At 36.5% G+C, this 72,089-nt stretch overlaps 3 protein-coding genes across 8 annotated transcripts; 1 reads left to right on the top strand and 2 right to left on the bottom strand.

Moving 5' to 3' along the window:
- The first annotated feature begins 5,269 nt into the window (after nt 1–5,269).
- On the top strand, nt 5,270–27,685 carry LOC142349311 (uncharacterized). Of its 3 annotated transcripts, none has more exons than XM_075400784.1 (4): nt 5,270–5,324; nt 20,236–20,854; nt 21,883–22,109; nt 26,682–27,685. In XM_075400784.1, the coding sequence occupies exons 2-4, from the start codon at nt 20,398–20,400 to the stop codon at nt 27,561–27,563; spliced, it is 1,566 nt and encodes a 521-aa protein (XP_075256899.1). In that variant the 5' UTR covers nt 5,270–5,324; nt 20,236–20,397; the 3' UTR covers nt 27,564–27,685. The 3 variants fall into 3 exon arrangements, with proteins under 3 accessions (XP_075256899.1, XP_075256897.1, XP_075256898.1); XM_075400782.1 differs by having other exon boundaries at nt 5,278–5,517; XM_075400783.1 differs by lacking the exon at nt 5,270–5,324 and adding an exon at nt 5,504–5,578.
- Nucleotides 27,686–40,524: 12,839 nt separating this feature from the next.
- LOC142349825 (uncharacterized) lies at nt 40,525–54,754 on the bottom strand. 3 transcript variants are annotated; one of them, XM_075401620.1, is made up of 9 exons: nt 54,561–54,754; nt 46,587–46,826; nt 46,156–46,263; nt 44,455–44,572; nt 44,051–44,157; nt 43,513–43,589; nt 42,476–42,503; nt 41,229–41,342; nt 40,525–40,766 (listed from the first exon to the last, which is right to left on the bottom strand). In XM_075401620.1, exons 1-9 carry the CDS (start codon nt 54,603–54,605, stop codon nt 40,713–40,715), a joined length of 891 nt encoding a protein of 296 aa, XP_075257735.1. In that variant the 5' UTR covers nt 54,606–54,754; the 3' UTR covers nt 40,525–40,712. The 3 variants fall into 3 exon arrangements, with proteins under 3 accessions (XP_075257735.1, XP_075257736.1, XP_075257737.1); XM_075401621.1 differs by lacking the exon at nt 42,476–42,503 and adding an exon at nt 43,237–43,264; XM_075401622.1 differs by having other exon boundaries at nt 42,488–42,503; nt 54,561–54,747.
- A 630-nt stretch (nt 54,755–55,384) lies between these two features.
- LOC142349240 (ABC transporter G family member 20-like) lies at nt 55,385–65,305 on the bottom strand. 2 transcript variants are annotated; one of them, XM_075400672.1, is made up of 3 exons: nt 65,043–65,305; nt 59,695–60,309; nt 55,385–56,923 (listed from the first exon to the last, which is right to left on the bottom strand). In XM_075400672.1, the coding sequence occupies exons 1-3, from the start codon at nt 65,122–65,124 to the stop codon at nt 55,587–55,589; spliced, it is 2,034 nt and encodes a 677-aa protein (XP_075256787.1). In that variant the 5' UTR covers nt 65,125–65,305; the 3' UTR covers nt 55,385–55,586. The 2 variants fall into 2 exon arrangements, with proteins under 2 accessions (XP_075256787.1, XP_075256788.1); XM_075400673.1 differs by lacking the exon at nt 65,043–65,305 and adding an exon at nt 61,370–61,519.
- Nucleotides 65,306–72,089: the final 6,784 nt, after the last annotated feature.

Consider the following 72,089-nt stretch of genomic DNA (forward strand, 5'->3'; position numbering starts at 1 on the left):
TAATCTATCAACCCACTTTAAAAGCCAGCTGTTGTTTGATTTGTTTGATCAATAATCTCTAAGCATCGAAAATAATGCTCGGTAAACAGTGATCACTGTGAGTATTTTGTCATTCAGTTAGTATTTGAAGTACTTGATAGACAATACGATTCTCAACAACTCTAACTAAATTACGCTCTACCGTTCTTGTGTGGTGTTTGGAAACGAGAGGCAAAGAAAATTGATTTTTACCCATCTGAAGTGCCGCACCGAGTCCAATTCCAGAAGCATCACTCTTATCTCATTAAATTGTTTGACATGTGTTTGAATCCAGTTGAGTTCAGTAGATTTACTGGGTAATGCTGTTAATGGGTGGCAAAACTAATAAATTTAATTGTTGCAAAACTGGTATGAACTTACTGAAACTGTGTACAGAAGCAAAGAACAATTTTTATTGTTTAAGTGTTTAACCTCCAATACTGCATCTTTGATGGCCTTGGTGATAGCAATTCATGCATCTAAACAAAAACAGCAGATCCTAACGTTCATTTTCCTCCGGTAGGAAAGTATTTAGAGGCTAATGTCCCTCAGTCGAGCTTCATTGTTTTGCAACACACACACTCTGAGCTCTTTTCTTATGACGTCTTTTCCGGTCAGTATAGCCCAAAGCTTTTTGCTAGAGATCTTGTTAATGGTGTCCGTCAGGTATTGGTCCTTCGCAGTGTCATTTTTGTTGGTTGAGGGGGTTATGTCAGTTGTTGAAGTTTTGCTAGTTCCAGGTGTTGTTTTGTTTTGCGAATTAATTAAGTATGTGTCCCTAGTTCGGGTCGGAGTTAAAATTTTTCATGGTTTTACTCAAGGCATTTATAATAGTGAAGATTTTATACTCGATTCTGTGTATTTATGTTGAAGAGATTCATGGGCAAAAAGCGAGTTGGATACAGTTACTTGGCACAAATAGTTGAATTTTTTTGCGCTTAAATTGGGAATTTGGAATTGATTTTTTGATATGGCGTCAACTGTGGTGCCTTTTGGACTCTATTGCTCAGAGTGCTCACAGTTTTTAAAATCTTACTTTTGCAAGACATTCGCACTAACTTGGTTTAAAGAGTGTGATTTATTTGAATGCTTAATAACTAGTGCAAATTGCTTTTCAAATGTGGCAATGGCAATTGCGGTGCAATTCAATTATTTTCGTTGTTTTTAGTGTGAATTTTGGTAAAGTTTTAATTAAATTGCAACTGACATTTAAAGTTTTGAGTTTGTTTTTTGTTGCGCTGCTAATTTTGTCCGTTGAAGCCTTTTTGTATTTTGAGTGGAGAGATTGCGTTTTTATATGCTTCTAAGTGTTTCAAGGACTGGATATTTAGTTTGGATAACTTGCCAACATAATGGTCTTACTTTTGATATAGTTGAAAAACGAAATATTCATCAAATTGTGAAATTTTTTTATGTTTTAAAAAAAATTTCAAGAAAGGTAATCAACCAAACTCATTTTTGCTCCTGGCATATGTTCGATTGTGAAATTATATGGGTTCAGTCTATCAACCCACATTGAAAGTCAGTTGTTGGATGATTTGCTTAACCAATGCCCTGTAAGCATCGACAATAATGCTCGGTGATCAGTGCATACTGTGAAATGTTTGCCCTACAGATAGTATATGAAGTAGTCGGCATACCATACTATTTTAAACAACTCTATCTCATTTACACTATAGCGTACACATTCCATGAGTTATACTCTTAATGGTTGACAAAATAGTGTACAGAAGCAAGGAACAACCTTAATCGTTTAAATGTATTTGAATGTTGATTTGTTAAAATAGCGGCCGTTTTGCTTTCGAGTGGCAAAATATCTAATTGAGCGAAATAATTTGTATCCGAGCCTTTCTGTCTTTTAGTAGGCAATGCAAAATTTTCATAAATTGATGTGCAAATGGATATAATTGATTTTTGACAGTTATAATGTCGTTGAAGAAACAAAATATATTTTGCAGACCTTTATGTGTATAATGCATTGATTTCTGGAAATTTGCTGGCATGTCAGTTGGACTGGAGAATCCAATTTTGAATTTCTAGGTTCCAGTTGATTTACCACAAATAAAGTTAAAATTGCAGTTTCTAGCTGTATCTATGTGTAACTGTAATTTACTGCATATTTAAGATCTATGGTTGAGAAATATGTTTGTTGTCGGCTTTGTGTTTCTGTTAGATGTTGTGAGAATGACTCAAATTACATTTTTATATTAGATTTTTTGTATTTATTTTTATAAGCTGAATTGTTTAAAATTTTAGAACATAACTCTAATTTCCTCGCACAAACTTTTTTTAAATGTAATCACGACAGCAGAAGTGAAATTTATGTCTGAACAACTTGTTTGTTTCTAGATAGGGCCCTCTTTTTGCAATCTGTTGAGTTCGTCAGTAATTCTGGTGGTAAATTAATTGGGTGGTGATGACTTTTTTGGTGCTTTGCTGTGTTTTAATGAAATTTTGATTTAGAGATATGAATCTAAGATAATCCAGTTTTTTACACTGATTTCGGAAATTGCGACGACATTGCCTGTTTAATTTTGTATTTTGATTTTTCTATATTACTAACTCATTTGCCCCCTTTTGATTTCGGTTGCACAACTGCCAGTCCAAAGCTATTAACCAAGTCAGCCCTGCGATGTTCTCCGCCACTGTGAGGGATGCATTGTTGCATATCCAGTCATTAAAAGCGACATTTTTAGCCAGTTTTTTAAAGAATTTGCTATCGTTTTTAAGACTTTCTCGTGAGTTTTAGCTTTTCATCGAGCTGTAGGGGGAGTTTTCAGCATGTTTTTGGCAAACCTTTTGTTGATTCTCCTGCAGACATACCTGAGTCGAACATTTTTATAGAGTAGATGTTAGCAAACTGAATTTTGCGTTGAAAGATTATAACTTTTTTCCGTGTCACAAGAAAGGCCTGCAATGTAGTTATCAGAGTTACCATCATAGTTAGAGTTATACACCTGCTCATACAGTGTCTATAGCTGGCGATGTAGTTAACTGATTCTCCGTCACACGTAGTTCGTTCAATTTGGTTGAAATTAGTTTGTTGTGGTGGTGATGTTTGAGATTGTATCCGTTTTGGTTTTGTGCATAATTTGCAGAGTGGTTAGCAATTCTGCAAATGTTACAGTTTTGCCTTTTGCTGGGCAGTTTTGTCAATGCTTGTAGTTCCAACGTTGTCCATAGTTGCGACAGCTGTTTTGTATTGGTGTTGGTTGGCGACATTTGCAATTGTAATTTTGTCTTTGTTTTTGGAGTTTTGTGTTGCGATTACGATTTTGTTAGTTTTTGACTATCATTACCGACTGATTTTTGTTATTATTTTAATTGTGGTTGATATGTCCTGATTTTGTGCACCCTTTTCTGTATGGATAGCTACTTTTAAAGCTTTAGTAGGTGTTACTACTTCTTTAAGTAGTTCCCTTTAGGTCTAATAACCCAGCACATTTAGTATGAAGCTGTCGCGAATGAAGATAGACTCTTAATCTCCAAGACTGAAGTTTTCAGCTTGTTCAATCAATAATTCGTAAAAAATTTCAACAGATTCTCCTTTTCTTCTGTTGTCTAGAAAGGAAAATGACATATTTATCTTACGTGATAATACGAGCGTTGATGAAAGAGTCTTGCATGACTTTCTACAATTCTTTCATTAGTACTTTTTCGATTAGGAAGTGTGGATGCTTGCTCTTGAAAATTCTGCGTCCTACCGTCCCTACAAAAAGGTAGAGGAAACATGTAGCTTTCTGGTCACAAAACTCAAACGGTTCGTCTCTACAGAACAATCTGATTTTATCTATTCCTTTTTTAACAATTGACCTTGAGTTGTTGCTTTTGGATTTTGCGGTTCCTTTCCGTTGTTTAGGTATGGTTTTTGACAGGTTCTTTAAATACTGGCTCTGGCGAATATGCAACCCCTGTTGAAGGTCCACTTTAGAAGGTCTCTGGTTTAAATCCTTCTTTTTCTAAGAGAGCAAGTTTTCACTGCTGCGTCCACTTTACCATGGCAGAGGTGAAGGTGAAGTGATTGTAGCTTTGTCCCAGAAGGCAATTATAAGAAAAGGCGTTTTTCTGGAGTCCGTTGTTGATTGCGCCATGTTATGCTGATCGACTTACTTACTTTTTGGACCAAGTGCACAGCGAGCGAACTCTTTTAAACTAGCGAGTGGAGCTTGCTTCGCCTTTTCTCTTTACCCTTAAGTGATTATTAGATTTCTTATTAGTGTTTGGATTTTGCGTCGCTAATGACTACTTAGATTTTTAGTCTGAATTTTGAAATGAGATTGACAAAGTTTGAATTACAATTGAACTGTAGCAGTGAAATTGACAGAATGGAAGTATTTACAATTTACTGCTCAAAACAAAATAAAGATGATCATAAGTTGATCACGCCGAACGATAGGAACTTCAAAATGTTTACCAAATGAACAGAATGTTTCTTGTCTAGTAAAATGCAAAAAATGAGTCAGTTCCAACTTTAGAACTAAATTGGAAATAAAGATAAAAATGGTGCGAATGAACTTAATACGGTGTTGAGTTTTGTTCCCAATATTCAACCCGTATGATAGACTCCTGCATAATGATCGAGATTATGATCTTTCTCACGACATCCCTTAAATCGTATACATCATCCATGTTCTATGACTACCAGGATTTTCGCCAGGTAGTCAACTCGCGGTAGAGTGCAATTATTAATTCACAGTGACTCAGGCAATAAGAAACATATCGCAAAGTCCTCTTTGGTATTCCTTTCACGAATTGTTCAGTGAGTCACTGTCTGCTTTTTTAAATTAATTTAAAATTGTGGAGGTTGTTCACAGCCGCAATTCATCAATTTTGTTTTCAAAAACTTCGTGAGAGAAAAATCTTTCAGTAAAAACATAGCGGCAAATTTTACCAGCTTAGATTTTGCTTCATTATACTAAATTTTCAAAAGCAGTTTTGAGAACATAGCTACTAATAAAAAACGGTTAGCGGACTATGATGTCCCAAAAATTCTAATAACAATTTTCATTTTGTAGTTATGCTCTCAAAACTGCTTTGAGAAGTGTGTATCATTGATTTTAATAAGCAAATAATGGCTAGCGGATTTTGATGTCCCGAAAATTGTAAACTTTTATCTACTCTCAATCAGTCCCGCCTAATTTTGTACGAAGCAGTTTGATAAATGTACAAAATCGGAGAGATTATTGAAATTAACAGAACATCAAGCTGCTGAGAGTTGAACGTGAGTTTTATCTGTTCATATGCACAGCGTATAGACGGCCGACCGTGATTGTAATTTTATTTTGAGTTTGAGTTGTTTTTTAATTGTAAGTACATTCAATTAAAAAGCTTTGAACGCTCGTATTTCATCGTCAATTTTGGCTGTTATTTATACGCCAGCTCTCGGCATAGAAATCGAGATGCAATTTTGTAAATGAATTCTTTTTTATCTCCAGACCTTCTCTGCATCTCAAAGCCATCTAATTCTACAGCATGTCGGATAGACGTTCATATGGCCCGGTAAAACCTAAATCATTGTTTGAGCAAAAATTATTAACAATTATATTTACATCTATTACAGGTATTTATCATCATAATATCTAGCTCATTCACTCACTCACTCACTCACACACTGACACTTCACAAAAACGCACACTCCCTTATCGAGAGTTTGACCACATTAAAATTGTCATTGTTGATAAATAAGGTTTTGTTTAATTAAAATTGCGTTTTCGTTAGCGTATTAATATCGTCAGCATGTTCGGTTTTAAAACCTCAATTAAAATCTTTGGTATGTTCTCTTTTAAACGAAAGAAACTTTTGGCATATTTGCTTTGAAATATGTTATACTCGATTGCGATAGATTGTTCCAATCGAGTCGCGAATGCTTATAGTTCAAATCAGTTTCAGCAGTTCAATGGCACTTCAATAAACTACAATTAGAATTTCTAATTGTCAACTTGGCTAATCGCGGTAAGATTGGCGCTATTCTATTTGACTGAGTCCGATTGAAGAACAAATTACTAGATTTTAATTAGAACTGATGTTCAGCAGTGCAAATTACCGAATGATTAAATTAAAGTACAATTTAGGAAATGAAAGTTTTGTTCATAACATAATCACAAGACAGGAAGGAACTGCAAGATTTGTTTATAAGCTGAACAGACAGTTTCATGCACAGACAGCATGAACAGACAAGAAGTGATGAAGATTTGGATGATGTGAAATTAAACTAAATAACACTAGCACTTGCCCTTCAAATGGGTAAAACTGAACTGAATACGGTTAAGGATGTATGATGGTTTATCCATACCGTGTGACATTTCCCCCTGTTGGGAGAAAAGAAAATTAGTTGGTAAAATCAGAAAATTAATTAATATTCACCGGTTACATAAGTAATAAAAAATTAAATAATATGTAAAATATAAAGAGTTCATAGAGTTTCAATGAGTTTCTAATCGGATTCTGAGTTCTCTTCATTTTCTGCCTGCAAGACCGTCATTTCTCTTGGGAGATTTGGGTTCGGGTCTGCTGTCCAACTTTCGTTAGGGTTTCGTGGCGAAACATGTCCAATAAAGTCACTAATAGACTCAGGGATTTCCGTTGAATACCCTTCTGTATTTTGAATTTTCTCCATCAACGACTGTGATGACTTCTTTCGTTCAAGAGTCCTTTTGCTCTTTCTCACGGAAGACGTATCGGAATCAGACGTATCGCTTATAGTTAACTGTCGTTTGCTTGTTTTCCGTAAAATTGGAGTGGGTATTTGCAGAGAAGCCATTTGTACCGCGGATGACCCAGCTTCATTTGGATTAAGCGGTGGCGGCGCAATTGGAGCAGGTGGGCTGAAATGTAGTTTTTGAGTAAGATCAGGTCTATTGATGAAAGCTTCGTCATGTTTTGGATTGCGCTTCGGGATTTTCATTTTTAGAGATCGTGCCTTATTACCAGCTGAAGAGATACAAGATCTTCCTGAAGATAGCCCACTAATATCATCCGCCTGTTTTCTATTTCTCTGGATCTTTTTGTCCCCGGTGTTTTTTCTTATTAAGTCTCGTCTATGTTGGTTGATTTTCTGCTCGTTCGTTTTTTTTTGTATATCTTCTTTGCTCTTCTCTCTCTGTACAGTGTAAGCTTCGTATCTCGTTCTGCTCTTGTGCCAAACTTCGCGATATCCGAATTTCGTACCCCAACTTCTTGTCCATTCGGCTCTTTAATGACGCTCGTGGTCGGGCTGACTTTGCACACTGTACTTCCTGGAGCAACCACCTCGTAAAATCGAGATTCTTCTTTTGTCGCTGGCTTTCGTGTATTTTTCTGGCTAGTTTTAATTGGGTGCTTTTTTCCGAAAACGGAATTGGCCTGAAAACTCCTTCTGATTTTTATCAATCGTTGCTCTCCGTCTTTCATTTTCTCCTCTTCTTTTCTTGCGCGGGCATTTGCGGCACAGATAACTTTCTCAATCTCAGTGTCCGAAGAAAGAGCTGTATCTGCCCATTATTCCTCCGTTAAATACGAACGGCCTGGTATCGTGTCTTCATCTAAATAATGTTTAATTATTTTCTTATAATTTAGATTTTTGTTATTAGGTTTAGTGGTGATGTTAGAAATAGTTGTATTACATTTTCTACCAAAGTGGGCTTCGAATGGTGTGATGTCTATTGTTTTTTGTTTTAAAATTCTCAGTCGTTTTATAATTGCATATAGTGAATTTTCTAAGTTAAATTTTTCGTTTAGTTGTGTTTTCATGCAAGATAATTGTCGTTTAATTGTTTTAATAAGGCGTTCTACTAGACCAATTGCTCTATGATCGTTTGCTGGTGCAAGTATAGGTGTAATGTTATTTTCTATATAGAATGTTTCAAACTTTTTTCCTGTAAAACATCTAGCTTGATCTAATCTAACTGTTCTAAGTACCCCGTGATTATATATATATATAAATATATATATATATATATATATATATATATATATATATATATATATATACATTTATATATATTTTTAGGAATTTGATTACATTTGTACCGGAGGCGTTATTGACTATTTCTGCTGTGGGATATTTTGATTATCTTGTACTTGTAATGAAATTACAAGTAAGGAATTACTACACTTGTAATGAAATATTGTTCTATGCCTTTTTCATTAAGTATTAGTCCACCAAAGTCTATTTGTATTTCGTCATTCGGTTCGACGCATTTTGGTAAAGGTGCCCATTTGCGGTGCGAAACCTTTGATTTAAGATTCTTACTAATTTCTGTGCAAGCTTTGCACTCACTGGCTTTTGCCAGTATATCCCAATGGATATACGGCCACCAAATGTTCTGCGGAAGTGAAGGCATGGCAAAACTCCCGGGTTGCGTCGAATGTATATCCTCAAGTACTGCGTCATTTATGGCTTTCGGGGTTGATATTCGATCGTCAAGACAGACACAGCCATGTTTCAAACTAAGATCACGCCAATAGGAGAAAAGGTAGGGAATTATTTCTCGAAGTCTGTCGGGGTCATCTCGAATTACGCAGTCTCTCACCTCCTTGAGAATCGCGTCTCTCCCAGTTAGTATGGCCAAAAGCTTTCTGCTAAATGTTTTATTTAGCGTTTTGGTGAAGTAGATGTCATCTGCTTCCTCAATCAAACTGCCTGATGGGGTCTCGGTGTTAGAGGAGGTATGTGTGCCGGGTGTGGAAAGAGTTGTATCAGAGAATGTTACTCTTGCCTTTGTTGGGGTAGATTTTGATCGAGTAGCTTTAGTTTTAGGCATTTTGTTGATAGGGTTGACTGATTTACTTGTGTGAAGCGATTTGATAGAATTAATCAAAGTTAAGTGAGTTGTGGATCTATTTTGGGAAAAAAGCGAGCGATTCTTGTGCGAGTGGTATTTATACTTTGGAATTTTGTGTTTTCGCGCTTAATTTAGTAATTTTAGGTGGATTATTTGTCTTAATACCATTAATGAGCTTTATTGGGTATAATTGTTCAGAGTGTTCACATTCATTACTGTCTGACATTTCCACCTCTTTTGCAGCAAATTCGTTAATGGAATGTGAACTATTCACTTTACAGTTATTTAGTACAAATTGTGATTTTCTAACTTTAAGAGGTATTTGCGATGCGAAAGGAGGATTTAAATGCGGATCAACTATTGAATTTGATAGTGTTAATTGCGACGCGAATTGTACTTTCTTTTGAGAAAGCAGTAATTGTGGTGCAAGTGGTTTAGTACTAATTTTTGAATTAATATTTTGTGGTGTATGCATTTGCGGTGCAAATGACTGTTCTGAATGAAATGAAGGCGAATGTAACTTTAATATGCTATTAAATTTTTGTAATGTGTTCTGTTTTTTTAATTAGAGGTTTCAATGAGTTGCGAATTTCAAATTATGTTGTTATTACAAAGTGTTTGTCATATGTAGATATTTTTTAGCTCTTCCGAATGAGTTTGTAGATATGTAGTCTACTAAACCCATTTTTGCTCCCGGCATCTGTTTAATTGTGAAGTTGTACGGAAGTAATATATCTATCCATCTAGATAGTCAACTATTGTACGATTTGTTCGATCTGTGCTCTTTTAGAATGTACAATAGTGCTCGATGGTCCGTTACTAGAAAAAATTGCCAAATAGGTAGTATTTGAAATAGTCAATTGGCCAGACTATTCCCAATAGATCTAGTTCGTTAACACTGTAGCGTTCTTCTGTTGAGTTGAGAAATCGTGACGCAAATGCTATCGGTTTCCAACCTTCGGATGTAGTTTGCTGTACCCAATCCAGAAAGTGAGGCGTCACACTTAACTCGAACATCGAATTTTGGATTGTAATGGCTATTTTCTGTGCTGTTGGCAATTTTTTCTTTGATTAAATTAAAATGTTAGGTGTGTTCTTCCGTCCAAACAAATTTTATGGATTTTTTGAGAAGTGGTCAAAGTGGATGGCATAATTGTGCTAAGTGTGGTATAAATTTACCAATATAATGTACTGACACGAGAAAGGATCGGAGACGTTTTAGTGTTGTTGGTGGTGGCATTGTTAATATTGCTGTTAATATTGCTAGTTTTGCTTTCTGACGGTGATAATCCAGTCTGTGTAAACTTATATCCTAACCTTTGAATTTTCGTTTTTGCAAAATGGCATTTTTGAAGATTTACTCTTAAATTATCTTCGTCTAATTTTTTAAGCATTTTGTAACATATGCCAAATGATCTATTTCAGTGCCGGTACTAACGATTATGATGTCGTCTAAGAAGCAATAGTTGTTTTGTAAACCTACTAAAGTGTATTCCATTGCTTTCTGAAAATCTTACGGCATATCAGTAAAACCGTAGAATCCAGTTTTGAATCTATAGGTCCGGTGGATTCCCCACAGATAATGTTGAAATTACAGTGTTTTGCGGTGTCATGGTGGAGTTTTAATTGACTATATGCATATGTTAGGTCTAACGTGGTGAAATTTGCCTGTTGGCTATTTTGGGTGTTAGTAAGATGTTGTGATATTGTATCAATTAAAATGTCAATGTTGGGCATTTGATATTTGTTTTTGTGTATTCCTTTATTTAGTACTTTAGAATCTAATGCTAGTTTTATAGATTGGAAAGCATCAGAAAGGTCGGCGCGTTCGTCAGAGTAACTAGATAGTTTTTCGATATGACCTTCCCTCTGTAAGCGTTCTAATTCCGCCGTGACTCTAGGTTGGAGATTTATTGGAACTCGCCGACCTTTCTGATGCTTTGCTGAGAACTTTTGATGAAATTTTGATTTCGCTACATGTGTCTCTGAAAAACCAATTCTATAACTAAAATGTAGAAATTGCACCGCGATTGTCTCTTTAATGTTACATGTAAAATTATTAATGTCATTGACACATTTACCATTTTTTGGTTGTTGTTGCTGTACAACTGCAAGACCGGGGCTTGTGAAGAACTCTCTGACAATGATGATTTTGTGACCGTCTTCGACCACTGTCAGACTGGCTTCTCTGTCTATCCAATTATTGTATGCAACCGTTGTCTCAAGATGTCCGAGGACTTTTATCGGCTCATTGGAGAATGTTTTTAGGTCCCTCTTTACCCTCTTAAGATTCCATTTCGCAGATTGTGTAGTTCGAATTATTTGATTTGCTGATGTTTTCGTTATGAGATTAACAGCTCTTCCAGAGTCAATCATAGCGTTTGCTTTTATTTCTCCGAATTGTGTTTTGACGTTTAGAGGTTCGAGCTGATTTGCCGAATCATATGAGATTGGCGCCACATAGTCGTCAGAGTCATAATTCGAATCGTATACTTGCTCGTAGTATAGTTTCCGATAACTAATTATGTAGTTAAGGGATTCCTCGTCGTCACTTTTTTCGGGAGACTTATCAATTTGATTGACGTTTGTTTGCGGGGCTTTATGTGTTTGTCCCTGTGATCGTTTTGGCTTTCGACATTTTCTCCTAAAATGGCCAGTTATTCCACAATTATTACTCTTTTTTCCATTTGCGGGTTAAATCTGTCGATGATTGTGACTCCATCGTAGGCCGCAATTCATACAGATGCTGCTGTATTGGTAGTTTTGGGGCACAGTTGGGTATCGCGTGAAATCTCGTTTGGGTTGTTGGGCACTCGCGTTGCAATTGCGTGTCTGGTAATTGTTGACTACATTTACTGAGTTTGTAGTTGACATCAAATTCTGATTAATCTTTTGCTGATTTTGTGTCCCCATCTCCATCTGGATTGCTATTTCGAGCGCTTTGGATGGTTCAACTGTTTCCTTGAACAACTCCTTTTGGGTTTCATGATCTATCATGTTTAGTATGAAAGCATCTCGATTTAGGGTAGTTTCCTCACTTCCTAGACTACAGTTTTCTGCTTGTTCTATTAAACGACCATAGAAACTTTCAACAGATTCACCTTTCTGTTGTTTATAAGAGTAGAAGACAAAGCGTTCGCAAGTTATATTTCTCAATTTTGTAAAGGAGTCCTCCATTGCTTGCCATAGTTTTTAAATGGCTCTTTTTCTATTTGAAAGTGATGATGTTTGCTATTAATTATACGTCGTCCCTCCGTTCCAAATCTCAAATACAACAAAGATATCGATTTTTGCTCACAGATCCCCCAAGGTTTATCTCCGCACAAGATACCGATTTGCTCAATCTTTTTGCAACAAAATTGCCAAATTACCATGAATTGTTTGTTACGGATTTTTCTATCCCTTTCCGTCGCTTGCGTGTGTTTTTCCACTGGTTCCTCGTAAGTTGGCTCGGGTGGATTTGTTACCGCTGTTGGTGGATCGTTTAGAAGGTTATCGAGTCGAATTCCTTCTTTTGCTAGCAACGCTAGCTTCCACTGTTGAGTACACTTATCCCACGTCAATGAAGGGGTGGCAGTAGGCTTCTCCCAAAATGCATCTACATGAAGAGGCGTCTTCTTTGATTCAGCTGCTGACTGCGCCATATTATACTCGATTGCGACAGATTGATCCAATCGAGTCGCAAATGCTTATAGTTCAAATCATTCTCGGCAGTTGCGCCACAAATGGCACTTCAATAACTACAATTAGATTTTCTAATTGCCAAGTTGGCTAATCGAAGTGCGATTGGCGCTATTCTATTTCACTGAGTCCGATTGAAGAGCGAATTACTAGATTTTAATTAGAACTGATTTTCAGCAGTGAAAATTACCGAATGATTAAATTAAAGTACATTTTAGGAAAAGAAAGTTTTGTTCATAACATAATCACAAGACAGGAAAGAACTGCAAGATGGTATTATAAGCTGAACAGACAGTTTCCTGCACAGACAGAATGAACAGACAAGAAATGATGAAGATTTGGATGAAATGAAATTAAACTAAATAACACTAGCACTTGCCCTTCAAATGGGTAAAACTGAACTGAACACGGTTATGGATATATGATGGTTTATCCATACCGTATGACAAAATATAAGAAAGTGTTGCTATAATCAAACTTAAACGCATGAAACCGTCACAGGAATCCGTTTTTCAATAGTACGTTTGGTTTTGATCGCAGCAACGTTATGTATTCTGACTCTCTGGCTCATGTTTGAGCTTCGGCTTTTATGTCTGGACCACCTGCAACCCAAGTTCTTCTGGCCGAGACCTGTCTTGGATACCGAACTTCAGCCTGAGTAGAGAATGAGTAAAATCTTACCTGTTAGAGGGTAGAGAGAACAACCTAAAGTAAATTACTAATATCTTTCTTCTTTAATTTTTAGGCCGAGCACTTAAAACTCTTTGGAGTGGTGAATTACGGTTTTCTTCTCTTTAAAACGACGAAATGATCTCAAAAATTTCATCTCTTTCTTTCTCTCTCTTATAAACTAAGAGCCTTCAGAAAGTTACCTTTGTAATATGTATTCATTGAATATTTATCTGGATTCAACATAAACATATATGGGCATTGAGTGCAATAGTTTACAGCTTTGAAAAATTAACAACAAATATACATGTATAATTTAGAGGTACGATTGAAGAAACGTAACTTAAAATGACAAAATGTCTATTAGCTCTATGGCCATCAAAACAATCATTTTAGGACTACCTGGTATGCCTGACAGGATATCACAAGGATATAACTCCTTGATATCCAACAATATGGCTAACTTTTTCGCTTACATCAGTTTCTTTTAAAAATTAAATGACCATAAACAGCTACAAATATATGTCATTACACCAATTTACGACAGTTTAATTGAGTCCAAAAGTCTTAACAAATAGTAATGAATGATTTTTAGAACTTTCAAATAAAGAAGGATAGACATTTTTTCAAATGAACAACTAACACATTGACTTCTTCGAAGTCGTTAATGGAGTTAAGTTTTTGTATTACAGGCATACATGAGCTCCACTCTATGAGTTTTTCCTCCGTTTCAATATCAGGGGCTCCAAAATTGTTTTCCGATTTGGAAGTTTGCATGACAACATTTGCTCGCTTTTCTCAATTAACTCTCTTTCTCGTTCTCTCTTTTTCTCTCTCTCTCTCTCTCTCTCTCTCTCTCTTTCTCTCTCTCTCTCTCCAGCTTTTATTCGAACGTGACTTCTGTCAATTATAAGCATTGGTTTGTCTGGATCTTTGTTTATCGAACTTCAAAGTTTTGGACTAAACGACGTGCAGAGCTAAATCTGTGATAAGGATACATGCATAGTAAGCGCAAGGTCAATGCAACTATGAATGATACCACTCCCATCAGCAGTGCGTAATTAAACGCCATAGAGCTCTCAAAGTTGTCACCCAAAACGTCATTTGATAGGCGATGTACTTGGCTATTTTTGCAAAATTTTCCGTTATTCTCCTTGAAGGCATTTTGATCATTTTTTCTTGTATTTGTATAATAAGAGTAGGACTGGCCTGACTTTATTGTTGAATCATGGAATTTGGTCTATGTCTGGCACTTCAGTCAATAAATATTTGAGAGGGCCAGAAAATTCTACTTGATCTTTAATTAATGGAATCTTCTGACAGCTTCATAGGTTAGATCTAAATTTCAAATGCCGAGTTGTGTTTTGCTTGCCACATTCTAAAGTGATAAGAGTTATTTGGCAACCTCGCTAATTTCTGATCTTGAGAGCGTTTGAACAATCCATTCAACTCTCGCATGGTATATGTGTCCGTTGCTGACAATATTAACCAGATTCCTTATCCTAGGTTTTCTGCAGCCTCTATTTTAGGTGCCTCTTCTGCTGACCCTAAAAAAATTTTCGGTTTGACAAGATAATAACGCATTCATGTTTGTTTCGAAAAAGAGTTCGGCTAAGCATGAAGAGTGTCCCAATTCCGCTGGAAAAATCTCATGACAAGTTCTGTGCTGGGAAATTCCTAAACAGTTTCCTAGTTGATCTTTGAATAGCCCTGTTTTTTCCATAGAGTACTCTGATACGGCTAAGTTTGGCCTCTTTTTTCCATCTAATTGCAATTCAAGTGTCCTCTTGTGGCATTTGCGGTACAGTTTTTGCGGCACAAAACTGTGAAGGTCTCGACAAGATGCGAACGGGATTGCGAGGGTTAAAAATAGTCCTTCCCTAATCGATCCACCAATAGTTTTGCTTTGTAGTAAGACAAGAGATCATCCATGCAATTTGCTGGGGTCAATCGGCCAAGAGCATTCATTTGTTCGCGAGCACTTTGTCTAGAATTTTCATTAGGGAATCTCGCGGTACAAAGGACATCTGTAATCTTTTCTGTAACAATGTTGGTATTGAGTTAAGTAGATAGATTCATGTAATATACTGTAAGTGCAGCTCTATTGTGCTTGTCATCTGAATTTATCATGTTGCTCAACGATGCCGCAGTGTCAAAATTAAACTTTATTTGCTGGTTTGAAAGAATTCATTGATCACAATACTGGAGCAATCTAATGTTTTTGTTGAAAATTTCGAACTGCCCTCTATTTATTCCCCTGTTTTTTTTTGGTTCTCGATAAGTTCATTTTGAATCTGAATAAATGATCTTATTTTTACTATGCTGTAAACTATTGTACTCAATGCCCATATATGTTTCTGTTGAATCCGGATATATATTTAGTGAAAACACATATCAAAAGTAACTTACTGAAAGCTATTAATAAGAGAGAGAGAGAGAGAGAAAATAAAGACTTGAGAACAGTTGTTTGTTTTTAAGAGAAGAAAACCGTGATCCCACTCTGTCACCAATTAATATTTTTCTTCTCTAATTTTTAGACTGAACTCTTAAGGCTCTTCGGAGTGTTGGATCACAGTTTTCTTCTCTTAAAAACTAACAACGTTTCTCAGGACCTTATTCTCTCTCTATCTCTCTCTCTCACACTCTCTTATTATTAATATCTTTCAGTAAGTTACTTTTGTTATTTGTATTCAATAAATATTTAACCGGATTCAACCGAAAAATATATTGAGCACAACAGAAATATATATTCAACAGAAATATATATTGGGTATTGAGCACAATAGTTTACAGCAGAACGAATTTAACAACAAGTAAACCTGTATAGTTCAAATGTACTGCTTAAAAAACGTAACTTAAAACAACAAAATATTTTTAGCTCTATGGCCATCAAAACAATCCTTTTTAGTACTACCTGATATTCAAGGATATCACAAAATTGTGCATAAGTTATGCTTGACGCTACTTGACGAGAAGCTCTTCTTTTTCAACGTATACTTGGCTAGAGTGTTGAATCCTCGAAGGAAGAAGAAGACAGAAGACTAGACTGAGTTAAAAAAGATGCCCAAATTCGAGATGTGAAGACGTGGTGCTGTAATAGTTAGCACACAAGGATTGCGAGTAAAAAATTATCAAATCCTCTACTTCTCCAATTTCATGTTACGCCTGATTAGACCCCCCTACATTAGCAACTGTTCGGGTACATTAACTCAATACTATCTTCCAAACATAGGGCAACTAAGATGAACTGGACCGATAATTGACAACTGAAGATGAAACTTACCTACTCCTAATCATACCAACAATTCTTTAGAATTGGAAAAATATATCGGCCGGGCTGTTTTTGTTCCTCAGTAACGTCCACAACACCTTTTTTTATTTTTTCGGAAGTTAAGAGGGGTACCATTCCAGGTTGAATTTTTCTGCCCAAAATGACGTAAGAAGGAGGCTGCAATGGGAGGATTTTTTAGGAAAATGCAGCTCAAAACTCTTACATTTTTTTGGGCTGCATTGGGCTTCAAACAGGGGTAAAATGATGTAAGAGTGAGGGGGTAATGGAGAAATTACCCCCGAACTCTTACATCGTTTTATCTCCCTTGACAGACCAAAAAGATGTAAGAGTGGGGGGTTAATTTGTCTTTTACCCCATCACTCTTACCCCATTTTACCCCCCTTGAACGCCAATGAAGCCCAAAAAGATGCAAGAGTTTTGAGCTGTATTTTCCTAAAAAATCCTCTCATTGCAGCCCCACTCTTACATCATTTTACCCCCTCAATCTTACGTTGTTTAAACGCCCATACCTGAAGACTGCCAGCCCTGGACCCAGAACCTCTGTACCATGAGCTGCGTCGCCTTAACCTCCAGACCATCAATGCTTGTTCAACTCTTGATAGTCTATATATTCGAATAATACTTGTTAGAATTGCCCCCTCTCAACAAATTACCCCCACACTCTTACATCAATTTACCCCCTTAGAACAAATTACCCCCTCACTCTTACACCATTTTACCCTCCTTTGCAGCTCAACTCTAGCTCATTTTAACCCCCTCTGGACAAATTACCCCCTCACTCTTACACCATTTTACCCTCCTTTGCAGCTCAACTCTAGCTCATTTTAACCCCCTCTGGACAAATTACCCCTTCACTCTTACACCATTTTACCCCCCTTGGCAGCCCAGCTCTTACATCATTTTACAACCTCTGAACAAATTACCCCTTCACTCTTACACCGTTTTACCCCCCTGGCAGCCCCCCCTCTGACAACAAAATGGCAGGATTTTAGGGAGGACATTCGACCCGGGATGTTAAAAATCTTGATCAGTAGATTTCATTTCCAAAAGAAATTCCCTACCTCCAACCAAAACCCAATCCCACCGCAATAATTTAGTTGGATTTGTGGACGAGTTCGGTTTTCGTTCAAATTTTACTGATTGATAATTATTTTGCATTTGAAATTTCTAATCATTACTTCATTAGTTTTTCCTTTTCATCTCACTATGTTCAGTAACTTATAAATCTGACCATTAGTTTCAAAACTTTTGTCGAATTGTTTTGTTAATATAGCCCAAAGATGGATAACATAGAGACATTATTTAATAGTAAACTTATAGCTAATTTTTATCCAATTTTACCCAGATAAGCCCAGTTAATTTGCAAATTCAATCAAACATTTTTTTTTCAAAATTCTCTTTTGTAAAATTAGATTGTTTTATCTATTTGTTTCTGATGGCAACTGTGCCATTTTGGTTTTAAATTTGATTTCGATGACCGTTGCTAATTTTTAACTGCTTTTGAAGTAGGATGTTTTTCCAACGTAAAATGTTCTCAAAGGTTGTACTTAAGCTCTTCATTTCTATTTCTCCCATATCTTTTATAGGTCCAAAGAATTTTTTTTCAAATTTACACATGGAAGAGTGAGACACTCTTTCATAATCCATTTTGGATCCTGGTGCTGAGACTCTTCTTGCCTCTATCTATTACATACTTATCAAAATGTTCCGTTAACTCAAATCTTCATTCTTCTTCAACATTTAGGAGGTATCTTAGAATCAGCACGACTTTGAACTCACACTTTCCGGCAAAATAGATGTCTATATAGTAGGTTGTCAGTGAAGAAATGTTCGTGTAAAATTTCACCAAAGCTATATCCTCAAACCACAACAGGCAAATTAACTTTCAAAAAGACTGTAATTGGAAAAAAATAACTTTAGACAAATCCTTTTTATCAATTTATTTTTTGTTTGATTTTTTTTTGATTAAACAGCTGTGCTATTATGCTAGTTTTTGTTGAAAATCTTTTAATATCTATTCAATCTTTTTTCGTTTTCAATTGGAATAGCATGTGCACAATTTCAAAAGTTTTCCCATTGCTGGGAAATTTTCTCGCCATGAGTTTTCCTGAACCTTTTCAAAAAACGAGCTTTTGGTCTTTGGCTATAAACTGATATAAAATTTATCTATCTGTATAAGCGACAGCATAACATGCATCCTCAACCAATAAAGAATCAACTAAATTATTTTCTAGTCCTCGCTGGTTTTTTTCAATCTAACCGCCATGCTTACACTGGCTTGTAAATTGAAATTTTCTGAATGCAAATTTCCTGTAGGTCCTGTTTGGTTTTCCAAAATGCTTTAGCCCACTGGTAGGTCTCTTGTGTTGATTATAACTGATTACTTTTTATTGAAATCTGAGATTTCTCAAAACTAAAAAGCGTACTTAATGTACAAAAAAAATGAATAAAAAAGGACAGTTCAATAAAAAACAGTTAAAGTACAAATTAATGTGCAAATTAATAAGTAGTTTTCTTCAAATGGAAAACAATTATAAATTGGTTGAACATATAAAATACTATTTTTGGAATTTTGAGCTTCAGCACGCAAAACCAAAATCATACAATTCGTTAATTTGAGGATCCCATTAGGTATACTACTGGAGCATGCTATTTTTGTGGCGCTCTATCAATTTCGTAAGACGCCAATTTATTGGAGTAACGGCTGTTCTTACACTTGTGACAATGCAAGAATTACAACGCCCAATTTATTTAAGCGGTTTCAATTGTTTCCGGATATTGAAATTTTGCTGTCCGCTTCTTTAACTGTATATATGCTATATTCCTTTACTTTAATTACATATTTAAAACGAAATTGTTAAGGTTAGTTTTTCAATAGGAAAATTGACTGGATTTTCAACAGGTTGAATAACTCAGTTTCTTTTTTTGTATACCAGTTCAATCTTATAGGGATACAAATTGAAGGCAGAGATAAATAACAACGGCCTGTGTTGTCCAAAGTTAAAAAAAATTGAATTTTTGCTGTCCCCACAAGTTAAATTACAGCACATTTTAGGTTGCAGAAACAAAACAAAGTAACAAATAATTTACTGCTCAAGTAATTTTCTGAAACGAGACTCCCTAGTCCCTTTACTGCTTGCTATTGATTACCGATACAAGATGGTGTATCAGCAAACAGTAAAAAAAAGTAAAATCTGAGTTTTGTCCAATTTGCTGATTTTGATGCGTAATCACTTTCGAAATGGTTTCATTTGATTGGCCGTAATTAGTTATGTCAACTTTATTTTGATCGTTTCATTGATCCATACGGGTATTTAATCTTGGTCTCCCTGCTGAGAGATGTTTTTGCTCTAAGCAAAATATATGATGAATAAAAGAAGTCGAATTTAGTGTTTAAGTGCTCTTTTGATAATTCATGAACGGACAACAATATGGTAGAGCCAGCACAAAAAAATAGATTAAGAGTTCAAAAATAAGACGTCTGTCTTTTCTTCTGTCTATGTGATTAAAACGAGAGCTACTTTTGGCAGTGGTTGTTTAAAAAAAGGAGCACATCTTTTATAAAAATGAGGTCAAAAATGGAAAAGAGAAGGTCTGTTTGTTATTTTCCACCTTTAATCCAACGTATCCACTGCTAGTGTTCATCTTCATATTTTTCCACTTTTTTTCCCACTCTTTATGCTAAAAAATGCATATGTTTCCCCTTGTATACACGATTAAAATTCGTTGAACTCCAACGAAAACTTTTTTTACACTATTTCAACAATTTTTGTGCAATCGACGTCCTGACCCGGGTTTCTCTTTACGTTTTAGGCAAGAACTTTTCCTGATTCGTCGGAGCCAAATGAGTTTGGATTCTTCTGCAAGATATGTTTAACCAAAATCACCCGATCGCAATGGGAGCAGTCACACAAGACGGATGACCATAAAGTTGTTCCCATTGAATTCGTGGAAAGTAGTCTCTTTCAACCTGTCATGGCGGGTGATTTTCCAGATAACTCCCGAATGTACTACTCTACTCCGTCGGATGCAAATACCTTATACACGGAACGAAATTGGCAACGAACGCGGACCATGCCTGTTGGCCGAACCGATGAAGCCAATTTGAACAGCCATGTTAACCAACTGATAGCAAAAGTCTGCAACTTGGAATCAAAATTTGGCCAATCTTATCAGCAAAGAAATCATCAAATACTGCAAATATTACAAGAAGACCAAAATATTCAAACCACAACTGCATTTCGAGGTAATGAATTGTATTGTTTGAGAGAGGACCTCAAAGACATGTTCCAAAAACTGAAATATCTAGAAATCAGGCTGAACAAAATTGAAGAGGTGGTTAAAAATGTACATAGGAATCAGGAGGAATTTAAACACGAGAGTTCCAGTGTCGGAAGAGGAGGCGTCGAGTACGAACTTGTTCCCAGAAACAGTGAGGACTTGTCAAAAACGACGCTATATCAACGTTTTTCTTTTCTCAGAGATTAAGATTTCCCAGGCTGAGGTGTGTGCTCGAAATCGTCCTGTTCCAGACCGACCCAGACCGAAACCGCCCTGGTCCAAACCGTCCCAGGCCAAAATTGCCCTGATCCAGACTCAAGCGCGCTCGACAGTCTTTATGCGCTCGTAGTGTGCTCGAATCCGCCTATGATCAGACTCAAGTAAGCTCGAATCCGCCTATGACTAGACTCAAGTGCGCTCGAATCCGCCTATGATCAGACTCAAGTAAGCTCGAATCCACCTATGATCAGAATCAAGTGCGCTCGAATCCGCCTATGGTCAGAATCAAGTGCGCTCGAATCCGCCTATGATCAGACTCAAGTGCGCTCGAATCCGCCTATGGTCAGAATCAAGTGCACTCGAATCCGCCTATGATCAGACTCAAGTGCGCTCGAATCCGCCTATGATCAGAATCAAGTGCGCTCGAATCCGCCTATGGTCAGAATCAAATGCGCCCATTCTGCCTTCCAGACCCTGTAATTTCAGACCCGAGCGCGCAAAGGTCAGGTGTGTGATCGCAATGGTCTGGACTAGGACGATTTCCAGCGCTCACCTCAGCCTGGGTTGTATGCCACTGTTAAACTTTTTGATTTTCAAAAGATTTTGTTTATTGTAGGACACCATTGAAAAAAACCGCGTCACTTTTCCGTGGTGTATAAATATAAAGCAATTTTTTCTAGCTGAAAAGGAATTCTGACAATTTTGAACAGGATTACAGCTGAAGGATACTTTTTGCACGTTACAATCCTCCTCCTCACTTATAACCCTCACTTCCGTTATTGGATATTTAGGGTAATTAGGGTGGGGGGTATGCGTGACCACTCAGCGGGGGGTGGGGTGGGGGTTGGGTTGTGGTGGAAAATGCCAATGAAGACAAGTATATATATTTTTTTCGGCCAATAATTTGTCGTTGAATGCATGCAGTAAAAAAAACGTTGGAATGATTTCTCTTATCCGAAGGCCCAATTGAGCCTTCTTGCTCAAAAAATGCAACAAATAATGCATTTGGAAGATTGGAACCATCTGTCTATGGCGATTGTGACCATTACAGCATCTACTATCCAACTGCTTATAACGAAGTCGGTTTCGGATTGACTGTCAAAGCAGGAGAAACGACCAACTTAGGTTTACCTCACCCGTCATCAGACAACCACATCAAAATTAAACAAGACGACTCGTTAAAATCTGTGCGTGACACTGATAGTTCCAACATATAGTCATTGGCCTCAGTGGACATTGGTTTAGCGAGCACACTAATCAAACGACAAATCTTGAAGATTTTTAGTGTCTATAAATTTTGAAAGAATTTTATTATAAAATTCTGGCCGTTGTAATGAATTTTCACATAGTTTTTTGACATGTTCTGTCCGTAAACTTCCTAAACAAAAAAAATCCATTTTTTTCCTAAATTTTAAAGGTTCTGTAATGACTTAACTGACAAAATTATGGATTTCAGTACAAATTTTTGCCGCGCAACAATATTAATTGGCGATTTCGTTGCGCAATTTTTGAGCGATATAATATCAACTTCAAAAATCCGTAAGATTTAGAATTGTCTCAAAAACTCGATGAGTATAAAATACTACCACAAAACTGCATATGCAAGCTGTTTTAGATTTACAAGGTGCGTATTCAGTATTCAGTTCTCATTACTGCTTCAATTTGAACAGTTCAAAGGCCTCAGCTCTCAATGTCCCAGGCAAAAAGTTGAAAACAACTTGAAAGAGTCATAGTAGAAGTGCAAATAATCAAACACAGAAAAAACTATATCTGTAACAATTCAAACAATATAAAGTCAACTATATACTCAAAATTCTTAAATTGTTGTGTAATGGATTTAACTACAAAATTCAGTCTTCATAAACTCAAATGCTCAAATAGGTTCCTCCCTATTCTTAAGCTCTTCAACCACAAAATAACATGAACCAAAACACTTGACAAAAAAGCTCTTCAACATGAACAGTCCTTGAATATCAATCATTGATGCTTAAGAAGCGGATTGTAATAGATTTCAAGAATAAGATTTGTCAGGACACAGTAACGTTGACCTACTGCTTCCTAGCTAAAATATAGCGGAAAACTCGAAATTTAGAAGTCAAAAGTGGCCTTTTAAAAAACATAACCAGCAACAACTTGAAGTGTCGGACTTTCCCAAACAAAACAGTAGCTGCAACCGAAACCATTATCTGTCGCTTGAAAACAGTTATACGTTGCCTCTCCCTAGTGACTTAAGGAAATTGTCAGAAACTCCAACTCCAGTTGCAACGAGAAAATTTTTAGCATTGACATCATAGAAGCAAGCAAACATAAAAACAATGACATTAAGAAACAACAAAAACGCATAAATTAAAACAAAAACAGAATACGACAGAAAATACTCTGTGAAGTCTGTAAACCACCAACGATTTTTCTAAACAAACATACGAAATATTTAAAAATCGAGCCAAAGTTTACAAGATACAATAGATGTGATCATCTCAAATAACTAGCTCGCTCAAAAAAATTCACAAAATGATCTGCTTCAAAAACACAAAGTTTTTCGATTAAAAACACACATTGCGGAAGAAAATGGCCCATATTATTCTTATGGACTAACTAAGCTCTGTTAAATAATTGAAAAACTCAGATTCATATCAAGAAATATTCTGTTTTGGCGTTGCAGCATTTCAAAAAACTGATTATGTTAAGCCCTATTGTTGGGGATAACTTTACAATAAAGAAATTCAACCTTTTTCCAGACTATTAATGACTTTATCAGAAAAAAATTCAAACAATATAAAGTCAACTGAATACTCTATACTCTTAAATTGTTGGGTAATGGATTTAACAACAAAGTTCAGTCTCCATAAACTCAAATGCTCAAATAGGTTCCTCCTTATACTGAAGCTCTTCAATCATAAAATAACATGAACCAAAACATTTGATAATAAAGCTCTTCAAAATGAACAGTCCTTGAATAACCTTCATTGATGCTTAAGAAGATGATTGTAAAAGATTTCAAGAATAAGATCTGTCAGGACACAGTAACGTTGACCTACTGCTTCCTAGCTAATATAAACCTGAACACTCGAAATTTAGAGGTCAAAACCGGCCTTTTAGAAAACATAACCAGAAGCAACTTTTAGTGTCGGACTTTCCCAAACAAAACAGTAGCTGCAACCGAAACCATTGTCTGTCGCTTGAAAACAGTTATACGTTGCCTCTCCCTAGTGACTTAAGGAAATTGTCAGAAACTCCAACTCCAGTTGCAACGAGAAAATTTTTAGCATTGACATCATAGAAGCAAGCAAACATGAAAACAATGACATTAAGAAACAACAAAAACGCATAAATTAAAACAAAAACAGAATACGACAGAAAAAACTCTCTGAAGTCTGTAATCCACCAACGATTTTTCTAAACAAACATACGAAATAATTAAAAATCGAGCCAAAGTTTACAAGATACAATAGATGTGATCATCTCAAATAACTAGCTCGCTCAATAAAATTCACAAAATGATCTGCTTCAAAAACACAAAGTTTTTTGATTAAAAACACACATTGCGGAAGAAAATGGCCCATATTATTCTTATGGACTAACTAAGCTCTGTTAAATAATTGAAAAACTCAGATTCATATCAAGAAATTTTCAGTTTTGGCGTTGCAGCATTTCAAAAAACTGATTATGTTAAGCCCTATTGTTGGGGATAACTTTACAATAAAGAAATTCAACCTATTTCCAGACTATTAATGACTTTATCAGAAAAAAATTCAAACAATATAAAGTCAACTGAATACTCTATACTCTTAAATTGTTGGGTAATGGATTTAACAACAAAGTTCAGTCTCCATAAACTCAAATGCTCAAATAGGTTCCTCATTATTCTGAAGCTCTTCAATCATAAAATAACATGAACCAAAACATTTGATAATAAAGCTCTTCAAAATGAACAGTCCTTGAATAACCTTCATTGATGCTTAAGAAGATGATTGTAAAAGATTTCAAGAATAAGATTTGTCAGGACACAGTAACGTTGACCTACTGCTTCCTAGCTAATATAAACCTGAACACTCTAAATTTAGAGGTCAAAAGCGGCCTTTTAGAAAACATAACCAGAAGCAACTTTTAGTGTCGGACTTTCCCAAACAAAACGTTATCTGCAACCGAAACTATTATCTGTCGCTTCAAAAGAGTTATACGTTGCCTCTCCCTAGCGACATAAGGAAATTGTCAGAAATTCCAACTCCAGTTGCAAAGAGAAAATTTTTAGCATTGACGTCACAGAAGCAAGCAAACATAAAAACAATGACATCAAGAAACAACAAAAAACGCATAATTTTAAACAAAGACAGAATACGACAGAAAAAATTCTCTGAAGTCTGCAAACCAACAAGGACTTTTTAAAACAAACATACGAAATATTTAGTTATCGAGCCACAATTTGCAAGATACAATGGATCTGATCATCTCAAACAACTAGCTCGCTCAATAGAATTCACAGAATGATCTGCCTCTAATCGCAAAACAATTTGTTGCGATTAGAAACACACATTGCGGAAGCAAATGGCCAATTTTATTTTTATGGGATATCTAAACTCGGTTAAATAATTGAAAAACTCAGATTCAGATCAAGAAATTTTTTGTTTTAGCGTTCCGGCATTTCAAAAAATTGAACAAGTTCAGCCCTATTGTTGGGGATAATATTACTAACATTAAATTCAAACTATTTCCAGACTATTAATGACTTTATCAGGAAACAAAACAATGGAAAAATTACAATGCAAAGACAAAAACGGGTGTTCATTAATACCTAAGGACGAAAAGAATAAAATATTCTAAATCGTTTTACAGTTCACAAAGACAGATCAATTAAAATTAATTGTTTTTTATAACATCTCAACGTAGAAATTTGAGATGAACAAAAAGTGTCGCATGCTAGAATGCGAAGTATTCATAAATCTGATATATTTTAACATCGTCATAATCGAAAAAAACTTCCATCGAATTTAAAAATGGCTTAGAAAATAAGAATATTTCGTTACATAGTGTTAAAATTCATCTGGAAATCTATAGATTCCTTACTGCCAAAAAAGAAGCAGACTCCAAGACAATAAAATATTCTGCTATTTTGCCAATATATCAAACAATTACTAAAATGGAAGTTATGAGACAAATTTGCATTGAATTTGAAAACACTTGGCAGTAAAAATGTTTTAATGATCAATAATGGGGAACTATATTCTGCTCAGGAGTTCGTCTTCTAGTAAAGGAGATTAAAATACAGCGAAGAAACTATAAAACCCGGAAAAAAGCGCCAAGTCTGATTAGGATATATACAAATTTTTAAAATGAAAACTCCTAACGTCGCAAACAGTGCCATTCAAACACATAAATCAAAAGGATCTCGCCATGTATATTGACGTGGTGTGGCTCAAAAATTAATTATACCGAAAAATCAAGCTCAAGTGAAAAAATTGAGACAAATGGTCAACGTATTGAGAGAAAAAGAATTCAGCGGTAAGTAACAAATTAGGGAGAAATTGAACGAAAACTTCCAAATATTAAGCCAATTCAATTTAGATTTGGTTGGAATGGGAGATTCAAACGTTCACATTTGCAATTTTTTGGAAGTGAAACCTGTCAGATTTTGATACTGCCGTTTTAAAACACGTAAGAAAACATTGTGAACTTCATCCCAACAGAGAAAACAGCGAGAGCTTTGAGTCTAGATTTCTCCACTTTGTTTGAAAATGTTGGAACGATCTCATTATTCTCAGTTGCACATTTACGTGTTTCAATCAGTTTGGTCAAACTGTAAGCCAATAGAAAGCAAGCTGAAAAAGTTCAGTGTACGGGACAACCATCTCTACCTTCAGGCCAAATGGAAGTGGACTCCCGAAGAATCATCTGGATTGATGCCAGTGGGAATTGGTTGGCAGAAAGTGCCAGTTGACTTTGCTATCTGCAACAGTGCTCTGTATTTTGTTATTTGTAATAGGAATGCATTATACAGTGTCGAAAAGTGGAGCAAGATTACAGACGGCATTGAAATGGTCATGAAGGTGGCCGAGGAAGTTTCTTTAGCTGATGCAAATATTGACCGTCAAAACACTTTTTCGCTGGAGAGCGCGGGGAGTTGCTTGCTGTTTTTACAAAGGATTGATTTTGTGTCATCCCGTCTCACAGTCATGGAAAACCATATCGTGCGATTCAGCTGTATTTTGGATGTTTCAGTGGATCGCCAGCCAAAGTTTTCTGTCGCCGGGGACTACTTAGTATTTCCTCACAAGAGTTCGTTCCATGTTGTCAAATGGAAGCAGGGTAGTGTGGTCATAAAAGATGCCTCTGGGAGGACAACGCGTTCTGTGGAAGTCGAGGGAAGCGACTGGGTGATTGGAAGCTTCTCACTTGGGAAAGGATTGACATACCTGCTCGAACTCCACAACGACCAAGAGAAAAAGTCAGTTTTATTCGCCGCGGAACAACTTAAACCAATCACGTTAGACCAACTGGTGATAGAACGACTCCAGCTGCCCATTCTTGGGTTGTTTGGATGTTCTATAGATGGAGTTATGCTATATTATGACGGACAGTCGTTGGGCATTCTACACCTGACCGAGACAAGGAATGAATACCTTCCGAGTACTGGATTTCACTAAGACTTCAAATATATTTACAATCGTTGTTAATTTTCATTTCGTAACTAATTTTTGTTGATTAATTACTTCGAGTGCTCCAAAACGTTGAAATTACATCTCGAATTCAATTTCCTAAATGTGAGTCTAAATGAACAAATACTTCTTTCTTAAAATCTTTATTTATTCAGTAAGCCTCGTTAGACACCTGAAATCATCTAGCTCATGTGATTTTCATATAAAATTACCTGACCCCTATAGTTCACAGATACAGTTGACGAGTTCTTTGCAGATAAATTGTGAGCTTAGCTCAGGTTGAGATCTTCGTTCAAAATAACTTGTGAAAATGCCAATCCATACCAATTTTGCTAATGAAAATTCCCAGGCAGACCCAAATCACCTATGAACAAGATTTTGGCTCGTTCAACGTTTCCCTGCGTTCCTGTGATCGTCCAGGGGTTGGTATGAAACAACCCATTCAGACATTAAAAAGGATATGGGCCAAATTTTAGCACGTTTAACTTATGGAAAGAATGTTGTGACCCTTTGAGACAAGGAGCTGCTCAATGCTCTCTATACTAATTTTGTTGTATATCCTATCCGTAACGATTGAGAATTGTAAAGAAAGTTGTGTTTAGTTCCTTTGGTTAAACGTTGAGAGAGTGATTTCTTTGGAAAAAGAAATATTTTTGTTTTTGTCCTTCCCTTCATTTTGAACTTACAGGGACCTACCTTCTCATATGGGCTGCATAATAATTAAGCGTTGTTTCTTTGCTATTGTGATGTGTTTTGAATTCTGACCTATCCTCGATTTCACTTAAAGACTTAAAAAGGAAGCCGTATAAAACAGCCTGTTTTTTCTTTGGCTGCACTGATATAAAGCAAAATTTCTTGTGGCCCAGGACAATAAAAATAACTCAAGAAATAGATTTAAGTACCTCAGACAATAGCCCTGCAAGAAGGTTGTTTGATGCAATAACGTGTGATAAAAGGAGTGAGTGATGAAAAAAAGTGTATGGTGCATACTTTTACCTGATCGTACAATGAGTTGCATGTATGTTCCTCGTTTAAAAAATTCTTTTTGTACGCAAGAACCCATCTGAATGAAGAAGGTGCACCAACTCCTTTGATCTACTGAGAGCCCCCTTGGAGGACTCCAAAGAAATCAAGTAATCGTCCATGTAAATTTTTTCTAGGACAGCTTCGGTTGCTTCTGGTATTGATTTTTATTGACTCGGGCCCTGCGTTGTAATGCATCGTAAACACACACGTGTGGGAGAGTCTTTAGCCCCAAATAAATGGCACGTGTACTAATGCACTACAGGATTTATTGGGGGTTCTCCCGCCGCAAAAACGCAATGATGATTTTTCATAGTCAGGGAAATAAACCTGGTGGAACATAACCAAAATATCTGTGGACACGGCAAGTTGATGTTGATGGAACCTTAGTAGCAAAAAGAATAAGTCTTGCGCAGGTCGTGCTTAGTGAGCAAAGATGCGTTTCAAGAAGTACACTGGGACTTTGCTGCCATATTCAGCACCCTGCTTTGTTTGTTCGGGTTAATTACAGCGAGATGCGGTCGGTATCATTCTTTTTCCGCTTTTCAATCATGTGAGCGTTAGCAACTATTATTATTTATCCCTTTTGCGATCATCGCTAATGGTTTTGGCGTAAATTTTTCTCAGTGCCGCGTCTTTAGAGAGACACTTTTCGAGATATTTTATTTCTACCTTTGACGAAAAGTGGATAATCGGGAGCTTGATGCAGTCATCAGACCAGAACATAACAACATCGTATCTTTGACAAATGAATGGTTGTTATTTCAAGTTTTCCATTAGAAAGAGGAGCCGCTGTCAATTGTGGGTCAACTTGCATGTTGCTACGTAGTATTCCTATCGCACCAAGACAGCCTGGCAAGGAATTTAACAAATCGTTTCAAAATTGGGTTCAAAAAAACGTTCGAAAGACTAAAACTGAAATTGACGGACATGGGCCACTGAGAACACAACCTATGTGCAAGCGAACAGCAAACAGTGAGCAGTTTTTGTCGGCTGCAAATTTCTCTAACGGACGGATGGCTTGGTACACATCCTGTTTAAGTATCATCTCAATGTCTCCATAGCAGCATCTTAATGGTAGACTGGTATATGGATTACTATTATCTGAAATTGTCTTTGAGTTACTTGGGTTAATTGTTGAGGGCTTAACTGGAAATGCCTGTGGCGCAAGGTGTTATGGGAGCTGTTGCAGCCATCTTTTCTACTTTTACGGGAGTGGTACAATGCCTAACATGTTTTCATCACCCAAACACACTATTAGCCACGACTTTAGCCCACTGAGTGGGATTTTTTGCATTCAGGAAACGGCATTCTTACATCCAATGCCTAAATTCGCATGCAATGCAACTAAGGATTGATATTGGCCAAAAATTTGTTGTGGCTTCCTGTGATTCTTTTGTTGGGTATTTGCAGCAATTGCCTTGGATGCTACTCTGGTACTTGTAACAGAGTTAACGGTATCCTCGTTTTGCGTCTTAAAGAACGTATTTTTCATTAAAATGTGCGTTTTTGACTCCTCCTCAAACCAGCCGTTGAAATCAAGAAGAGATGTATTCACAGTGTTCTCCTTGACAGTGTAATGTGACCATGACTTTTTCATATTGAGTGGAAGCTTCTGCACGGCAGTGTTGAGAAGCGCAGCACTACTTAAATCTGAATCATATGAGAGCGATTCATAAACCCCGACAAAACTTGAAATGCGACCTGAATAATTAAAGATATTATCTGTATTTAGCGTCTTCAATGATGGAAAGTTGCTGAAATGTTCCAAATGGGCACTTAAAACCACCTGTGAGTGACTAAATTTATGCTCTAAGGATCTCATTTTGTGTTTGTGCATTACACCTCAGTAGGCGAGCTAACCGATAGCTGTTTTAGTTTTGCTAGTTTCGATAGCCTTTAGGTATGTCAGTTTAACATCATCATTTAGAAAGTTTGAGTCAATCGCGCTTCTAAACTGACCAGACCAATCGTGTCACCGTAACAGATCCCCGTTGTTTTGGTAAAACTTCAATTTGGGTAGCAGTCGTTCCTCTTGCTATTTATAGCGTCAACCATTGGCTTAAAAGGACTTACGCTTTCTGCTTAAAAAAGGTATGCGTTTTCCGATTTGCGTTTTCAGCAGATACGGTGGGCCACACCTGCACAATGGTGTAAGAGCATTACGACCGTGCACTAGTTTGGCGTGATGAAAGGTGATGCAAATTTAGTTGCCGTACTCAAGGTGTTAACTGGTATATAACATGTTGCTAAATGGTTTCTATCAACTATTTGTGGCGAAGTCGATTACCAAATGAGATTTCTGACGACGGTTTTAGCAGTGCCTGATCGTAGTACGATATGAGTGATTTTCCCCTGATTGGCCTTTGGGGGGCTGTTTCTCGGAAAACACAACAGTTTCAAGTCAAGATGAAATTGTGTTCTGAATGGAACGTTAAATTGAGGTGAATTCTCCTGCTGTGAAAAATGAGGGTTACGCAGATGCCACTGACTGGGCATACTAGAACTTGCCCGTCTCAAGTGAACAGCGGATTGACCCGTAATTTTATTTGCCGGTGGCTTTCTTAATAGATCAGGTTCAAAAAGTTTGGATTCGGTGGTGTCTGATATTTTGCACGATGATTTTAACTTGCTTCCCTGGATATTTAACAACACCACCTGAGAATTTTTTTGTGTTCCAAACTTTGGTCAATGCGAGATGCCTGCAGTTGAGCATGCAAGTGTTCACGAGAAAGCGCTTCTTGTTGACAAAATGGAATTGCAACGTTCGTGGCAATATGTACTGAGACAACATTTGAATATGGTTCAAGTTAATGGAAATATTACCTAAGTCTTTACTCTGTACAGCATTATCATTCAAGTCTGAAGAGAACATCGCAGTTTGATTGATTGTTTCTGCGAGATGATTTTTCTCCGGAAAATCTTGAAAGGGAGAGTGGGTGGTAACTGAACCATTACGCAACAATTTTACTCACTTGAGGCGGTCAGTGAATAAACGGCGAAACTAATTTACCCAATCCAGTACAATTTTTCACTTATCAGCCATCCTTGAGGAAATTTAGTTCACTTGAGTGATGACTAAGCAATGAACAATATTTTTTGTTTAAAGTACTAAAGTACCCTCGGCCCCATTTGCATTTTCAGCTCCTTATGGCAATTTCGTGTTTTTGTTTGAAAAACTGCATGGCAGCTTGCTCCTGTTGCCCAGCTTCCTCATGTTTCACTTGCCACGAGAAAATTATACTGTGTCCTAGTCATGAACCAGTCAATATAATTTCTAGCCGCTTGCAAAAATTTGTCATTGTTCTTAGTTACATAATTCAATCACTACTCAAGGACAGGATACATTGATTCTCGTTTTCTTTTCAGCGTTTTTAGTTTTATCAGCCAAAACAAAGAGTTCTGCGTTCTTCTCCAACAATCTACTGAAGGACTCTTTCAACTTAGAAGGCGAGTAATCGAGAAACGAAATGCAACTGACGCAAACTCCTGGCAAAAAGCACGTAAACAAGAAGAGCCGTAATAGAACGGGCGCAGAAGGATTAACCAACAAGCGAGGAGGCCGGCAGAACTATGGTAGCAGACCAAAGCCACAAAAGTCACAAAATACAAAAGTATTTAATTAAATCTGCTTATAATATTTGGAAGAATGATTTTTCAATATTGAGAATTATTTTTCTAAATTTTTTCAAATTGATCTAAAGTGACCAAATATTTTCAAAATTAAACAATTTAGCATAATGCTCTCTCTCATTTTTTTCTATATCAGTGGTTATCTTTGATATAGAAACCGGCTTGATCAGTTTTTTTGCGAATTTTTTCATAACTCTACTAAAATTTCAAAATCGATGTTTTTTCATCTCAAAGATTAATTTTGTGGGGTTATTGGAGACCGGTTTCCCATTTTTATTGAAGCACTTTGATTCTGAGATACTGTGATGCCCAAAATTTTACTTTCTACACTGTCAAATTGAGTTGAAATTGGGTTTTGCTGTCAAATTATGACAAATAAGTTAGCCAGAACTCAATATTTCACTTTTACAGTTTTTGAAGCCATTTGTTCTCTGGTCGTTGATTTGTCTGATATCGTTTCATCTTTGACTTTTGACCGGGTAAAACACATCTCCATCTCGGGATACTTTTGAGGCTGTGAAGTCGGAGTCACAGTCCTCTAAAGATGACAATGTCTGGGACTGTGACGATGTCGGACTCATTAATGGTAGAAGTAGAAGGGTCAAAGATACATGCCCTGATGCTCACACACCGTACAATGTCACCGGACTTCACAGATCGCACATTGTGTCTCTCTTCTTATTCTCTTGAATTAGACTCAATTAGAATGAGAGAATGACAATATACATCCAGAATCGGTTTCTTGTCGTTATTTTGGATAAACTTGTCCGCATTTGTGTAGTTAAACATGTGGTACCTCATATACACTGCATACTTCATTGGTAAGAAAAGCTTTCATAGATTAGGTATTTAAATATGATAGATAGATAGATTTAATTTATTAGCGACCAAAATAAACCACAAAATAAACCAAAGATTGCCAAACACTATATTAAACGATTATTTTTGAAAGAATTGAAAAAATTGACTGACGAGCCCTGAGACTCAATTTTGGGCTACCATTTTCTTGCAAGAAAGGAGGAGAAAGGCAATTAATGATAGAACCGACTGATTGAAGATCAGAATGTTGATTTGATATTTATTTTAATTAAATAGTTGTTATGCAAGACAAATATCTTTTTTGGGTGACACTCTACAATTTCCTTCGAATCCCTATGATTGAAGATGCTAAGCCCAATAACGTTCAAAAGTGTTTTAAGAAAACACATTTTCGATTTTCATGGTAACAAGTTGTTTTGTGGAAGTCAATTTGGATTTCTCGGAAGTCAAATAGGAAGAAAAATTAAACCATAGTAGACAGATACTGCAAAAAGTTCACCAGAAGTAAGACTGATAAATCCTTGTATGTCTCATGTGCTTGACTTTTAAAAAGCATTTGATTCCATCGACTACAGAATATTGGACACTAAGTTGTTAGGTCTAGGATTTAGAAAAATCTCACCATGAAAGACTAATCAGAAGTTTTCATAGCAACCAGAGCTCAATGGTTGTCCTCCATGAAGCTCATTCGGGAAAATGGTCTTGAGAATTAGGTCAATCTATGCTACACAATTATGTAACACTACACGATTATCCGTCGAAAATGCGACTCTGGTCATACACTACTTCCAATCGAACTTTTCTTGCAGACCGAAAGATTGCAATAATTTGATTGATAAAAACAAGAATTGCATCTTGCGGTAAAATCGTTATACCTGCAGGTTTCTTTGCTGAGTTCTATTTTCTGCACGCAGAAACAGTACTTTGGTCATACGTACTCAAAAATTTGTATCTCAGGTTATGCTTCTATGAAAAAGTTTTGTCATCTTATTAAGAAATTTCAGTTTTAATTGAGCATATTGGGCTTCTCGTGCGTTCAAAATATGCGGAAAATGTTTTCAAAAAGAAGTCCACAGGGCAAATCTATCTCATTTGGAGGTGGCGCATGTAGGATAAGTACTTAAAATTTCTACTGGTAGAAAACGTGTTATTTAGAATTTCTATATATGTCATTTTAATGCATAGTCTTCTGATATACTACTAGAAAGAGTCAATCCCAAGTGGAAAAATCTTTTCATTCCAGTTTATTGTTGTTTCTGTCAAACCCAGACTCAGATCGAGAAATACAAAACCATGATTTTTGCAATTTACTATGCTTTTCCCGTTCTACTCAATGATTTAAATGAAAGTGAAATTGCACTAACTTGTATGAGCGCTGCGTCGTATTACATGTGGTATGAACAGAACTCGCATTTATGAACCGGTAAAATTTGTTACTTTTTAATTTTAAAAGGAATTTCAATTTACTAATTTGATTTAAACTCTTTCAAGTTTCCGTCAGATTACGTTTCAGTTGATTTCATTTGTAGTTCTTCGAAAACATTTGTTTCGTGTCCTCTAAGTTCGCGTATTCGTTTTACCGACCTTTAGTTCTTTATCTTAATGAAAAACTCTTTTGATAACAAACTTTTGATAACAAATTTCTTAGTTTTTAGGCTTCTTGTCTAATTTTGCACAAATCTAAACTAAAGCCAAAAGGCGGAGCTGTTTTCAATTTTACTATTCTCAACTGCATCGAGAGTTTCACTGTTAAAAATGTTCTGTTTTCAAGATATTAATAACTTTTTTCGATAAAATATTCAGTTGTGGCTAGATATCTTTATGTTCCGAATAGTTTGCATCAATTGCTTGGTTCAAATGGTTGGTTCAAATGCTTGGTCATTGCGTGGTGTTACAGTCAGTTCAAACAACTTAGTGTCTACAACCTCCTCAGTATTTATACCCTTGACTGTTAGTTTCAATGGAAGCAAAGACTTTTTGTAAGACTATTGAACTTCTGGACTAATGGACAACGTTTGCTAGTGTTGCGCATGAACTTATTTCGCAGCACCGGAATATAGGTGAAAACACTCTATCGTAATCTTTATTCGATGCAAGATAAGGCAACACAACTGTCAGTAACGTATCAGATTCACACAACTGGCTCAAAACCGGCGAATCTAGCAACATTTTTTGGCAGGTCTCAGTCTAAGATCGGTCACCGATAATTTTTGAAACATAAAAATATTCAGACTAAGACGAGCGCAATCGATTTAATTTATTGGTAGGTTCAACAAAAAATATGTTAAACGAACATTTTCTGAGCTTTCTATGTATATTAGAACGGATATAAACAAAACTTACATGATTAAGAGTATACGTAATAAACTTTCTTGCTTTCATTTGTCGCCAGATAGATTGCTCATTTCAATTAATTAGAGAGTTGCTCATTTTGCTACTTACTCTGCAACATCCTCCGGCCCGTAAAAAGATGTTGGGAGGATCGGTACAAGCTAAACGAGTGGGCGGACGAGGATCCGGATGACGTGCGTACGATTGCGGAGCGAGATCTGAAAATTCCGACGAACAGTGAAGTAGAATGCGCCAAAGTAATCAACCCCGGTATTGGTAATGGCAGAAGACTCTTGTGCAAGTCTCTCACTTGGGGGTACGTCATGATTGGTTGAAAGGTTGCCACACAGAAATTTCTCCACAAAACGCAAATTGACTTGATGGTACGCAGTGAGAAACGCTGTTTAAGGATGGCATAGCGTTCCTGTACCTTTGACCGTAAGTAATCAATGCCCTGATGACGGCTTTTCAAGTGAGTCTGCCGCAGGAACAGTTTAACAAACGTTAGATGCGCTTACAGTGCGATAGGATGCTTGGTGTCAAAGCCAATTTCCACCAGCCGGTGTCGACCAGAAGAACGAATCAGACCATGAGGCTCAAGAACCGGCAAAGAAAGCAATGCGGGTGCTCCTCTTAACAGGTTTCTTGTCAAGAAGGTCCCTTCTTTCAGTACTAAAGGAGTCGCCTGGAACACTGGAGACGACGCTCGGCTTCGTCAAGCTCAACAGGGTCCGTTATGCTGCCGTTTACGGTCTGGTAACTTTCATGAGATGGTAAAAGACCGAGCATAAATGCGCTGACACGAAGTAATTTTTGAAAAGAACTGAACTTATGAAAAGTGATTAATGGCTCCTTAGATCTTTAAGGGGCATGGTTGCAGATGCGGATAAACAAGAAGTGGAGTCAACATCTTATTCCTTGGTTACAACGCCGAGCTTGATGTCATCGACGACGTCAGTATTTGGTACGAAGGGGAATTGCTTAGTTCTCGAGAAGTCAGGACCCCTCACCCAGCTAACGAAATGCAAAACATCAGCGAACATACCACGCGTGTCAGCATCTGCCGGATTATCACATTGGTGACATGGTTCCATTGGTCAAAGCTGGTTTTCTCCAAGATTTCACTTACGCGATTTGCGATAATGATTGGATGTTTATTTGTTGAGTTTATCCATTGCAAGGCATTGACACTATCTTTCCGCAAGAATACTTTATGCACAGTAACGGTTAATGCTCGACAGATTTCGCTTTTTAAACGTGCAGCGAGGAGAGCGGTTTGTAATGCCAACTTAGGAACTGTCATTACCTTCATATGCGTGACGCGGCACTTGCCCAGGACAACCCTCAGCTCTGTTGTAATCTCCCCGGAAGCGCATTTTACCTGAGCCGTAAGAAAGCCTATTTCACTGACTACGTCTTGCGATCTATCACCAAACATGTGGAGTTCAAGATGTTGGATCGGTCCTGAAAAGTAACTTCTTGGTACAGTGATCTTAGCCAACTGCGGCAGTTCATTACACCATGCAATGAATCTGTCAACTGTGTCTTTGGGTAACTCGTCACCCCAGCGTTGTCCATTGACACGCCAAATGTCTTACCAGATTAACCGAGCACCTACAGTAAACGGTGTAACAAGACCAATTGGGTCGTGGAACCTTGACACACGAGTCAAGACCAAGCGCTGTGATAAGCTTTTCGTGGCGATGCTGTTAGAACCCCTGCTTACAACCAGAGTACCGTTGTTGTGATCCCACTTAAGTCCAAACACGTGCATTGATTCCTCTTTGGATGAAACGATGACTTTTGACTTAGTGGATTGAGCAGACCCGTCAAATTGGTCAGCCAGATCTGCATACAAACTTAGTAAGCTTGAACTCACTCAGATGAAGACGATGTACCAATTCCGAGCTAATGAGGGCTCTCTTGGGGGATTCCACTGAATTTAAGTGATAGTTCATGTAAAAGTTCCTAAGGACGGCTTTCGCGGCTTGCGGATACTCCTTAGCATTATCACTTGCCGTGCGCCGAAGCGCGTAGTTGGCGCACGTGGGCGAGTATTTTGCCCCGTAAACATGGCGTGTATACTGGTGCACCACAACATCTGATGTTGGTTCCTCCTGCCTTAAAACGCGCAAAAACGGCTGATCACATGGTTAATACTCCAACTCGGAGGAACATTCCCTTGATGCCGGCGGATACGGCAATTGGATGTTGTCTGAACCGTATATGTACATAGATTTGGTTTTGTAGCTAACCAGTTCCTGTGAGTAATGACTTACTAAGAGATGCTTATTATTAGGAGATGGAATTGAGCTGCTCTGTTTAGTACCCTACGAAACTCACCCGGCTTGTTCGGGTTAACAACCGGATGGTTTAGTAGTGCCATTCTCGTTTCGAGCGATTTTCGTTATGAGCATCATTGACACTTACTACGTAGCCCTTGTCTAGGTCCTCTTTGATGATATTCGAATATTTTTTGTCTTGAAGGCTGGTCTTTCGTAAGCCGTTTTTCCAAAGATTTTAATTGAACCAGCGCTGAGAAAGAATTGTTGGCAATTTGATGTTACCTTCGGCCCATAGCATTCCGACATCATATCTTTTTCCATTATGCACTGTGGTGTTTTTAAGAACATCATGAGCACGTGCATCTGCAGCAGATCGTGGGTTTACTTGATTAAGTGCGCCATACGACTCCATGTCGTACCAAGATTTTACTTGACTGGGGAGTTCAAAATTCTGCTCCATATTAGTTTTAAAACAAGTTGAGATTAAACCTGAAGACGACAGTAGAGGGACTCTTAGAACCCAGCCTATGGGCAAGCGAACAACGAAGGGCGAGCACCTCTCGTCGGCAGCGAAGCACTCTAGCGGGAGGATGGCATGATATACATCCTGTCCAAGTATCATTTTAATTTTTCCATAGCAATATGTAACCGGGTATTTCTCTAGAAGTGCTTTGATGTTGATCACGTCGACACCTACATTCAAATCTTCCTTCACGTAAAAACGAACTTGAAAACGTTCAAATGCTTGGTTATTGCGTGGTGTTACAGTTAGTTCAACCAACTTAGTGTCTACAACCTCCTCAGTGTTTATACTTTTGACTGTTAGTTTCAAAGGAAGCCAATTCTTTTTGCAAGACTATTGAACTCCTAGACTATTGGACAACGTTTGCTAGTGTTGCGCTAAAACTTATTTCGCAGCACTAGAATAAAGGTGAAAACACTCTATCGTAATCTTTATTCGATGCAAGTTAACGGAAGACAACTGTCAGTAACGTGTCAGATTCATACAACTGCTTCAAAACCGGCATATCTAGCAACATTTTTTAGCAAGTCTTAGTCTAAGATCGATCACCGATAGGTTTTTGAAACATAAAAGAATTTTAAGCCTAAAGCGAGCGCAATCGATTCAGTTTATTGGTAGGCTCAACGAATTTATGTTACTTTTTCTTTTTCTGAGCTTTCACGTATAATAGAAAGGTTATAAGACACACATGGTTAAGAATTTACGTAATAAACTTTCTCCTTTTCGTTTCTCGCTGGATGGATTGCTCATTTCATTCAAATAGAGCGTTGCTCATTTTGCTATTTACTCTGTAACATCAATAATATGAAAAAAAAAACACAGTTGATAATTTAAGATCAAGAATTTTTTCATTTGCCGATTACTCAATATTTCACAAATTTTATGAGAATTAGAATTCTATCGGTCTTCTATCAAAAGCAATGTCACAGAAAAAAAAACTTTAAAATTATAAAACTGTTAAAATGTTCTGGCCAGTTTTGCCTCTAAAATTTATGGCCAGTCATGATGAATACGTTCTATATTTCTTTTTTTGTCTGAGTACTAATTCAAGTGTTTTGTGAAAAATGTTCCTCGGTTCTCCAATCTTTTTGACCGTGTTACGCAGTGTTTCTTCTTAGTTAGCAAAAATGAGCACAGAAAACAAAAAGCTAGTCAAAACATTACAACACACGTAAACACACGTTGTTAAACATCGTTTGTGATCTTCTAAACTCAGTTAGTATAAATTGTTAGTGCTTGCAACAAAAAATTATTTTTTAACGTTCTCATGTTCAAATTTTTATTTTTCCGATATTAAACATTGTTAAGAACACGTTGCTTTTTTTCTATTTTTAAGGTAGGTTCATACTTTTTCCGACGAATGGATGTCAACGAGGAGTGGAATTAGAATTAACGAGACTGAGTCATGCCGGAGTAATAAAACGACAACAAAGTGACTTGTTTCAGAAAAGTGCTTTTTTCCAGACCACTTTTGACGTGAAGGAGAAAATTGTCTTTGAACAAACTGCTGGTAATGTGACCTCTGCTCTTCCATTTTTACTGTTTCTTCAATTTGAATGTTATAAGGAATGTAATATATGGGCTTCAACTTTTCCAATTTGCAAGAATTCAAATCCCTCATCGGGAAGCGATTGTTTTTATGACTTTTGTTGTTGTAAAAAACATCGACTTTTCGATTTTTCTGGACAGTATTCTGGACTGAATCTTCTGTTCTCATTTTGATTTTTGACCTTTTCGTTGTTTTCTTACCCAATACCTCATAAATGAGAACCAACCTCGTTTTCCAGAAAAACTCAAGATTCCCTGATGGAGTTTATAAAAATATATGTTATGAGATTTGGTTAAGAATTTTAATACATTTTTACGCAGCTGTGTTTTGTTAATTTTTGGTTGTCGATGAAGTTATTGACCATTTGTATTAAGTCATTGACCAATTATACGGACTCTATACACTTGTGAATTTTTGCACTTTTAGGCAATTTTTGAATTCAGTTAATAAATTAAATAGGTTCTTGTTATTTGTGTTTGAGACAAGGACAAAGGTATCCAGACAACAGATGGACGGACAAGACTCATCTGCAGAATGCTGAGCCCTGTGTACTGTGTGGATCATGTTCTTTGCGGCGACATTGTGTATAGTAGAGAGAAGACAAAATCAGAACACGGTACCATCGAGTAACTACACTTAACATTTTTTTTCTTATTTTGCGCAGCAAGACGTAATTCTTAAACTTAGCTTTATGCGCCCCATGCAATCCTGTTAATGAGATCAGAGATGTAATTCAAAATTATGTCCCAGTTTTTTGTCCTATTGGCTACACTCTAAAAAAATCGGTTTCGTTAAAATACTTGGAACATACATTTGATTAAAGAGAGCGCATAGCGGGGGATTAGTATACATATTGTAATAATACATATGCATTATTATTATACATGATTATATAATATGAGAGAATAGTTTGAAGTCTGTCCTTGATTTGCATTCATTTTCTCATCACACTACTTGAGCTAAGGTGAGTTTGTTCACTCGTCTGCCTCCACTGGTTCTGGTTCCGGTTCCATGTCTTCGCTTTCACTCTACAAACAAATAAACAACTAGAATATTAAAAGAAATTGTAAACAAACTCAATACGCAAAGTAGGGTGGAATTGAAAACCAAACTGACGCAGGGATATTAAAAAGTTCATGGCGTGTCTGTGGTCAACAGTTCCTTTCACTTAATTCCAAAAGTACAATTCCTATCCGATATACTAACTATATAGCTGGTGATAAGTACTACGTTAGCAAATCCAATTTGTTGTGTGCATTCTTAGAAAAGACGATATACAGCAATACCTGGATTCATTACAATGTTATCTTGTGGTTTTTGATGATTCTATTCTGCAATTTTATGATCAAATTTTGCAATCTTTTTAATGATTTATAAACCAAACAGCATGGTCTGTTCAATAAACCTGGTTAAGATCGAGAAGAAATCAAGTTATTTGATTTACAACATGCAATTACAGAAGTAGAGAATTGACTGAGAGTAAGACTTACGGTTTGTTTTTTGGGTAGGTCGATTTTCTTGGCGGGTTTCTGTTTGTTCTTTTCCTCCACTATGTTCATGTACTTGTCAACCATTCCCTTCACACCCAGGAACGACTTCTCGTTCTAAACCAGACACAAACTCAATCCACACACATTTTCATAAGAGTATAAATGATCCGCTCTGATAGTTCAGGTGAAATTGAGCCCCTCGCCACTTAGCCGCAATTCCGAAATTCTTTGCTTTTAAAGAAAAGAAAATGCAGTACAATTTCTCAGGCTACCCTCTCATTGGGTGAGTTGCTTTTGAGTCAAAATCAGTTAAATCATGCCCTGACTGAGTGGGCTAACATTGTATAACAAAAATGAAAGCTGCTATTTTTTTAATGAATTATATAATCAATTCGAATCCCTGTTAAATGATATGAGGCGATAAAATCAATACCCACAATTATCACACTTCAAAATTTCTTCTTCAAAATGCTATGTTCAAAATTCTTCCTTTGGTTCTACAAATAAACTTATTTCTCTTTAATAATCAGCTGAGCAGATTGTCGGCTCAGTTTCACCTGACCCGAGGACTGAGTTTTTAACTCTCAAGTTAGTTAATTCGTGCAATGATGAAACACTTGCCACTAGCAATTCATAATTCCAAATTATGTCCGAATCCAAAACTAATAAATTCAAACGGCTCAAAATGAATCTTTTTTAATGATTGCACCCACCCTTCTCATCTCTACAACTTGGTAAGATTCTTCTCTTTTTTTCCAAAAAAAAAGGATGCATTCAGTTCTTTTTTCAAAAAAATAGAAGTCAGTAGAACATCGAAATTGCGCTTTTTTCTTTAACATTTTTCGATTTTTCAAGACAGGCGTCCGGATCGTGCATCCTGCAAGATAGGCGTCATTTGCAAGAATAAGCGTCATTTGCAAGATCTTGCAAGATAAGCGTCGGAGGTCGTCTAGGGAAGGTTGCTTTGAAAAGATTGGAAGTAAAAACATTGGAAAGTTTTTTTTTTAATATTTGGTCATTTAGAAGATTCGGATGAATAATCACATCAAATGGGCCTCAATTAAACCGTTATTAACTTTGAAGTTAAAGGTGGGAAGGGTGGGGCAAATCAGATTAAGATGTCTACTGTTAACCAAATTAAACTAAGGATCAAATCATAAAACATTAGAGTAAATAGTGACTATATGTAGTATGTATTGTATATCTAATGTAGTATGTTTTGTAAGTGCACAACATAAGTAGTTCACCCCAGCTGATACCTCGTCTTGCTGCATTCTGAAAACAACAACAAACAACCTATCAAAACAACAACAAACACACACCTCACTATTTCCTCTTTGACCTATGGAGCAAGTATTTCACACCATCTGTTCCAACTACCCAATAACAAAACTTACGGTTTTCTTCACAAGAACAAATGAGTCTATCCCCACACAGCACTCCCGTGAAATTAACCCCCCTTCATCGTGGTGTATTAAGGTTAATGAGGGTAGATATCTAAGGGTATCTCTACCCCTTAATATGGGGGATGTGATAAAGAAAACCCGAATAAAGAATTATTTGCGCATTCTAGGGTGTTAAAAAAGTTCTGCGGGGTCATATTCAAGCATCAGGCGGGGTACATGGAACAGATCCGATTCAAAATATAAGCATAAAAACAATCGGGTTACGAAAGCAGTTTTTCATTTAACTCGATCCGGATGATGTGAAAAGCTTTGTATTTGAAAAGTGAAGAAATTATGAGCTTTATATAGCTATAATTCTTTGAATTAAATAATCAATTTGCGAAAAGCGTTCAGAAAGCAAGCTTTTGCTTATTATGTCGATTTGCTAAAAGCAAGTAAGCATTGCTGACTCGAATTGTTTCTTTTTTGTCTGAATTTCAAACTTGCAAGTGTCATCTAACAACTACTCTTTTGAACTGTCTGTTACTCAGACAATAAGACCCGTTTAAGATTTCGATGATTAAATTGAAGGCAATAGCGTGACGTCATCTTCGGATAGTTACTTGATTGGCGGCTCCGAATCTCTTTTCACTAGAAATATCATAACTGAGAAAACCTTCAGAGATCTAAGAACCAGACACGTTGCTGACCATTGACATTTAAATTACAATTTAAAGAGTAAAAGATAATGCTTTTTTTTCTATCGAGCAAAATATTTACTTTGATAATATCACAATTTTCAATATTTTTGGGGTAAAGAGCAACAATAACCACTTGGGATTTGACAGAATTTCCATAACTTCATGAAGAGGAATTCAGAAGTGGAATAGGTGGATTACCTTCGTGATCCACCCAGGTGGATTGTCTTCCTTCGTCGCCTGGTGATTTCGTTGATACGGACTAGCAACTCACGGATCTGTCACAAAAACAGTACAAAGGTTATAAACAGATAAATTTGTCTCAAAGTACGAAAAAACAACTGTTTAGGGTGTCGAGTTAGAGCAATGTTTGGAGAAACTGTTGTCAATAGAAACAATATAGTAGGACTTTAGAAACAATTTAAGTACTTTAAAAAAATACTTTTTAGCTATAATGCGAACCAAATATCGAATTAAAATTTTCTAAAATGTGGTATTAAATTTACAGATTTTTTTTGGTTTTAGAACAAACATTTTACCGGAGAACATGTATATACTTAAGCGTCTGGTTGCATGTTATGAATTTAATGTTTGGAATCCCAAAAGAGGGTAAAAAAAACATTCCGTTTTTCGATCAAATTATCTTATTTTTTGTTATGGAAATACAGGTAGTGTCCATAAGTAATAACGAAATTCGGGTGAGGGGTCTAAGAAGATGAGGAGTTACTACTAAACATACGTCGTAATCCTGTTTCTTGAATGTCATTTCGATGTCATACTTCTCTCCCTCCAGAGACATCCATTTAGCTCTCAACTCAGTCGCTTTGTCAACCAAGTCACCCTCCCCTGCAATGATTTACACGTCAATTCATAGAAACATTATAAAACAAGATACAACGAACAAATATTATTAGTTGTGGCATAATAAGTTATCAGATATACAATCAGGCACTGACTTTATTCTCTTAATGTTAACATGAGAGCCGATGAAAGAACAAGAAAGCCACCATAATTCTGTGCATGGCGAAGAACGTTACCTCATTCGCATTTGACTGCATTAAATGAATAAAACTCTTATTTTCTGCCTTTAAATTTAAAATTAGCTTTTTATTAAGTTCAAGAGAGAAAGAGTTGATGTCTAACTCATTCGGTCGAATCTCTCGTCGTAATCCTGGCATCGGCGCCTCACTGCATCTTCCCTCTTGGCCGCTTTCTCCTCCTCTGTTTGGGCCTTCTTTGCAGCCGCGATCTCCAAGTTTTGCTTAAAAAGAAATACACATATCCAAGCTGTTAAAAACAAAACAAACTCTATGATTGGGTGACGAAAATAGAAAAAAATCAATATCATGTTTGCAAAAAATTTCGTTCACTAGTTTTTGATTGATAAATTTGGCACTTGTTAAAAACTATAAATCCGTTATTTGTATCAAATTTGGTTACAATAATTCTCAGTTTCTATAAGTTTACAAATTCCGCTCAGGTTGGCGTTTGCGAGACATCACAATTTCAATTTTCGATTTTTTGAAACTGTAATAAGTTAATAACAGTGTGTGCAAGTTACAAAGACGGTCAGCTATGATTGTCTCGGGTGACAATTGAATTGTTGTTGTTTACAAGGCTATATTTATTGCGTACAAAAACAGTGACTGACTACATTACTGAGTTGTTTGTGGTGGTTGGTGTGGTTCTACTAATCAGGACTACTAACAACAGATACGACTCTTGATTCTCACATTCAAATTGTAGCAAAGTCAACGGGAACTACTCAAAAGCATTAGCAACAAAGGTAATATTTTTGTTGATTCAATCGATTGTTGTACTTGCTACAGCTATGATCAAGATATCCCGTAAATTGATGCAATCGCTGAACCAATTCAGATTTTTCAAACAAGCAAATTTTTTATTTATCTTTTATTCTGATGGTCTCTGTATTCCAAGAATCATCTTTGCTTATGTTTTCCGAACAGATTATGATTTATGTTATCAAGAGTCGTATTTGTGGTAGTGCTAAAATTGGACTATAGGTTGCACTGTAACATACCTGCAGTTCAGACAAATGCTAGTAATAACCATTTTTGAGTAATAAGAGCCAAATGAAGTGAATTTTTATTCATTCACTGATTTCTCTCACATTCAAACCTTAGGCACGGCATCCCATACACTTACCTTCTGACGTCACGCAAAATAAACAAGATCATTTCAACTATATGCCACGTGACTGTAATGAAGTCAATGAGAACTTCTGGACTACTCGAGAACCAGCTAACCAATCCAGATTTTAACCAGAACTTCACAGTGACTTTGACAGCGTCACGCAATTGCTTAGAGACACGCTGTGCAATAAAATCAGGACTTTCGTTATATCAAAACTTGCACTTGCGTGTTTTAACTACAATTATTACCCATCAGTATTTCCATTATGTGCCACAAAAATTCAGTCAATTGCCAAACTTCGTTATAGACTGCCATAACCACTTGAAAATTTGAGACTGTCAAATGGAATACAACAGCAAAATTGTAGCATAATATGTCAAGAAGTGATGAATTTTGTTTTAAACTTGGTTTTACAAGCAAAGTAGGGAGGTGTTTTTTCACACACGGTGGGATAAGACAATCTTAATTGTCACAATACCATCCGTTTAATATCTTTGTAATAGCATATATAAACTGTAACAGCTAATCCTTCCTCATATTAGGCTATGCAAACCATTTTCAGTTCACAAACGCGCGTTAGTTGGTCTCTGCATTATAATGGAAACAAAAATTTCATAATTTATCGATTGGGGAAAAAGGAAGTAGATCCGAACGTAGAATGAAAATGTGAGAATATTTTGAGTGGGTTACCTTGACGATGTCGAGGGGATTGACTCCTGTGGAGACAGCATTCTTCTGTTTGTCAGCCTGTGCCTCTTGCAACTGCTTCAGTTTCTCCTCTCTCTCACGTTTCCTCGCCTACACCACAACATACAAACATTTTAAACACTCAAGGTCAGTTTATACCCACAGTATCTACACTATCGAGGTTCATATTTCTTTGAAAGTTCAAATTTTGATTTTCTCTGTCAGTCAAAAAGAGATTGCCTTGATATGAGACATAAATCTGTATAATGCTCATTTCAAGGGGAAAGTTTTCACAATAATTGTCATAAAATAATCACATCTAATTGAGTCAACAATTTATCAAGCTTCGGAGCCTTAGATTTGGTGCATATTATATTTTTCTGATGATGTTCTAGAGAAATTAATGTTGGTGGGTGAGAGGTGGGTGTTGTTACCTCTTCGAATTCCCTCTTCCTGGCCCATTCCTCCTCCTTCTTTTTGAGTCTGATCATCTCCTGTTCAGCCCTCTTCTGCTCCCTGGCCTCCCTGTCCTTGATCCTCTGCAGTCTGGCCTCCTTCAGCTGGTTGTCCCTGGCTTCCTCCTTCTCCCTCTCAGCCTCCCTCTCCTTGATGTCCTCCAACAACTTCTCCATCTCCGCCTCTTGCTCCTCTCTCTTCTTCTGCTTCTTTCTCACCTACACAACACAAAGCTCAATGCAATACACTGCACACAGTTATATTAAGGTTATATTAACAAAAAACTGACACCAAATGTAAATAAACACACAAGTTTTTCTAACTTGTAGCCAATGACATCATGTTCATTTTTATTTTCTTCCACTTCTTCTTGTACTACACAACATATTACATCATATAAAAAAAGTTTTTTCAAATTTGTCAATCGTATGCTCAATTGTAAAGGAGCAAAACCCTTATTGGCGAAAAAGTGGCATCCTTTCGTAATCATAATTTTTTGAGGTCAAGCTATATGATATGGATAAAAAAAACAAAATGACAATTGGGAAAACTTTTGTATCAAAAACTGAGAAGCCAAAGTTAAATGTTTTTATTTAATGGAAAGATTTTTGTTCCGAACCACTTTAGTGGGGGAGGAACTATATACTCAAACTGGTTTTTGTTTTGTTCAGACAATTTTCGCCGATCGATATATTAATCGTACAGGTTTGTGAGTGTTATTAATGGTAAGGGTTGTGAGTGGGTTGTGAGTGGTAATTTAAAAGCCTGTCCAGTGTAGAATGTGAAATAAAAAAAGACTTTTTTGATTTTCGTTTTTTAAAGAGTTATAATGGTTTGAAATAAAAATGTCACTGAATTCAGTGAAATTACAACTAAAAAGTTTCCTGAAATTTGTATTTTCCACACAGTTATCGAGGTTTAAAGTTTTGTGAACATTTGACTGATTTTCATTGTTTCTATTCACATTTTTAGTATTATTAGGGAATTTTTTTGCCACTTTTGCTCTAAATATGTCAAAATTGATAGAGATAGAGTTGTACATTTTATCTCTAAAAACAAGAGCGATTTTCAATTGTTTGCTTCATTTTTTTGGCTAAAGTTTTTGCTAAATTTGTCAAATTTCAGCCTTTTTTCCATCAAAAACGTCTCGAAATAGGCTTTTGTAGTCCAACTTGTTCAAATTTACAGCACTACTACACCTAAAACTACTGACAGTTTTCGGTTACTCCAAAACAAGGTAGTATTATTTGTGGATCCTTTGAGAAAGTACTTGAATTAAACGTTTGCCGGTTAATCCTTTATTTAAATCTTTAATTAAGCAAAATGCACCATTTATGTTTGATATATTGACTTTTGTTGTCAAATAATCCATATCCATAATATTCGGAGAAATAAATTGTTCCCAAAAGACGAACGCCGATAGCCAATCTAGCTTTGGTCTAACCGTTGTTTCTTAAAGTCCAAAAAATGGATTGTAATCAGTCTATTTTTTAAAAAAGAAGTTCGCATTTCTCCCTTTTTTTCGTTAATTACGGAAAAAAATTAATATCAAAACGTAATAATGACAAGGTACAAATAGTTTCCTTCCAGGGAGTTTGAAGGAGGGAGTTTGACTTTTAAAGTCCATATTTTTAAAATGAACAATGGTTTATTGAGCTTTGCGACTTTCTTCTCTTTATGGTCAACTTCTAGCTTAAGTTCAGCAAAGACAGGTCACATCGGGTTTCCTATCGATTTAAATTTAATACTTGGTGCGATTTTACGTTTTAAGTAAGGGGTTTTCTGCTAGCATACTCCAAGTTTTCGTACAAAATTTACATTTTTTGGAAACGTTCCCATCAATCAGGTTCTTTTTACGCTCTTGTCACATTTTTGACAATTCAAGTTTCACATTTTGAGCACTGAAAGGAAGATGCAGTTGAACCTATCGGATTTTCGGAGAATAGATTATTGTTGTAACTGCTTCCACTCTGTCTTCTAGAAGAATTTAATGGATCTTTTTTTGGTTTTCGGTCTTATTTGTCGTTCATTTTGGAGTCGTTTGACAAATTCTGGATAATTGCAGGTCATAGCGTCTTCCCAAGGATGAACAAAAGATTCTATTTAGTGATTATGGATGATTGCTAAAGTTTTTAATGATTTTGAAATCAGATGTTTTAAAAAAGTATATAGATTTTTTTAAATTCACATTTCGTTGTTTTTTGCCTACTTGTCAGCTACTCTCGAAAAAGACAGGCTGTTTATAAAATTTTCGGCGCTGAGAAACGGCGCAATTGAACATATGGCGTATTTTGGTGCATCGCTTATTAATTTAGCGGCCCCGATACCGGTATTTTGCAAAAAGAATTTTTTTTTGTTTTTGTTTGTCGTTCTTTTTGTAGATGAATAAAAAACCCTGCATAATTGCAGGTCATAGCGATTGCTATGAAAAAAATATTTGCTGATTTCATTTGATATATCAATTTTCCACCACTTTGGAATCAAATATTTTAGAATACATATAAAGATCTAATTTTAAATTTGAACTTGGCTCTTTTTTGTCTACATGCTATCTAGTCTCCTTAACCACAACTTGCATATCGAAGTATTGGTGTTAAAGAGAAGCAGTATTGAAAAAAAAAGGTCTTTAGTTTTTTTTGCAGAATAATTAGATTTTGATTTTTGTCTATCTATCGTCATTTTTGTCGAGATATTCTGATTAAGGGCAGATCCTAATGCCTTTTTTGAGAAATAAAAACCATATTCAATGATTTAAGTTGCTATCTAATTCTTTGATGCCTTTCAAATTAAGTTTTCAAAAAAATTTCAAGACAAACTTTTTTTAAACATTTCCCTTTTAGTTCTTTTTCAAAACTTGTTGCCCAGTCTCATTATTCAGCGGTCAGATATCTCACAATTGGGTTTTAAGGAACACGCAGATGACCATATCTTAAATTTTATTGATTGGATCATGGTTTTAGCGTCTTCGACGCCGTTTTATTGTAAAATTTACGGAATTTTTGTTTTTCGTCTGAATTTGTCGTTTGTATTTGTAGACGTACGACAAATTCTGGAAACTGACACGTCTCAATATCTTTGTTTTATAGTGAGAACGAAAACAAATCTATTTAAAGTTTTCAATTGATATCTAATGGATTATAATGAAGTATTTGTTTTCGAGAAAACAAGCATTTGATTTGTAATTTTGTCCTTTTTGTTCTTTTTGACTGCTTGTTACCGGGTCTCATCAGACACTGATCCCATGTTTTTTCTAGCAAAAAGAAGCTAGTTTGTTTAAGTTAGGTTTTATTTGGAATTCTTTTTTGCCTTTTTTATTTAGTTTTTTTCGTAATAAAACAGACATTAAGTTTTGGATGTAAATGCTTGTTGTTATTTGATTCTTTTTGTTTGTCTTGTCTCATAGTCTCATTAATGACAAGTCTCATTGGCCCAATAAAGCCGCATTATTTACTTTAACGAAAGATTTGAGTTAGAGGTATTTTTTCATACACCAATTATTGTTGATCAGTATGTCAGAACTTTTGAGAGTTTTCGATCTGTTCCTCATTTGGTCGACAATTAAGCCTAACTTGTGGATATACCGGATCGGAACCTTATGTACGAACGCAAATTACTGAGCCTCCTTGTTGGAAAAAATAGGCGGCCACCGAACAAGAGAAAAATTCAAAGAAGTGTGTATTTGTTTAAAAGTAGCCCTTGATTTTCTGTTAGATTCAATTTTTGAAAGACGGGGGGGGGCACCTGATTATAGTAGCAACCAAATAGATTTGTATGGCCTGCTTATAAATGCAACCTAATACACAAAACCGCTGAAAACAAATTAGGCAAACAAGCAGGATAATCTTCAGTAAAAAGAAAACTCTACTCTTTAGAAATACATATTTTTGAGCTATTCAAAAAACTAATTGAAAAACTGAGAAAAAATGGGAAATCAGTTTTTTGACAACTATTCGGACAAAAAGAACAAAATCGCGACAGTTAAAAGTACACAACACGACGAGTTGTCTAAAACTTATGAGAATTGGTGTTAAAATCGAAAACTAATAAATTCCATAGAAACCGGCGGCAAACAATTAAATTTTTCAGAAAACAATTCAATTTTTTTGAAAAGAAATTGTTTTCATTTTTTGTTTTTAAAAATTTGCATTTTCTGAATTATGGAAGCTCAATTTTCAAAAAAGAAAGGATCATCAACATTTCCGCAGCAAAAAATCGAGAAAAACAATTTTGTGAAATGCTGGGAGTTCATACTTTATCTCATTATTTACATTTGACCATATTAAGAATTTTTGGAAATTTTGATATAAATCGTTTCAGATTGGAGAAACTGCGCGTTCTGTGCTCTCTGGAGACAAAAATAAATTGAAAAAAGCTCTGACAATAACACTTGAGTTTATTCAGCATTGACATTCTTACAAACATAATATAAAGTTTGTGGAATTTGCCAATATTGGACGTCAAAAGTGTTCTGACCAAAAAAAACATCGGATACAGCAAAACACTCAATATTTCTCCAAACTCTCGAGATTTTGTAGGAAATAAGAAATTTCAACGATACATTTTGTATCATTGGCATGGTAAGCATGATTCTTTTAAGCCTAAAATTTAAACCAGTCTGGTATCTTTTCGTATCTACCAAGGCAAATTGGTTTAATAAAATTTGCTCTCAAAAAGCTAATAATTATGCAGCAAACATCAATTAAACAGATACAAAACATGGAAGCTGACGCTATGCATGGAAACTAAAACCTTTGAAGCTATTTGAGCAATTAGTCACGTTGATATCAACTGGTCAACATTTGAGAGCTAATTGCAAAACCAATTTAGATGGATTGGAACCAATATTCGAACCAAAAGCAAATAAAACTCATCGGCTCTAGTGAACTATCTAACTTTTGTCTAGACAACGGTACCCTTGAGATAGATGTTCAAACAACGTACAAGTTGATTTTGTCTGCAACTGATAGCCCAAATCACTTCGCTTGTAACACTCAGCACAATCAATATTTGAACAATATCTACGGCAAGCTATTTATTTGAAGCTATAAATTGAAACACATCGAAGAAATCAACGCTAATTTGAACTGAAGAGAAGGCCAAAAAATTGTTCCCTACAATGTTAATGAACCAAATTCCAAAGTAGTAAAGAGAGCCTTAAATAGTGATGCGCTATCTCAACAGCAGGGTCAATCGATTCATTAAAAAAATGTAGTGTCCATTTTTGCGTGTTTCCTGTCTAACATCGATATTTATGCACATTTACAAAATGAAGTTGGCTTTAAAAAATAGATACAAACAATTCTGACTAGTTGTTGAAACGCTTAGACAATGTTTTAAAATGGAGAAAAATGTAATTATATAATCGAAGTTATTTCCATGATTTTAGCCAAGAGACAATGTTTGAAAAACTGTTATTCTCCATTTTCAGGTATTCTGAAAATTATGTTTTGACAACATGTTACTACAAAACAGACATGAGTGATTTGTTATTGTCGAAAACAAGTGTAGAACATACCATATATGATACTAAGCTCCTGGTTTTCAAAAACATAGAATCTATAGTAGCTGAATTAAATGAGCAGAAATCAATTAAATTCCCGTTAAATCATGTACAGAATACAAACAAGTGGAAAAGATCAACTCTTACGGATTGTACGACTTAACAATTTAATCTGAAAAAAAACTACCTTTAACACGAAAAATACAAAATAAAATATAGAAGCATATCAGCTGATGAAGCTAAGGTTGGCAACTACTGAAAAACACTGCTGAGACAACTCCAACTTGAACTATACTACCACACTCAAAGTTAAGCAAATTTCCTGTACAACCATTGTAGACGTAACTGACGGAGGCAGTGCATATTAAAAGGTTCTACTTCATTTCACCCCTATTCATTTAACCCCCTATCATTTAACCCTGATTTATTCACCCCTCTATCATTTAACCCCTCTATCATTTCACCCCTCTATCATTTCATCCCGCTAATTAGCAGTCGACATTAAAGTCATGTTTTGTCATAATTAAGTGGCTAGATTAATCCCACATTCGGTTGTGATAGTTTCATATCAAGTCCCACGGGCCGCTGAGGCATGGCCCGCAAGGCATGGCCAAATGATTTTATTGCTAATTTAATAATCCTTATTTTATAGGGATTAAAATCGGGGTGAAATGATAGTGGGGTTAAAAGATAGAGGGGTTAAATGAATCAGGGGTGAATAAATCGGGGTTAAATGATAGGTGGTTAAATGAATAGGGGTGAAAAATAGGTTATTTATAGGTTGTTTAACTTAAAACCCTCGCGCGTATTTTAATGAGAAAAATTAATAAAGCATCTGCCAAATTCAGACCGCTTAAAAAGTCGTGCTAATTCGGAACCTCAGCTAAACAAATTAACAGCCAGCCGACTTTAATTAACGAACAAATCTAAAAACACTTTTTTGAAAGTATGATAGTTGATGACTCGTTGTTTTCAGTTTGAAGAAAAGCGCAAACAGAGAGAATATGCAAATCGAAAGAAAACTTAGTATTTTTTAATAATCCAATAGTTAAAAAGTTGCATTATATCACATACACCAGCTATTGACCCAACAAAAAATTTTGTTTTAAACTAGCTTTGTTCAGACAAGCATCATGTAAAGCATAAAGCAATGATTTTCTTAAATATCAGGAAAAAAGATATAACATAACCGACTAACGTCGGGCGAATTGCTCTCAAACGACCGGCGAGCGGTTGGCTTTGTCAGTATAGCCACGGGGGGGGGGGGGTCTCAACCTCTAAGAACCGCCCTTCACATCATAAGCATAAGTAAAAGTCTCCAAAACAGTTTGAGCTGTGAAACAGAGCTGAAAGGCTCTAAGAGCACTTAATGCCCGCTGGGCGCTACCTGTTTATCCCGTTTTTGAGGACGAAAAGTCAAAAGCGTCAGACGAAAAATCGGTCAAGCGAAAAATCGCATAAAAAGACCGACAGGACTAATATAATTGCTACAAACTTCGTTTGCGAGCAATTAAAAACTTTCAATTATCTCAACAGAAATGTTGTCTGTTGTTCATCTACAGTTTGCTTCCTTTCAAACATTTTGGACCAATCTTACCGTTTGAAATGACTGAAATGCTTGGATAAATGAAACTTTTAAGAGAAGTTTAAATGAAACAAACGGCTTTTGTCGCCCACAAGCTTGCATAGAAAACTAAGCCGAGAAAACGCTCAAAAGGTTTTAAAAAGCTTTAAAAATTAACATCAGAAGACATGAAGAGCGATTTAAGCAAAGTTGACTAAACCATTAGGAAATACCATTAGGAATCCCATCACGATTTCAATAACGACTAATGGAAAAAATTCAATTAAATATCAGAATCACGAATGTTGATTTCTAAGTTTCAACAAAATGAACGTTTTATTTTCACCCATATTTTTGCAACTATTTTTTTGACCACTTCGACTGTTTAAAATCACTGAAAAGCAAATCGTGCAAATCACTCAATGCAAATCGTTTATCAACTTAATTTAAAAACGTTAATGGAGCGGTTCTCTATTTCTAAATACGAAGGCTAAGATTCGAACCCCCGAAGACTGGAAATTCTGGAATTGAAAAATTGTACCATCTTTTCCTAAGGCGCAGCAATACTGAACATTTTTTACTATGGTATGTGTATGTATTAAGTTGTTTGCACTCCCACTGTTTCATTTTTCCATTTGTGGATAGTGGACTAAGTTCTGCCAAGAGTAAATTTTCGTTTCATGTGACGTGTATTCCTGTTAATTGCTGCGCCTAACTCATTTACTAATAATTTGCGCTGTTAGTTATAACGTCAACTTTGTATTTCTAGACGTGCAATGCTTTCGCTTCGAATTAGTTTACTTTGGAGCCAAAATGGTGAACAATTCTTCGATCGTAATTATATTAACGAATCGATTACACGAAATTGTTTAATTATAACTAGCTCACCTCAGCCAACTCGGCGGGGTCCAAGTCATCGATGTCAATCTCCATGGCTACTGATTAGGTTATAACACGGGTGTAATAACTAGAGAAATTATAACACAAGGAGTGAGGGTATCTAACAACCAACTGTCGGAGGTAAGCTGACAGAACGAAATGAGCAAACCCAATTCTACTACGTGCAAGAATTTATTACACGCGTAGATAGCAGTTTAGTTATGAATACTGGGAAATTCGGGGAAAATGTTTTGAGTTTTATTCCGTATAATACCTTATTCTAGCATAGAAGCGAATTTTATCTACATTAGAATGTTTCCAATGTTTAGTTTCTTTCAAGTTTTATTACCTTTTCAGAGGGGCGTAAGTTCAGCAAACCTTTTCTCAAACCTGCTTGCATTTGTTATCGGGGTACAAAACACTCCTAACACGCACGTACTGTCATTGCACAGGAATTCATTCCAGAAGCAAAGTTTTGCCACCCCACAATTCGGGAAAAGAAAAGGTCTCAATTTTACTCACAAACCCATAGTCTGTTATCAGTTTAAGTTAACTGTTTATATTTAACCCATGGCAAATGCTAAACTATTTGACGATTACTGAAATCCCCATTTTGGCGGTTTCCAGTCCAGAAAAAGGGAATTTTAATCGCATTTACGTTTCTTAGCATGTTTAAGAAACATGGTTAGTCTGTACATGAGATTATACCATGGCAAAATTTGACAAAGCTACAGCAAGTGAACAAACTTTGGGCAGTTATTCCAAACATAGTTAACGCAATTGGAAATTTGCCATTAATTGGAATATTCCATGAGATCACTCCTGAACAAAACTACAGCATCAAATAATGAATTTTAACTTTGTTAGTAAAAAAATATATACGTTTAACTTCTGTCTAATAATACAATTATCTTTTTACACTATACACAAAATGAGAATTTTGATTAAAACAATTGACTTAACAGAGTTAATCTAAATAAATAAAGAGAAAATTAAAACAGTTTTTAAAATTAGACTTTCTCTGTAGAAGATATGTTATCGATTGTACCACAAAATTTTGCGAATGACCACTGCAATCGTGAGAAATAGGCAAATAAAGCCCACGTTGACCAAAATACCACCCCACACTTCTCTGTAACTTATTCCCCAGCCTCTCAGGAAAACGTCTCGCATAGCTGCGGCTGGCAGAGTAGGTGGGAGTGCATAACTGATATACCTCAGTGGGTAGGGAATAGCATCTAGAGGCCAGATAACACCGCTAAGCAGCATTATGGGGTAAAATGTACCCAAAGATAACTGCATAGCTTGTGTTTCTTCAGTACAGACGGCTGATACAATGATACCAAACACTAACCCACTGACACCCTGCAAATAGGCTATCAAAATTGCCAGAGCAATATTGCCCATAAAAGGTGTGTCGAACACTAACAAAGCCATGACGAATAAAATACACAGCTGGCCTGTCATGATAAAACATTGCACCGTCATTAGTGATAACATCAGCACTGTTTCTGTAACCCCTGACGCACTTAGACGATCAACTAAACCAAGCTTCCGTTCAATGATAGCTCCGATTCCTGTCAACGATACCGACATAGCATACGTCAGCTGCAAGATTACACCCGGTGCCATGTAATCAGTGAACGTTTTAACTTCTTCACCATAAAATGGTTTAGTGAAATTGATAGGCAAAATTGTAATAGCCGGATTATGGGTAACATTATTAACCAATTGAAAACCAAACTGAGCAAACGCTTCCATAAACTTTTCTTCGAGTAACATAGCAGTCATTAACACAGTTTGGTCGAGGCTAATATACACACTACCGCCCAAGGCTGTTTCTACAGTTGTATCTTTAAAATTTGTTCCTCGCTTGACCAAATCAATCGAGTAATTCGCACCAAAATGTACAGTCCCAGTTACTTGAGCTCTATGAGCAGCATCTTGCAAACTCTGCTTTGAATCATAATAGTGAAACTGCAAAAGACTTCCAGTGTTTACAAAGTCCAGGAACTGATTGCTCAGGTAAACATCGGCAATTCCCTTATCCTCATTGAAAACACCAACGGGGACGTCTTTAGGGTTTCCCCCGATTGCCAAGAGCAAAATGGAAATTTGAATGAAAGGCAAAATAAACTGGAAGATCATTAAAGGCTTGTTTCTAATCAGATGAATTGTATCTTTCAAGATACAAGCACCCAAGTGTGCCGGGTTCAGTAAACTCTGCTTTGCACTTCTACATAATTTCTGACAACACGGTTGTTCTCCATGGAAGTCTAACACTTTCTGTTCCAGAGTACTTTGCACGCCCAAGTCTGTATCTCCGTGATTTCTTTTGTTATCCACAAGAAGATGTTCTTCATCGTCCATAACTAAAAGAGAAAAAATCATGACTGATATGAGCTATGTCATTATGCCATACTTATCGGCATGTTTATAGAAAGTCGAGCAATCAGCCATTCATAACATAACCGACTAACGTCGGGCGAATTGCTCTCAAACGACCGGCGAGCAGTAGGCTTCGTCAGTAGCTGGCCACGGTTTAGTGAGGCAAGCTTTAGCTTAATTGAAGAAGCGTGAGGTGAGCGCAGCGGAGGGGGGGCAACAGTGGGGAGGGGTTAACGGTGGGATGGATTTTTTTAGCTGCACCGGGCTCTAACGCCGTGAACGATGTGCAAGGGTGGGGTCGAAGAGAGTGGGCTCAATTCTGGGGGTCAACCTCTAAGAACCGCCCTTCACACCATAAGTATAAGTGTGAATCACATACTTGGAGACTAGTGAACTGAAAGGCTCTAAGAGAACTTCATGACCGCTACCGGTTTATCCCGTTTTTGAGGACAAAAAGTCAAAAAATAGAATTGGTACAAACTTCCTTTGAAAGCAATTAAACATCAATAATCATCGACAATTGTACAATAAATGCTCAAATTGAAACAAACTGATTAATTTATGACAAACCTTGTAATCAATTTTAATTCAATCGATCAAATGAACATTTCTAAAGAGGTCCTTAGGCGTTCAACGTAACAGCCTATTCTGTTCATTCAATTTTCTCATGTTTATGCTAAACGGTTTTTGCAGAAACACGTTATAACTATAGCTATAACTTGCCCTAGCGACTTCTGAAACCAAAAAAAAACTCCAGCTGACGAAGTACATCGAAACCGCAAAAGAGTTCAGTTCACAAATTCCATCAAAGCAAAATCACCAGCACAGAACACTATTTTTGTGACTAACTTCGGACAATCAGAGTTGGATTTTTCACTGATATAATTAGAAAAATTTCTGATATTTAATAAAGCAGTTAATCGTTGAGCATTTAGTAAAAGCTCGACATATAATAAAAACTCAAGAGCTCTCGCTGTATCACATTCATCGGAAAAATGTGTCAGGAAGCAACTACCACTAATTCTTCACGTCAGTGCACAGGGAACTCTATTGGAGAAAGTAACAAAAAATCTGGGAGATATGAATTGGACAGGAATGACAAATTCATTGATATTTTAAAAATGGCGTCAAAATTTTAAAAATTATACTACAACCTTAATAACGAAAGTCATTCAGACAAAGTGACTTATGTTTTATGTACTTTTATTTCTGTACCTATATATTTTTTAAAATGTTTCATTAATCAAAGACATCAACTGGTAAAATAAACCTATCGACAAATGAGGCTTTGCCTCATTGTAAAACCGATAAGACCTGCTGACGGAACTCAGACAAATCAATGAAGAGAACTATAAGTACAAGAACTAAAAAAATGCCATTACCAAAAAAAGGCTTCAGAAAACTACAGCAATCTCGTCGTATCATTTTCACAGTTATATTAGGAATTCATAAATTTGATTGATTACTCTTTAACAAAAGTACTAGAAACCAGAAAATGAAAAGTCAGTGATAACAGTAGTCAAAATACCCGAAAGTAAAAAAAATCTTGCCACAATCTTGAGTTCTCACTTCCAAAGCCGCATTTCAATCCCAAAAACTAATCAATGTTTTTACCTTTATACCTCGGTGAATCTAAATCACGCTCCAAAAATCATTGCAAAATGACCTTCAAAATAATCAAACTGTGCCAGCAGAAACTTAAACAAACAACACCCGGAAGATCAAAATTCTTTCAGCTCAAAAATGAGAAGCTTAACAAAAGCCAACTCAAAATTGAATTAAATATGATATAATTGAAAAAAAAACTCTTCGTTTAAAGATCAATATGCGTCACATTTAGTGGTATTCCTGGAAAACTCATGAACAAGTAGTCAATTCTAACAGAACTCAAATTGTTTTAGTATTCTTTTTCACGCTCTCAAAAGATGTTGAAACAAATAAAAAAAGTTTAAAACAATTGATAAAAAGTTGATTTATTTGATAAAAATACGTTGAAATTTGTCTCAAACTTTTTTTCCAAAACGATCTCTTTTCGAACATGACTTTGAAAAGTAGACGAGACAACTTTGGAAATATAACATAACTGTTGTTCAAAGAAACCCTCAAAAAAGTCGCTAGCTATCTAAGATAGCCAGCAATTTGTGTTCTAATTTGGTGTCCACTCTCAGTGAGATTCTAAATACTATAATTAATTGTTTCTGAACAGATTTTTAATTTGATAAATATGCTGTCCTCCAATTTTTTTTCAAGAAAAGTGGGAACAACACTTAAAAGATGGTTAAATATTTACATGTTTTACAATAAATTGATTGCACTTAAATATATCTAAATAAAAATAAATTCGAGGAAACTTTGAGACAAGGAAAAACTAATAGTTATTAATAACTACGCTCTCATTGCTCCAGAAGTTTGCTTTAAAATATAAAAAAATGAAAGACCAGGCAGAACTCAAAAAACTCAAGGGCGAAAATGCGAATGCGAAAAGTGTCAGTCCTTATTTTGCAAATTATGTATCAATTAAAAAATACCTGCTGAAAATCCAGTCTATGAATTCAATCGCAGATGCCAATTTTGACCTCTTTCAATTGAGAAAATGTTATGTAGAAACCAGTGAATTATAAAACATAGAAAAGCTTTTAATTGTGTTTTAAATCCCATAAGATGATAACAGGGTTTCTTAAAACGAGAAGAAAAACGGTAAGAGCTGCGTAGCGTCCAGATATAACCCCCATATAAAATAGATGAAAGTAGTTACCGGATTGATCAAGTGCCTGTGTGATCTTCTGATTATCATCGGCACATAGTTCCAGAAAGACGGCCTCCAAATTGCTCAACCCCCTCTGTTTGATCAGGCTTTCCGGCTCTCCCTCCGACAACAACACACCCTGCCTCATGAGCCCGACCTTATTTGCTTGCCTAGCTTCTTCAATATAATGCGTCGTTATTAAAATTGTTGTCTCGTTTGTGGAGGAAAGATTCACTAAATGCTTCCAAATTTTAGCTCGCAAAAGCGGATCAACTCCAACTGTAGGTTCGTCCAAAATTAGCAGTTTTGGATCGTGAATCAATGCAGCACCAAAAGATACGCGCCGTTTCTGTCCTCCGCTCAGCTCTTGTACCATTCTGTATGGAGGTGGAAGGTCGAGTAGCTCAGTCAAGAATTGTGTCCGTTGTTGAATTTCTGTCACGCTGAGCTCGTTTATCTTGCCGTAAAAATAAAATATTTCCCTAATTTTAAAATTAGGGTGAAGGGCTATGTCTTGAGGCATGTATCCCACATCTTTTCCAGGCACAGCTACAAAATCGTAGTTTGAACTTGGAGTTGAAGCACCAAATACGAGTATCTTTCCTGAATGAAGACGTAAATTTCCTAAAAGCAAAAACCAATTCTTCTTATTTGCACTTCTAAAATGGGAGGACCCTGTAATTACAGATTTTAGTTAAGAGCATTAATGAGTTCCAAGTTTCCCCATTAATTAGTAGCCGCAGATCAAGCTTCTGAGCACTCTACTGTTCGTTTTTTCGGTGTAATACAGTTTTCTCAATTTTCCTTGTATCCTCCACCTCCATCTGTCGTTAGTAGCGCACCTTTCAAAAAATTTCCAGTGTTTTTCGAATTTGCCGATCGTTTTTATAAAGATATTATACAAAGGTTTCGTCAAGGTTTCTTAGACTTTTGGCTACTTTCAGTTTCTATGGTTATAGCTGGTTTTATCGGAGCCAGAATGAAGGATTGTAAGTTCAAGGTAGTGTTCTCCATTCATGGTTGATCGGAAGCTTCGGGTCATTTATCTCAATGTAGGTTGGTCTAGTTAGGAAATCAACCTTCCTGTGTAATGCAGTCTGCTCTGCTTCCTTTTTTCTCCATGATCAAATTCGTCAAGTTTGTCAGTATGTCTTGAATTTTCTGATTGTTAGTTATGTTGTATAGCCACACTTGAGAGCAGTATGTCAGGATAGCAACAGCGCGGCGAGAGAAAGCATTCATCTTGTTTTGGCAAGAATTTAATTTTGACAAGTTTCTTATAAGTTGAAAGAAATCACGACTTGACTTGCTTTCTGAATTCTAGCATTACAATCAAACTAAGAGTTGACGAAATAAGAAGAAATTTAAGCAGATTAATAATTGCTAAGATATCAGCTATTCGTTTATATATAACTGCTAAGATATCAGCTTTCCATATAATTTGTCTTAGGCAAGTTATTTTGAAGAGATGGAATTCAAACGGAAAAATGATAAAGCTTAGGTTTTGCTGATTACGTCACATTTATTGATAAGCCCGTACTCAGCTCAGCAGAAGGATTTTGCCCCTATGAAATTCACTTAAAATGACTGATGTATATAATTTCAGGCTATTGATTCTCACAAACTGACATAGATTGTCTAAAAAGATCGCCATTAGTGGTAGCTTCGAGAAGTTTTCACTAACACTAAAGTTCGCAGTATTTCTACTAGTTAATTGTGTTGCACTTTGTCGAATGCGTTTGTGAAGTCTAATTAGAGTACAGAAAAATATCGGAGCTCTGGATTGTCCACATTTCTGCTATACCGCTCTTTTCTGTAGCTGTATTGATTTTCAAAAAGCATTTCCTTAGAGCGTTCGCAACACACTCGTGAATTCTGTGTACTTAAACAGAGCGGACTGATTGGTTGATAACGCGGACTGCCTTGTTCCCCTCTTTGAAATTTGGTATCACGACCAATTTTCCATTGCCAGGATATGGTATACGAGGAATGCTAACTTGCTAATTGGTCAGAGCAGCTTTTCAGCTTTATATTTTGTTGTTGTTGTGGCTTCGTAAGCTGTTGCTACAGGGCGTTGTTTTCGGAACAATAGTTTAGAAAAATGCCCTCTTGTTTCTGCAGTTGTGGCAGTCGCAACCCAAATACCAGCTGCAGACGTTTGATTCGTTGAGTTCGGTGTATAAACTCCTAGAAATAGTTTTTAAGGCGCTTTTTAAGTCCCGTTGTTTCAGGGTAATAAATTATTTTGTGCCAATTTTAATGATGTCGATTCAGTGAAATGCAAAGATTCTTTGCTCCTTTAAATACTTTCTACTACATGAATGTCCACTTACATTTAAAAACCATAACCTACTAACGTCGGACGAATTGACCTCAAACGACCAGTTGGCTTTAACAGTAACTAGCTACAGTTTTGTGAGGGTCGCTTTAGCATAATTGAAGGGACGTGAGGTGATCAATTTCTAAGAACCGGCCTTCACACTATAAGTATAAGTCTCCAAAACAGTATCTGTGAATCGCATACTTGGAGACTAGTGAGCTGAAAGGCTCTAGGAGATCTTAATGCCAACTGGGCGCTACCTCTCCCGTTTCTGAGGACGAAAAGTCAAATGGGTCAGACGAAAAATCGGTCAAGCGGAAAATCGCATAAAAAAGACCAACAAGATTAACATGATTGCTACAAACTTCGTTTGAAAGCAATTAACAGCCAATGATTTCCGCAAAAGTACTAGTTAAGTCATTTAAGATAAAACATTTCTACTACAATTCAGCGCTAATGAGGGTAATAGATGACATCACGTCACATAACAGCAGCTCAAGTGCGGCATCAAGAAAAGAGTTAAGGAAAGAGAGAGAACCAGATATAGAGTGTGAGAGAGATAAAACGTGAACGAGAAAGAGAAAGAAAGAAACCCCAACCGACAGAGAGAAAACGCCTGAAAAAAATTCCACTAGATTCGACTCTGCAACTTCTAGTTTTCCAGCCTTGTTAGTAATTAAATCAAGTAAAAAACTGAAAAGTGAAAATTTAAAGAAGTTTCCAGATTTTGCAGTGAAAATTGGTTCAAAACCACCATTTGTCTCTTTAGTTCTGCTATGTAAACCATCTGCAAGACTTATAAAATTTCATTGGCCAGAACTGATCGTTAAACTCAGAAATCAACAAAAATATTTAAAAAACTTAAAACAAAATTTGTACAATATTTTACTACAATTCGTGATATTAATATCTTCAGAACCCTTTCATTGTCTCACCAGACTATCCAGCATCCCTATTTCAAGCCTTAAACAGTTCCCCTGGCTCATAAAGATCTATAAACTTGGGACGATGATTTTCCAAAAATTTGAAAAAAAAATTAAATTTAGTAAAAAAAAATAGCAAAAACTCGAGTCATCAAAACATTGTAAAGCATTCCATTAACTCTAGAAACTATCCAGCAGCTTATTATCAAACCTTGGGGGAGGTCCCTTGGCCCATGGTGCCGGAAAAAATCTTGAAGAAATTGCCTAAATTTGTAATATTATAATCTTGGAAAACAATTAGCAACACTGTTGTAATCTGTTATAAAAACCAAGAGGATGTTCCTTGGCTCCTGAGGCTGGAGAAAACTGAAAACGATGAAAAAAATTGAAAGCCATTGCAAGATTTATAAAAAAATGTTAAAGTTTATGATATTACAAAGCTGAAAACTAATACATGGTCAAAACTAGCTGAAAACTAAAATCTGAAACTTTTCAGTAACTGACTATCAAAAACAAAAAGAGGTTTTTCTGAGCCCTGAGGCTGAAAAAATCCTGAATAATGACAATGTAAAATTGCAGAAAATTGTTAAGTTTTGTCAAAAAATTTGTGATGTTTAAATCTTTTAAAACATTCCATTACATCAAGACACTATCCATATTATCAAACCCTAGAGGAGTTTCCTAGGCTCTTGAGACTGCAGAAATCTAAAATTGACAAAAATCTTCGAAAAAAAAATTGAAGTTTTATATTAAAAAATTGCCAAAATTTGTGATTTTAAAAAGTTGAAAACTATTCCAAGGACAGTAGAAAATTTTCAGTAACTCATTATCAAACCCATAAAGAGGGTCTGTCCCCTGGGGAAAATAATGACAATGTCAAAAAAATGCGGGTTTTGTCAAAAAATGCTAAAGTTAGTAATGTTAAAATGTTGAAAAACATAGCCGGCAGATTGCCGGAAAATAGCCGCGATAGACGCTTGTGGCCTCCCAAGAATTGAAACAAATAAAAAAACAAGATAGTCAGATTGACCAAAAGTCATTTAGTAGACCACTAGATTTTTTGGGTTAGATAGGTACTGTTAATTTTATGACACATACGGTCTATAATGAAAAAGTCCTAAAAAGCATTCTCAAGATTGATATTCAAAATCAGAAACTCGAGACTACTACTCAAGAATGTGGGCTTAAAAGTTGGGCACCACTTAGATGCACACTATTGAGCTTTAACTAGTAAATGTTCATAAAAATTTAAGTTCCATAAGTGAGTTCAGAAATCAATTTTTTAGCGAGACAAGTCACGCAACCGATTTAAAAGCAGAAATAACGTCACGGTAAGACAAAACAATGACCTAAAAGCAGAAATGACGTCACGGTAAGATGAAACAAAAATCTGTTAGACGAAGTAATAAAAATTACGAGTGCAATAATTGCCGCCTGGAATTGCTTACGCGGCTATTAAAAACCATTCCATTACCACTAGAAACAATGCAGTAACTTATAATCAAACCATAGAGGAGATTCCTTGCCACCTAAAGCTAAAAAACTCAAAAAATGACAAAATTTTCAAAAAGCTTGTAAAAAATTGTGAAAATTAGTATTCATTTGCGTGTTTTTGTTTCGATTACCAAAACATATAGCTCTTTAAATGGTCATAAAAAGTACTTATGTTTCGCAAAAGACCTTTTTCAACTTTAACCCGCCTCAATTTTAGACTGATTAAAATTCCAAAATTGACAAAGAAACGCGAAAAAAATGCAATATTTCGGGCTCTAAAACATGATCTTTTAACATTAAACTACGGTCTTCCCAGTAGCTTCACTTCGCTAAGCACTTGAAGGACTACTAAATGCGCCTAAGGACCTCTAATGAAACTTAACGCCAGCTGGGCGCTAAGTCAAATGGGGCGCTGAGTCAAATGAGACGAAAAATCGGTCAAGCGAAAAATCGCATAGAAAAGACCGACAGGACTAATATAATTGCTACAAACTTCGTTTGAGAGCAAATAATAATTGCTACAAACTTCGTTTGAGAGCAATTGAAAAACTTCTATTAAATTCCTCATATCAGTCAAAGTCTGGTCGGGTAGGAAATATCTCCGTCAATCTGAGACTAACCCAATATGCATTTCAAAAGAGTCGTTTTACCACATCCTGACGGCCCCAGTAGTCCATAAATAGTGCCACATTCGACACTCATGTTCAAATTGTTGAGCACTGGCGACTCCCCTGCTTTAACTCGGCCATAAGATATTAAGGCATTCTCTCACAATATAGCCGAGGGCCTTCCATTAGTAGTAAAATCCTCCATTTTGTCATCAAAACAATCGCATGGTCATTTTCTCTAAAGCAGTGAAATATCTGAAAACCATCTTATGGTGAAAGCGGAAGGCTAAAAGAGGTCAAAATGTAAAAGGCAAATAATTTTTAATGCTAGATATTTTCATGTGCTGAGAAATGTTGGATCTTAAAGTTATTTGCTCATACTACTGACGTTAAACAGATCGATCATTTGAATTCAGAGACTATCCATATATTAAAAAATTTTAGCATTGCACTGGCAATTAAAACTGGTGCGGTTTAAATCGGATGCTTTTTTCATGGCTGGCTCAACTTAATATTGGCAGCTGCAGTCACTTAAATCAAACATACTTGGTTTAATTTCAGCTTCACATGGAAACAGTACACTTCAGTAGTTCTCATTACCGATATTACTTCACTGCTGTTACATTTGGTATGCCAATTAAGCACCAAACAAAAGTAATTTTTCCCCAGGACAGCTTTCCATTATGTCAAAATAGTAGTATAAAAAGACATTATTTAATGCAACCAGTGACGCAATCCTATATTTCTAATGCAACCAGTGACTGACAATCCTATTTTCTTAATGCAACCAGTGGCTGGCAATCCTTGGATAAAGGTCTTAAGAAAAATCAAGAGATCTGGACTGAACATCACGATCCAACTGAGTGGTCATCCTTTATTGTTAATGGGACGTTGGATAAAATAGTTAAGAAGGGAATGGTTAAAGAAAGACCCCCAAAAATGAACAAAATCTAAAAACAATTAAGTCTTAACAAAAATGAGATTAAACAGAGATTTTTCGTTCAATACAGAGGAAACATCACTCAAAATTTTGCAAGTAGACTGAAAATACTGTGATATTCAAATCCACCCTGAAATCATCTTTTGATAAGAATCTCAAATCCCATGTGGTATGTGCGGTGTTCCGCCTTCAGTTAATATTGACTGTGTAGTTTTGGTGGTGCTGTGGCCGGACGTTAGAGAAGCAAACTAATCAGCTTGCTTCACTGACGCCAGTGTTGGTGGTGTTTCAAAAAAGGCCCTTGAGTTATAGTTACTTTGGCACGATATTAACTGCACGTGGCAGATCTGTTGTGACCGTCAGCACTGCTGAGACATGGACTAATTTTCTATAACTGTTTTGATCGGGAGAAATCCCTTCTGTAAAGAAAATCCCCAACAACAACAACAACAACAAATATGCCTGGGCGACCCTTTGCCCACTGTAGTTCCTGTCAACAGTTAAAAATTTCGTGAGATTTGCTTCACAAATCTTTTTTTGCTACCCTGAAAAAGTCATCCATTTCCTAACCATTCAATTACATCTATATAATCAGCATTATGACTTGGTTTTCTTATGGTTACAGTTTTTAGCACGTGCCTCTCCTGGTACACTTGGCCCCCATTTTTGGGAACCAAAAATCAGAAAGTTTGTAGTCGATCTGTTGTTGTTGTTGAAGTCTGTTTGAAGTTGCTCTTTGTCGTCTCGTCGTGTTCTCTTTTGCTCTGTTGAGTATTTTGTGTAGCCGAACTGTATTTCTTACTTCAGCTGCTGATGATTATGTTGAAATGCTGCATTGAGTTGTGTCCTCAATAAAACGCTTATCTTGAAGTTATGGACTCGTCCATATCTACAAGTATGTCTGATCTGACTTTGATGTCTGCTATTGAAGAATGCGTTGACTGATGTTGACTGCGCAAAATGTTGCTGTTTCTGCTGAAGAAATTCTTGCTGAAGTGTTCGTTTTTAACGTGAAATTTCTGTTGATGTCTTCCGTCGGTGTTGTCTGTAGATTGTTGCTATGTGCTGGTTGTCAACGCGCTGCTAATAGTGTTATATGAAAGAATTGAATGCTGGAAAGTTGAATTGCTTTTGTGCTGATTGCGTTTGACTGTGTACATTTGTAGTTGTTTTGAGTCGACATTTGTTTTGGCTGATTGGCGAATGTCAAATACTGAATGATTTCTGAAAACATTGTTGTTGCTGGCTTGCTCGTTGAAAGATTCTGGTTGACAAACTGAAGCTCCCCGTGTTCCCTACCTACTTAAATTTACCCCAACCTTGCACCTATTGCCCACCTTTTACTGTTTTCCCAAATTAGAGTTCGTCTGAATACCAATTGTTTGTAATATTTTATACATCTGGTGTTTGGTTTTACCTAAGCTGTTTAGTGTCATCTACCTTTTCAAATACTGGTGTCCTTTCGGTTCAAGTCTCTGTTGTTTTGCAATAAGCTATTTAATTGTGCATTCGAAGTCCAAAACCTACCTAATGTCTATCTAGAATTTGTCTTCCTGTTAAACCTACCTACATAAATTTTCCCATTTAAGAGTAATTCTCTATTATACGATAAGCTTTGCTACTGGAGTATCCTTGTGAGTTACTTGTTGAAAACCCTAAAAGTAACTGAATGATACCTAAAAGTCCCTTTGAATTGATAACTCAATGAATTGAACTTTGAATTTTTATCATTCACCTTACCTTAAGCCCAAAACCGATATCACGTTAGTGTTTCAGATTGTTATTAAAATTTTGTTCCCAATTTACTAATGATAAAATTTATGTTGCTTTGTCGTTGATCAAACTAAGCTTGATAGCTGGTTTAACAAAATTCCCTTTTGATGTTTTAACCGAGCAAGACCTTACCACATTATCCTTACCTTTATTTACCTTCTGTACCCCACCTACTGGCCAGATACCCCTGGTTGTGTTGTTTTCTAGTATCCATACCATGCCCCTACTTCTATTCCGTCTGATTTTCGACGTTGTTTGAGTGTTGGGAGAAATTCCTTTAAAAGGCGTGTCAAAAATTCGTTCATGATACTGTTGACATTGTTCCATAGTTTTCCTGTTTCTCTGTCGTTGCTGCTAATTGTAGTGTCTGCTGGCAGTCCTGTTGTCATTCTTGTCAAAAAATGTCCTTATGTCAGGCTTTCTTCATCGCGTGTGTCACTGCTGACTGATGTTAGAGGTCTGCTGTTGAGCAGAGCTTCCGCTTGGCAAATGAGGGTTGAGAAACTGTCTTCCTGGAGTTTCCTAGATCCGGCGATATTGAACAACAGGCGTTTGCTCATCCCAATGAGGCGTTCCCATTTTCCACCAAAATGTGATCCTCCAGGTGGAATAAATTTCTATGTAATCTTTTTCGACTCCGCATATTTCTGTAGCTCTGTAGTTGTGAAGCTGCTTTCCTGGAATGTCTTGGCTGTACTGGTGAAATTTAAAGCGTTGTCACTGTGATTTTTTTTCCGGTATTCCTCGTCGGCTGAAAAATCGTTGGAATGCCATTATGCATGATTCCTTTTGCAAGTTCCTGGTCACTTCGATATGGACGGCTCATATCGCTAGACAGGTGAATAAGCAACAGTGAGCTTTCATGACTGTGTTAATCTGGCTGTAGATTTGAAAAGGCCCAGAAATGTCCACTCCGGTTTCTTTGAGGGATACAGTATAAACTGAGAATCGGTAACTCGGAAGCTCTGATATCTGAGGCTAGCTGTTGAGTTGTCTCTGTCGCCTGCTTTCGTAGCATCTATTTGAGATCTTCTTCATTACTGTTTTGCATTGAAGAACCTAATAGTTCAACTAAATGCTGTGTGTTTGCTGTTCAACTCCAACATGACCATTGATGTTGTGTTGCAGTTCCAGAAACAGACGTATAATTTTGTTTCTGCCATCTAAAATTATAGGCTTTTCGTGCTGTTGAAACTGATGCGTTGGCTAGTCTGCTGTTTGAACGAATGATACTATCTTCGTCTATTGAAGGTGTCAACTGAATCAATCTACTTCTTTTCTGAACTGGCCTGTTGTGTGTTAGTTGATTTACATCCTCGTTGAATGATTGCTGCTGAGATAAACGGAGGAGAAAGTTCTCTGCATCTATGATCTGTTGGTCACATGATTTTGTTTTGTTTTGCAGATTTTTAATTTTGATGATGACGGCTCTGAGTTTCAACCACTGGCTAAACCTGTTGGCATCAATGAAGTGTTTGTAAATTGGCTGTCGTTGTCTTACCTGAGACTTCTGTTCTGACTGATGTTGACTGCGCAAAATGTTGCTGTTTCTGCTGAAGGAATTCTTGCTGAAGTGTTTGTTTTTAACGTGAAATTTCTCTTGATGTCTTCCGTCGGTGTTGTCTGTCGATTGTTGCTCTGTGCTGGTTGTCAACGCGCTGCTAATAATGTTATATGAAAGAAGTGTATGCTGGAAAGTTGAATTGCTTTTGTACTGATTTTTTGACTCTGTACATTTGTAGTTGTTTTTGATCAACATTTGTATTGGCTGATTGGTGATTGTCAAATACTGAACGATTTCTGAAAATATTGTTGATGCTGGCCTGCTCATTGAAAGATCCTGGTTGAAAAACTGAAGCTCCCCGTGTTCCCTACCTACCTAAATTTACCCCTACCTGGTACCTATAGCCCACCTTTAACCTTTTTTCCCAAATTAGAGTTCGTCTGAATACCAATTGTTTGTAATACTTTATACATCTGGTGTTTGGTTTTACCTAAGCTGTTTAGTGTCATCTACCTTTTCAAATACTGGTCTCCTTTCGGTTCAACTCTCTGTTGTTTTGCAATAAGCTATTTAATTGTGCATTTGAATTCCAAAACCTACCTAATGTCTATCTAGAATTTGTCTTCCTGTTAAAGCTACCTACCTAAATTTTCCCATTTAAGAGTAATTCTCTAATATACGATAAGCTTTGCTACTGGAGTATCCCTGTGAGTTACTTGTTGAAATCCCTAAATGTAATCGAATGATACTTAAAAGTCCCTTTGAATTGATAACTCAATAATTTGAACTTTTAACTTTTCATCTTTCACATTACCTTAAGCCCAAAACCGATATTACGTTAGGGTTTCAGATTGTTATTAAAATTTTGTTCCCCATTTACTAATGATAACCTTTATGTTGCTTTGTCGTTGATCAAACTAAGTTTGATAGCTGGTTTAACAAAATTCCCTTTTGGTGTTTTAACCAGGCAAGACCTTACCACATTATCCTTACCTTTATTTACCTTCTGTACCCCACCTACCGGCCAAACACCCCTGGGTGTGTTGTTTTCTAGTATCCATACCATGTCTACTAATTCTATTCCGTCTACTGTTGAATGCCATTTTCGACGTTGTCTGGGTGTTGGGAGATATTCCTTTAAAAGGCGTGTCAAAAATTCGTTCAAGATACTGTTGACATTGTTCCATAGTTTTTCTGTTTCTCTGTCGTTGCTGCTAATTGTAGTGTCTGCTGGCAGTCCTGTTGTCATTGTTGTCAAAAAATGTCCTGATGTCAGGCTTTCTACATCGCGTATGTCACTGCTGACTGATGTTAGAGGTCTGCTGTTGAGCAGAGCTTCCGCTTGGCAAATGAGGGTTGAGAAACTGTCTTCCTGGAGCTTCCTAGATCCGGCGATATTGAACAACAGGCGTTTGCTCATCCCAATGCGGCGTTCCCATTTTCCACCAAAATGTGATGCTCCAGGTGGAATAAATTTCTATGTAATCTTTTTCGACTCCGCATATTTCTGTAGCTCTGTAGTTGTGAAGCTGCTTTCCTGGAATGTCTTGGCTGTACTGGTGAAATTTAAAGCGTTGTCACTGTGATTTTTTTTCCGGTATTCCTCGTCGGCTGAAAAATCGTTGGAATGCCATTATGCATGATTCCTTTTGCAAGTTCCTGGTCACTTCGATATGGACGGCTCATATCGCTAGACAGGTGAATAAGCAACAGTGAGTTTTCATGACTGTGTTAATCTGGCTGTAGATTTGAAAAGGCCCAGAAATGTCCACTCCGGTTTCTTTGAGGGATACAGGATAGACTGAGAATCGGTAACTCGGAAGCTCTGATATCTGAGGCTAGCTGTTGAGTTGTCTCTGTCGTCTGCTTTCGTAGCATCTATTTGAGATCTTCTTCATTACTGTTTTGCATTGAAGAACCTAATAGTTCAACTGAATGCTGTATGTTTGCTGTTCAACTCCCAGATGACCATTGATTTTGTGTTGCAGTTCCTGAAAAAGACGTATAATCCTGTTTCTGCCGTCTAAAATTATTGGCTTTTTTGTTGCTGTTGAAACTGATGCATTGGCTAGTCTGCTGTTTGAACGAATTATACAATCTTCGTCTATTGAAGGTGTCAACTGAATCAATCTACTTCTTCTCTGAACTGGCCTGTTGTATGTTAGTTGATTTACATCCTCGTTGAATGATTGCTGCTGCGACAAACGGAAGTGAAAATTCTCTGCATCTATGATCTGTTGGTCACGTGATTTCGTTTTGTTTTGTAGGTTTTTAATTTTGATGATGACGGCTCTGAGTTTCAACCACTGGTTAAACCTGTTGGCATCAATGACGTCTTTGTCAATTGGCTGTCGTCGTGTTACCTGAGACTTCTGTTATGCGCTTTTCAAGAAGACTTTTTCATGTTGTTCGTCAGTTTTACAGTTGTCGTTAGAAGATAGAAGAAACTGTGGTCCCAGTAACCAAAGAGATTTTTCTGTCATCTCTGTTACTTTAAGTCCTCTCGTTCCTTGATCTGTTGGGTTGTCCTTAGTATTGAGGTAGTTCCACTGATTAGTGCTTGTGAGATCCCTTATATCGGTAATTCTGTTTCCGATGTGCATTTTGTGTTTCAATTTGAAGTTCTTTATCCAACTGAGAATGGTCGTGCTGTCAGGCCATAAAAAGATTTTGTCAAACTTGAAATCCATTTCATCCTCGATTGTTACCTTCAATCTCGATGCATAAAGTGCTGCTTGCAGTTCAACTCTGGGACTTGTTGTTTGACGTAAGGGTGCCACTCTTGTTTTTCCCATAAGAAAACGAATTGTGATTCCTTGGTTGCTGGTTGTCTTGTTGTATG

This window comes from Convolutriloba macropyga, chromosome 11 (assembly GCF_964194025.1).
Source record: "Convolutriloba macropyga chromosome 11, txConMacr16.3, whole genome shotgun sequence".
In the NCBI taxonomy this organism is placed as follows: Eukaryota; Metazoa; Xenacoelomorpha; order Acoela; family Convolutidae; genus Convolutriloba; species Convolutriloba macropyga.

Bases quoted from the DNA above. Each gene is read 5' to 3' on its own strand.
- LOC142349311 (XM_075400782.1), top strand. From the start codon at position 5,491: ATGTCGGATAGACGTTCATATGGCCCG. The intron at 5,518-20,235 runs GTAAAACCTAAA...TTTACGTTTTAG, and splicing joins ATAGACGTTCATATGGCCCG to GCAAGAACTTTTCCTGATTC. The intron at 20,855-21,882 runs GTGAGGACTTGT...TCTTATCCGAAG, and splicing joins CGAACTTGTTCCCAGAAACA to GCCCAATTGAGCCTTCTTGC.
- LOC142349825 (XM_075401620.1), bottom strand. From the start codon at position 54,605: ATGGAGATTGACATCGATGACTTGGACCCCGCCGAGTTGGCTGAG. The intron at 44,573-46,155 runs GTAACCCACTCA...TTTCTTTTTAAG, and splicing joins ATCCCCTCGACATCGTCAAG to CAAAACTTGGAGATCGCGGC. The intron at 40,767-41,228 runs GTAAGTCTTACT...ATTTGTTTGTAG, and splicing joins ACCTACCCAAAAAACAAACC to AGTGAAAGCGAAGACATGGA.
- LOC142349240 (XM_075400672.1), bottom strand. From the start codon at position 65,124: ATGAGTGTCGAATGTGGCACTATTTATGGACTACTGGGGCCGTCAGGA. The intron at 60,310-65,042 runs GTTAGTCTCAGA...TTTTGCTTTTAG, and splicing joins TCTTTTGAAATGCATATTGG to GAAATTTACGTCTTCATTCA. The intron at 56,924-59,694 runs GTAACTACTTTC...TTTCTCTTTTAG, and splicing joins ACAGGCACTTGATCAATCCG to TTATGGACGATGAAGAACAT.